We start from the raw sequence: 72089 nt of genomic DNA, 5'->3' as shown, positions 1-72089 counted from the left end.
AATAGCCACTTAACTAACTACTAGGTCCACTGTTAGGAGAAGTTGGCAATGCAGTTGAAAATTTTAGTGTGTATGATACATCCTTTTGTGTGTGTGGCTTTCTATATATGAATTAATATATACACTTTCATAAAGGCTATGTAGATGCTTCTCTATCTCAAAGGCACACTGTTATGGTCCTTAGTTCATAAATGTTCTTTTTTGATAAAGCTTGATTTATTAACCCCACCCTTCATGCCATATGCTTTTGAATGACACCGGTTCTATCACTTTTTTTCCCTCAATAGTCCATGACTTTTCCAAAGTGCTTAAGTGATTGAGAATGAGTTTTCTTCCCTCATCTTCTATTCTGTTTTGTTTTTCTTGTACGACTTCCTACTTCTAGACACATGCACCGTGTTCCAGTAGTTTTCAACCTTGTCAGTTCTACTATTGTTGTTTGTTGTTGCTCACGACACCCCAAACCTCCCTAACTTCCTCTGCGCTCTGCAACTGTTTTACCCTCCTTTGCTGCCTTCTTAGTTTAACTCCTAGCCAATGAATGAAACCAGTGTCATTCTATATTTTTCTTAGCTTTCAATAGGCCATGTTCTTCACTCGTAAAAAGAAACTGAATAATAATGCATGAAGCCCTGTTGAAGCTGAGCCAGTAAAAAGATAGCTTTTAGTTCAATTAATGTTGTTCTTTTCCTCACCCAACAGCTACCTATGCTATTGTCTACAACCCTTTGCTCTTTCTTTTTTTTTTTTTGATCGGCAAAGATAATATATTAGATAAATAAAATGCAGTACCTGAGGTACTGATATACATATATATTAGACCTTACTGCTGGTTCCACAGTCAGACAATCGTAGTCTAAAGGAGAACCAAAGTAAGGAATAAATTAAATATACATATGTTGCCCTGCACACTATTGTAGCCTCTACTGATACAAAAACCTTGACTGATACATATGTCTGCTGGTTCCACAGTCAGACAGTCCTAGTTTGAACAATATTAAATACTTTATGCATGCGTTCTACGAATGAAACAGAATCTGATTTAAGTACTTTCCTTTCTAATCTCTACTAAAATATTTTTCTTTCCAAATGGGATACGAAATCACGTTCTTCTACTAATTAAAACATTCATTAGTGCTGCTCATATGAATATGATGTTGACATTCTTAATTGTGTCTGAGTAAGGATTCATCCTCTAATGGCATCCATGTTAATCTACACATATTTCCGACTGCCAGAGTTTTTTCTGCACATGCTCATGAACTTGGCCACGAATTCTGAAGAGAATAGCATATTAGTCAATAATACTACACCCAAAACAGCAAGTCTCAGCAGGTTATTGAGGGAAATCATGTTGCATATTAGTCTTTTCTTTTATCCTTAGAATCAAAGATAGTACTAAGGGGTTTAGACACTGTTCAACCAATTGAGTTACACCCCTTCGATATTGTGCATATTAGTCTATAATATTATTTTATTTCTACTAGGCAAATCTATATGGCTAGCTTAAATGTGATTATAAGGGTCACTATGCTTACCTTCTAACTTTAGTAAAGCTGTTATTCCTGGTGGGAGTCTTCTGTCCTATTCATTATAGACTTTGGTTACTAATTTACCAAAAGAAATAAACATAAAATTGGGGTGAAGGGGTTATCTAGATTATGGAGGGAGAAACTCACATAATAAGCATGCTAGTAGTAAAGCTCCCTTCTTAAGTTGGCCTCAATTCTTTTTAGGAGATGTTCCACGAGTTTCTGCTTTTTTGAACAGAATGTATAATATGCAATAGTATTTTGGTTAGTTGAATAAATTATTTATGGACTCTTATTCATTATCTAGAGAATCAATTTCGGGTGGACAAAATCCAACAGAAGCATTTGAAATTTCCCTCGTATTGAGAGTAAGCTGATAAAACAATAACAAAATTCAAATTGAAAACTTAATCCATAATCTGATCGACAATTTTAAAGTTACAAATTGATGCTACTTATATTGTTTCTGCCTTCAAATAAGCCAGTCTTATAAAGAATAGAAGTAAAGCAGCTTAGTTGTATTTAGAATCCAAATAATAAGATGTTATTAGCTTCTCATTCTCCCATATAGAACATAACATAGAAAGAGAAGTTTCTTGCCATGAAAATGATGGATCAGCTAGGATCTCTGCAACAACTTCTATTACAATCTCCTCCCATCCAACCGGAATTGGTTGTTCTTCTGAAAAAGGATAGTTGCCCATCATAGTGCCCCATTTAGTCTCTATAGAGAATTTTCTAGAAATGTTAAAATAAATATGTTGTCAGTCAGAAGTTTACTTGTGTGCATTGCATGCTTCAAGAGCCATGATTGCTTTTTTGAGGTTCTGCTTAGAATTTGTAGCTATTTTTGCAGCAAAATTGACGGATAGATCAATTTCCTCATTCTTTGCTATCTGATTAAGAACCTCAATAATCTGTATAGTTGAAGGTTCGTATCTGTTAATTAATTTTGCTTTTTTGAAAGTAAATAACTCCTTAGAAGTTATAAGATGCTTGATATTAGTCAAGGTTTTTGTAAAGAAAGTTTCTTTGAATAGAGACTATCTTATACACCACTTTTTTAGGGATTCTGAAAAAAGACAACAAGTAAATGGGTAAAGCTGTTAAAACAGAGTTAATGAGGGTTATTCTAACACCCATAGAGAGACATCTTTGCTTCCATTTTGCAAGCTTGGCCTCAAACTTACTGATGATAGGCTGCCAAACACTCCAGCTTTTAGAACTCGTCCCTACTGGAATTCCAAGATAAGAAAAAGGCTTTCTTTCTCTCTTTGGCCAAGGGAAGGAAACTGAACACCATCCAAGGTTGGCCTATTAAAATTCTCCTCAGAAAATCTGTCTTTGAAATCATATAAAGCTGCATTTTTAACACTGTTAGGCTCATGGACCCACACACCATCTATGATCAGACCTTGAATAGCATTGTGCCTCCTTCTATGATTAATCAGTCTATGAAAATAGTTAGAATTGTTGTCCCCTTCTTTTAACCACTTCAGTCTGGCCTTTTGTCTCAGCATGGATTCAAAAGCATAAGCTGCATTCCAGAGCTGATCCAGAAGGTATTTCTTGAGCTCCACTTCAGCTTAAGACAAGGTTCTATCATTAATACCTTCCTCCAAAACGTTCAACACCCTCTTTAAATTCTGGATTTTTTTAGCATTAATAACACCATTGGATAAGCTCCACTGCCTTATGCAAACTTTAATGAACTTTAGCTTTTACTTCAGAACATAACCTCCCCATCCACAAGGGTGATAATTGCCCCATTTGTGAGGCACCAAATTCTGGAAACCCTTATCCTTCAGCCACCAGTCCATGATCTTGAAGGTTTTAGGCCCCCAATCAATTATTCTAGACCTCAAAAGGATAGGGCAATGATCACATAAATCCCTTTCCAACACAAATTGGGTAGTATCTGGCCATTGAGACAGCCAGTCATCAGATAAAAGAAACCTGTCCAATTTGCTCATGACACTACCATTAGGTCTACACCAAGTGAATTTTCTCCCAATAGACCTAACCTCCTCTAAAGCCATATCTGAAATCCAGGAATTAAAATCAGATATGATAGTGGAATTACCCACTGTCTGAGATGAGCTCATTCTCTCATGTTGGTGTCTTATAGAGTTGAAATCACCCAAGATACACCACAGGCCATCATGATTAGAAGTTTTCAGCTGCAGGAGCTCTTCCCACTGTTCTCTCTTCCCTTGTAAATCACAGGGAGCATAAACAATGTTTTCCTTTCCTATTATGCAAATCAAGTTCACTGTCTCCCTTGGTTCCATCAAGCTTCTTCCTTTGCTAATCCGAAGTCGACTTGCTTCCCACAGTGTCATGACCTCATCTACAAGAAGCTACCGTTGGTGTCAAAAAGCTCTCCATGGATGCCTACTAGGGCTTTTTTTGGGTTCACCACGGAAATCAAAATATCCTGAGTAAAATCCACCACACCAAGATCGCATAAGTGTTTTTTTTTCAGTTTAGTTTTTATATACTTTAATTTATTTTATTATGTTCTTAAAAAAAATTATAGTGATGGTTGTAATTTTCTTTTATTTGGAAGGCAGAAAATATATATATTATTAATAAACAGAATAGTACCAGAGGTACTGAAAAGATCAAATACAAGACACCTAAAGTGCCACCTTCCAAAAACAGAAACCCAACAAAACCCCACCACAAAAGGAGACAATACAAATTAACCAAAGGACTCCGAAAGATTGGTAGACCAATGGTTAAATAAAGTATTGAAACCTTTCTCTCTAGCTTTTAACCAAGAGCAAGCAAGAAATAAAGCATCATCCATCACTTTGGAAGGGTCAAAAGGGGTGCCCTGAAAAAGCAAAAAGTTCTTATGCTGCCAAATGGTAATAGTTAAGGCGATCCACCACCCACACCATCTACTATGGTTTCTCCCTGCACCAAAGCCATCAGAGAATTGGATAAAATGGCTAGCGGGGTCAGCTGAAAGAGCACCTATGACCTGAGACCATCTCATGGATTCTCACCACAAACCCATAGTCATTTTGCAGTTGAAGAAAAGATGACCAGCTTCCTCCTGTTGACTCCCACAAAAAGGACAATAGTATCCTAAATAGGCACATTTCTCCTAAGCAGATTGGCCCTAGTAGGGAGCCTATCCTTAATCAGCCTCCATGAGAAAACCCCAGCCCTTGGGGGTATTTTTAACTTCCAAAGAGTCTGGAAAATCCTCCTCTCAGGAACAGGTCTATTGAAAGTTATCAATAGCCTATATGTTGACTTAGTGGAATAAAAACCACTAGGATCAGCTTTCCAAACCATGGTGTCCTGCATCTGGTGCTAAATAGTAATAGCAGTAATGTCATCCATGAAAGGTACTGCTAGATCATGAAAGCTACTGCTAGATCATCCATGAAAGCTACTGTCTTTGGCGTGTGTGGGGTGTGAGTGTATCATATGTCGCTTCAAAATGATCATTATTAGTTTGTGTAAGCGGTAGTGAAGGGACTTCACCTTTTTCTGTGGGTTCGTGTAATTGTAAACTAAAAACTGGATGGTGCCACCTAAGTGTAAAATATGCATATGAATTGTGTCTATGATACTCCATAATACTTTTATCATACAATTAGTAATCTATGAATTGTGTCTATGAATTGTCTCTATGACATGGATCAATTACGTAATAATGTGAATGCTAGGTCGTTGCCCGGAAGCAACGCGCTGTATGGCTCGAGTACAGTGTCAAAAGAGCAAGGGCCGCTGCATCGCCGCCCGGATGTAGTGAAAAGTAAGCAAGGGTTCCCACATTTTCGTGAACGGGTGTGGGTAAAGAAACTAGTTCATGACAGGAGGATTCGATTTGGTACATGGAATATAGGCACACTTACTGGAAAATCTATGGAAATAGTGGATGTTATGGTGAGGAGGAAGATCAATTTTATGTGCCTACAAGAAACTAAGTGGACAGGTGAAAAAGCGAAAGAATTAGACAAATCGGGATTTAAGCTGTGGTATACGGGAAAAATCAGATCAAGAAATGGGGTAGGGATTATTGTGGACAAAGAGTGGAAGAAGGATGTCGTGGATGTAAGAAGAGTAGGAGATCGTATCATAGTCTTAAAATTGGTAGTGGGACAGGACACCTTTAATGTTATTAGTGGGTACGCACCTCAGGTTGGGTTAGCAGAACACTTTAAGGTAAAATTTTGGGAGGATCTAGAAGGGGTACTTCAGGATATACCCCAAGGAGAGAAAGTTTTCCTAGGAGGGGATCTCAATGGACATGTAGGTAGCGTGGCTAGAGGTTTTGAGGGGGTGCATGGGGGTTTTGGCCTAAGGGAGATGAATGGGGAGGGTAAATCCATCTTGGAGTTTTCGGAGGCTTTGGATCTTTCTATAGCCAATACATGGTTTAAGAAAAGAGAGGAACATCTTATCACTTACAAAATTGGAGGGACATGTTCTCAGATAGATTTCTTCCTTATCAGGAAGTCTGATAGGAAGTATTGCTTGAACTGTAAAGTTATCCCGGGAGAGAGCTTGACTACCCAACATAGAGTTTTGGTTATGGATGTAAGAATTAGAGATAGGGCAAAGAGAAGAAGTCCTCTGGTAGCACCAAGGATCAAATGGTGGCACTTGAAGGGTGAGAAACAAGGAATCTTCCAACAAAAGATATGGGAAGGTTGGTGTGGACAATCACAAGGAAGTGCAAATGATATGTGGAACAAGATGTCCCAAGAGATTATTAAAGTGGCTAAAGAGACGTTGGGTGAATCTAGAGGTTTTGGACCTAGGGGTAAAGAATCGTGGTGGTGGAATGAAAATGTTCAGAGCAAAGTTAGAGTAAAAAAGGAGTGTTTCAAGGAGTGGTCTAGGTGTAGAAATTCTGAAACTTGGGATAAGTATAAGATAGCTAGAAATGAAACCAAAAAGGCGGTGAGTGAGGCAAGAGCCCAAGCTTTTGACGGACTATACCAAGCTCTAGGAACCAGGGACGGAGAAAGATCTATATATAGGCTTGCTAAGGGTAGAGAGAGGAAGACTAGAGATTTGGATCAAGTAAAGTGTGTTAAGGATGAAGAAGGCAAAGTCTTAGTGCATGAAAAAGATATCAAGGAAAGGTGGAAGGCGTATTTCCACAACTTATTTAATGATGGATATGGATATGACTCTAGCAGTCTAGACACAAGAGAAGAGGACCGGAACTATAAGTACTATCGTCGGATTCAGAAACAGGAAGTAAAGGAAGCGTTGAAAAGAATGAGTAATGGTAAGGCGGTGGGGCCAGACAACATACCTATTGAAGTGTGGAAAACTCTTGGAGATAGAGGTCTTGAGTGGCTCACCGAACTCTTTAACGAAATTATGAGGTCAAAACGCATGCCGGAGGAATGGAGGAGAAGCACGTTAGTGCCAATCTATAAGAACAAGGGGGATATACAAAATTGTGCAAATTATAGGGGAATCAAGCTCATGAGTCATACCATGAAATTATGGGAAAGAGTGATCGAACGGAGATTAAGAAAGGAGACTCAAGTTACTGAGAATCAATTTGGTTTCATGCCGGGAAGGTCGACCATGGAAGCGATTTATTTATTACGGCGGGTGATGGAGCAATATCGCATGGCCCAACAAGACTTGCACTTGATTTTTATTGACTTGGAGAAAGCATATGATAGAGTGCCTAGAGAGATTTTGTGGAAAGCTCTAGAGAAGAAAGGGGTTAGGGTTGCATATATTCGAGCTATCCAAGATATGTATGATAGGGTATCGACTAGTGTTAGGACACAGGGTGGAGAGTCAGACGATTTTCCCATCACAATTGGTTTACATCAAGGGTCAACCCTTAGCCCCTACCTTTTTACCTTAATTCTGGATGTCCTCACGGAACAAATCCAAGAGATAGCGCCGAGATGCATGCTTTTTGCAGATGACATAGTCCTCCTTGGAGAGTCGAGGGAGGAGCTGAATGAGAGGTTGGAAACTTGGAGACGAGCTCTAGAAACACATGGTTTTCGCCTAAGCAGAAGCAAATCGGAGTATATGGAATGTAAGTTCAACAAAAGAAGGAGGGTTTCTAACTCAGAGGTGAAAATAGGAGACCATATTATCCCTCAAGTCACACGATTTAAATATCTTGGGTCTATAATACAGGATGATGGGGAAATTGACGGGGATGTGAATCATCGCATTCAAGCAGGATGGATGAAATGGAGAAAAGCATCGGGGGTGTTATGTGATGCAAAGGTACCGATCAAGCTAAAGGGAAAGTTTTATCGGACTGCGGTAAGACCGGCGATTTTGTACGGAACAGAATGTTGGGCGATCAAGAGCCAACATGAGAATAAAGTAGGTGTAGCGGAGATGAGGATGTTGCGGTGGATGTGTGGTAAGACTCGACAGGATAAAATTAGAAACGAAGCTATTAGAGAGAGGGTTGGAGTAGCGCCTATTGTAGAGAAGATGGTGGAAAATAGACTTAGGTGGTTTGGGCATGTAGAGAGAAGACCGGTAGACTCTGTAGTGAGGAGAGTAGACCAGATGGAGAGAAGACAAACAATTCGAGGCAGAGGAAGACCCAAAAAGACTATAAGAGAGGTTATCAAAAAGGATCTCGAAATTAATGGTTTGGATAGAAGTATGGTACTTGATAGAACATTATGGCGGAAGTTGATCCATGTAGCCGACCCCACCTAGTGGGATAAGGCGTTGTTGTTGTTGTTGTTGTAGTAATCTAAGATCCTTCTAATCTTTTGTTTCCCAGGAACTCTATAGCTAGAAGATACATTTGATTGGGTTTTAGTGGTCAGCTGATCGAGGTACGAGGTTTGTTTGCTATGTCATCAGTCGCTTTGCTGGACTTGCTAGACGTAATCTTGCATATACTGAGGTACGACTTGATCAAGGTACGAGCTGATGAAGATACATTTCCTTCATATTTTTGTATGCTTTGCTATGCTGATGATTTTGTTGGTGAGAATTGCAATTGTGATGTCATGCTATCTTGAAACACTAGCTGACAATCAAAAAGATATTGATTAGTATGAATAATAGGGAAGTTAGGCCTTAATTATCATGCTATTTTGATAAAGAGCTGATAAAATCTCTGAACCTTGTTCATATATTCGTCTGAACTGTGAGTGTTCTAGTGAAAATGAAGAAATCCCCTACTAAAGGATATCGATAAGCAATTCACAAAGTAAACAAGGCTGATAGTGTATGTTGTTTCTTAAATATGTAATGTATATTATATATTTTGTAGTTGCTTTTTGAAGGATAATTCATTGTTCACCTATGTAGTGTGTATCTGGATTCAATTCATGGTTGCGTGTCTTCCAATTTACTTGCATCCAAATATATTAATATTATAGGAGTCGTACACCCGAGTGGGTGTTGACCTTGGTCAATACTTTGCTACATGAGTTGGTTATGCCTTTTTTGGACTCAAGTGTTGTATACTACAAATTGAACCTTAACTCTAGTTTAGAATAGTTTCAATTTCAATAATGATGGAAAGGTGGGAAAAGATATTTAAGTTTAGGGTTTTATGCACCACACCTTTTCATCCTCTTTCTTTTACACAACTTTGTTTTTAGTTTTTACTATTAGGAAGAAAAGGAAAAAGATAATAAAAGGTAAATCAACCAAATATTTAGTGGGATTATTCAAAAAAAATTATGAGATCGACTCTATCAAATAAATGATGAAATTTAATAGTATTTCAATGGCAAGACAATTGAGATATATAATTCTAAGTTAGAAAATTAAATTAAAATAAATAAATTATCAAATTAAAACTTAAAATCATTAACTTTTCTCTTGGCAATTAAACTATGAAGTTCTTGGATGAACTCTTCTCGCGTTTTCTTGGCCAATTGTCAAGCTCCTCACTACTACTAACTCTTCTTGAAAGCATCTTCTCTTTGGTGTAAACCTCCAGCTCTTGCTCCAATTTTGATTCTTTGAGTTTTCTTTGAGCTATTTTTGTTTCCATCAGTATTTCCTTCTCGCTAGCCTTGAGAGCTTCAATCCATGCCTCAGCTGCTGCTACTTTTTTATCAGCAATTTCTTCTACTGAGGCTGCATGATTTGTTAGATACTCATACTCAAATTTTGAGATAGTGATCATGGAACTATGTTGTGTTGTTAAAGCTCTTTCTCTGATGGTACTCTCAGTAAGAGTTTTCAGCTTCCCTAAGGCTATAGCTTCAGATGCTTTGGCTACCACAAACAGTCAAAAGATCTACTGCTTGGCAGCAAACACTGGCAGCAAGTGCTGGTAACATATCTTTGTCACCAAGGTTTGCTAAAGTATTACAACATGAACTTTCAGAATCCAACCACCTTGTGACGTGTTTGAAGAGTCCAGTTGTTCGAATCTGTTCCACTATGTCAGCCTTAAATTTGAAAGCTCTTAAACATTATGATTTGAAATTCTGATACCAGGGGACAGATGTCGTACAGGATGTCACGACATCACGCTTCAGAACATGCAGATTATATGTGTCCGTATGAACAGATTAAACAAGTAAATAACACAAGAGAATTGTTTACCCAGTTCGGTGCTACCTCACCTACATCTGGGGGCTACCAAGCCAGGGAGGAAATCCACTCTCAATAGTGTTAGTTCAAGGTCTAACAGCCCCTGTTTACAACCTTCTCACCTAACCACTACCCGTGCGATCTCTACCTAAGAGCCACTCTTAGATATGAGAACCTCCGCTCACTCCCTCTCACTCACACTCCTGTGTTTACAATTAAGTCAAAGACACACCAGAGATCAACTCTGAACAAAAGAGATCAACTCTACACACTAGAGATCAACTCTAGACACAAGAGATCAACTCTACACACATAGGTCCAACACTTGATGTTAGGGTACCATCAAGGTGGCTCACAAAAGACTCAAGTCCCAAAAACTCACAAACTAACTCTTCAATCCCGGACTTGGTACAGAACTCGTGCAGCCTCCATGGTTATATAGCAATTTGCGTTTCTGGGCTGCAACGGCTTGATGCTGGAGGAGATCTATCTTCTTCTGAAAAATCTGCAGTTAAAGAACTAAAAGATAACTTTTGATCTTTTAGTTTGAATCTTTAATCTTTAATCTTTAATCCCTGAACGAACTCTTCTACTTTGAAATTCGAACTTTAATGATCTTTTAATTCGTTCCTAAAGATAGATCTTCTTATCTCTTGCTAACTGCACAATAATCTGTTAAAGATATAACAGAATTATATGTCCAGTATTATCGGGCAAGATGTCAGGACATCGTATCCGACATCGTGGATCCTGCAGCTTCACTTCTGCACTTGACTTTTATCTTGCATTGTACAGCAACTCCAGTATTCTCGAGCAGGATGTCAGGACATTGTATCCGACATCGTGGATCCTGCAACTTCACTTCTGCACTTGACTTTTTATCTTGCCTTGTGCATTGTGCAGCCCGATCTCATTCCTTGACATAACGTTGGACATCATGTGCAGCAACTCCAGCTTTCCTTCATTGTCTAAGTGCTTATGTTTTAACAAAATCTTAGCCAATCTTTTAAAGCTCAGTAGAGCTAAACACTAACAATCTCCCCCTTTGGCAAATTTTGTCTAAAACATACTTAGACACTTCCTGAGCAGGTATGAGCAGTTATGCAAGTGGGATCAGCAACTTCCATTATCAAAGTAATCAAGCACAGCGGAAATTCTTCAAGTTGCAAATCTACAAGTCTTCTCCAGGATGTCAAGACATCTCTCGTGACATCAGCTTTCTGCTACTGCTCCCCCTGTCTCCATGCTTACTGCAGTATCTTCTATCAGCTACTAGTTTTTCCAGGATGTCGAGACATCTCATGTGACATCCGCTATCTGCTCCCCCTGTCTTCATGCTCTTACTGCAGCATCTTCTAGTAGCTTACAACATTCATCATCAGCAGCAGTCTCCCCCTCAAAATCGTATACATACAACTCCCCCTCAAGGTCATGAATCATGCATACATCGTATCCTACTGCCATACATCATACATAGTATCCTACTACTCAAAATCATGCATAATAGCAAGCATAATACTATTACTCCCCCTTTTTAGACATAAATTTGGCAAAAGTAGGATGCATGAAATTAATGTGCAAATATTACAGACCAATAACAATGAATTGTTCAAAGGGACATGCCCCTATATCTAGTAAAAGTGCAAAACGAAATTAAAGGTCTGATGATCATGGGGTGGCTTCAGAATCATCATCTGATTCTGTCTCTTCTGCTGCATCTTCCTCTTCCTCAGCAGCTTCTTCTTCTTCTTCAGCTGCTTCTCCTTCTTCCTCAGCTGCTTCTTCATCATCAATGCCACTCTCTGAGGGCCTTTTGATCAGCAGTTCTAGCTCCATCTTCTTCTCTGTGGTGGCTTTGATGGTTGCTTCCAGCACCTTGCATGTGTCCTTGAGTTCAGCAATCAGAGCATCCTTGGACACAGCACCTGAAGCAGCAGCTTTCCCTGATGTCGAGACAGATGTCGAGACAATGTCTGGGACATGTGTCCCCTCAAACAGTTTGTAATGCAGGGATAGAGGAGATTCTCTCTTCATCACAGAGTCAGTGTAGTTTAACATATTGGGATGCTGACTCAACATAATGCCACATAATACAGTAGGGAAGGCAATGGGTAATTTGACAGCAAAAGATTCTGAATGCTTAACAGTTTGATCAAAGATATAGTTTCCAAAATTAAATTTGGACTTGGTTCCAACAGCATACAGAAATTTACCCAAACCTGTGGCAATAGTGGAAGTATGGTTGGTGGGTACCCAGTTTGCAGCACCAATCCTGTGTAGAATTGCATACTTCACACTTAGCTTCCCTGCTGAAAGCTTCCCTTTCTTTGGCCAATACTGGACTTGTTTGGCAGTGATTTCCTTGGCAATTTGATGCTCAGAAACAGCAATATCTATCACTCCATCAGTAGGTCTGCCCAGATACTTGTTAATCACAGCAGGGGAGAATTTAACACACTTTCCTCTGACAAACACTCTTTGATAATCATCACTTTTTCTGTTTGATATGTCAGAGGGAATGTTGACAATGAATTCCCTGACTAAGCCTTCATAGCAATCTCCCAATTTGGTGACTGTCTTCAGTAGTCCAGCAGCCTTAATGAGTTCCATGATCTCCTTGCAATCCAAGGCAGCTCTTCCCAGTTCTCTTTCCAAGGCCAATCTTCGTTGATACACGAATTTCCACCTTTCAGCATTGCCAATGGAGTGGAATGAAATGTTGTCCAATGGTGCATCAGGGACATTTCCAGGCACCTTCTTCCCTGAAGTCTTGGCCTTCTTAGATGTCGAGACATCTAGTTCGACATCCTCATCAGAATCGGATGAGGAAATTTCTTTCCTCTTCTTGGAGGGGATAGCAACCTTGCTTCTTCTGGATGTGGCAGGAGTGATTGGAGTACTCTTCTTCTGGGCCATAGTCTTGATTCGTCCAGACCTCTTAAGGGGAGTTTTTCCCTTTCTGCTTTGTAACCTTTCTGCAATGCCCGGTGCCAACCTGTTGGCAATGGGTTCTTCATCAGATTCTACTTCTTCAAGGTCAATGAGGTTACCTGGAGCAGGTTCTGGTGCCCTTGGTGCGGGAGTCTCCTCTGCGGCTTGATCATCTTCCTCAGTTGATCCCTCTTCACTGGGTGAAGGGAGTGCTTCAGCATTTGGAGCGGAAGATGTTGGAACATCTTTCTTGACATCAGGCACAGAAACATTTGGGTTGGACGATGTTGGGACATCTTCATCAGCTTCAGGCACAGAGGCGTCTTTCAAGATGCTACTCACCATACTGCGGATTTTCTTGTCCATCTCCGTGTCTACTTCCCTATGACTTGTTGCAAGGCTAGGGTTTTCAGCAATCTTCACTCCCTGTTGTCTTCTGGGAACCAGTTTCTCAGGGACAGAAGCTTGACCAGGAATTACTTGTATGGGTTGGATGTTGAATTCTGGTTGTTCCTGGTGCGGAGATGATGGTACAGCGGGTGAACCAGAAGCGGAAGTTTCTTTTGGTGAGGTAGCCATGGAAAAGCAGAGCGTTTGGAATGATTTCGTAAATTTCAGAAGGCTATTGGGAAATGCTGGTAAAAACACGAATGCCAAGCAGATATAAATTTGAATGAGGAATGTAGAGGGTCGTGTGAAGCAACGGTCGAATTTTCCTTGGTTCAGTAGTGAACGTGCTATTAATGTTAAGTGATTCGTTTGGGCACGTTCAGATTGCTGTAGTTGCTATAATTCCTCTAGCACACAAATGCCCAGCTTGCCCCTCAGTTTTTCAAACTGATTTGCATCCAAAGCCTTTGTGAAAATATCTGCTATTTGTTCCTCAGTGTCAACATGCTTCAGTGTGATCACTTTATCATCAACAAGATCTCTGATATAGTGATGTCTAATGTCAATGTGCTTGGTTCTGCTGTGTTGAACAGGATTTTTAGAAATATTAATAGCACTCATGTTGTCACAGTACAATGTCATGACATCTTGTTCGACATTGTACTCCTTCAGCATCTGCTTCATCCAAACTAGCTGTGAACAGCTGCTTCCTGCTGCAATATACTCGGCTTCTGCTGTAGATAGGGACACACAGTTCTGCTTCTTGCTGAACCATGAAATAAGATTGTTTCCCAAATAGAAGCATCCACCAGAAGTGCTTTTTCTGTCATCTGCACTCCCAGCCCAATCAGCATCACAATACCCAACCAGCATTGAATTTGAACAATGACAGTACATAATCCCATAGTCACTAGTGCCATTTACATATTTCAGAATTCTCTTTACTTGATTCAAGTGACTTATCTTGGGATTGGCTTGATATCTTGCACAAACACCTACTGCATAGGTGATGTCGGGTCTGCTAGCTGTTAAATATAATAAGCTCCCAATCATGCTTCTGTACAAACTTTGATCAACACTGGTGCCTGCTTCATCCTTTGACAGCTTCAAGTGAGTAGGTGCAGGTGTCCTTTTATGACTGGCATTCTCCATCCCAAACTTCTTGACAATGTTCTTTGCATACTTGCTTTGAGAGAGGAACATGGAGTCTTCCATCTGCTTCACTTGGAGTCCCAGAAAATAAGTCAGCTCTCCAACAAGACTCATCTCAAATTCAGATTGCATCTGTTGGACAAAATGTCGAAGCATCTCATTCGACATCCCTCCAAACACAATGTCATCAACATATATCTGTGCAATCATCAAGTTTTCAGCATCTTGTTTGACAAAGAGAGTCTTGTCAATTCCTCCTTGCTGAGTAAGGAACTCTGTTAGCCTTTCATACCAAGCTCTTGGAGCTTGCTTCAATCCATAGAGAGCCTTCTTGAGCCTGTATACATGATCTGGATGAGTTGGATCTGCAAATCCCTTTGGCTGCTCCACATAGACTTCTTCATGCATAGCATTGATCCAGAACTCATCAGTCAGTGCCTCTTTCACATTCTTGGGCTCAATTCTGGAGACAAAGCATGAGTTGGAGACAATTTCAATCTCCCTTGATCTTGTAGTGACTCCTCTGTTTGGATCTCCTATAATCAGCTCCTTGGGGTGCATCTTCTGGATTCTAATGGAGGGTCTCTTGTCAGGTTGGTTGATGTTTGATTCATCTGTAGCAGAATCAGAGTTTTCTGCATTTTCTCCACTTTTAGCTGCATCTGCTACATTGTCTCCCGATGTTCTGACATCTTCTTCGACATCCTTCTTTCTTGCTGGAGACAGATCATCAACAACCACATTGATGGATTCCATCACTGTTCTAGTTCTGGAATTGAATATTCTATATGCTCTGCTGTTTGTAGAGTATCCCAGGAATATTCCTGCATCACTCTTGGGATCCATCTTTCTCCTTTGCTCTCTATCTGCCAAGATGTAACATGGACTTCCAAAGATGTGGAAGTGCTTGACAGATGGCTTCCTCCCTTTCCAGATTTCATACAGGGTGGTTGAGGTAAATCTGGAGAAATCATCCACACCAACATAGGCATACCTCTTTCCTCCAAGGCTTTCAACCTGCATAGGCCCCATCAAATCCATGTGATGTAGTTCCAGCACCCTGGAAGTGGTCTGATGTTGAAGCTTCTGGTGGGACATCTTGACTTGCTTTCCAATCTGACATTCACCACAGATTCTGCCTTCTTCTATTTTCAGATTGGGAATGCCTCTAACAGCACCTTTGTCAATGATTTTCTTTATGCCTCTTAAGCGCAGATGTCCAAATCTTTGATGCCATATTCTGACTTCATCTTCTTTGGAGGATAGACATGTGGAGGAGTAGCTGGTTTCTTGGGGTGTCCATAGGTAACAATTGTCCTTTGATCTGCTGCCCTTCATTAGAACTTCACTCTTCTCATTTGTCACCAAGCATTCTGACTTTGTGAAGTTTACATTGAATCCTTCATCACACAGCTGACTGATGCTGATTAAGTTTGCAGTCAGTCCCTTCACCAGCAGTACTTTGTCCAGACTAGGAAGTCCATCATGAACTAGCCTTCCCATTCCAATGATCTTTCCTTTAGAGCCATCTCCAAATGTCACATAGCTAGTGGAGCAGGGCTCAATGTTCACCAGGAATTCTTTAACTCCTGTCATGTGTCTGGAACAACCGCTATCTAGGTACCAATCTTCCTTAGCTGATGCTCTAAGTGAAGTATGAACAACAAGACTAACAGTCTTGTGTTTTGGAACCCACATCATCTTCTTTCTGCTGTTGCTACTTTGAGTTCCATGATGTGGTTGGCCATGTAGATGATAGCAAAAGGGCTTTATGTGACCATACTTGCCACAGTAGTGACACCTCCACTTCTTTCTTTTGCTCTTTTTCTGCTGCGTTCCATGATGTCGAGACCGATGTTGTGACATCGTGGCTCCAGTCCTGTTTTTGGCAGGAACAAATTCTGTCATGGTTGTTCTGCCAGCAGACTTAGGATTAAATCCAAGTCCTCTCTGGTTTCCAGCATTCTTTTCAAGCAGCAGCACCTCATCAAGTGTATCTGAGCCTTTGTTCAGCATCTTTATTGATTTTGTCATGTTTTCCAGCTTAGAGTTCAGAAAACCGACTTCACCTTTAAGCTCAGAGATCTCCTCTTTATGTGCCTCCTTCTCAGCTTCCAGATCTGCAATGATCTTCTTCAGTTGTGCTTCCTGCTGAAGAATCTTCTCACTTTTGAAGCATAGTTCTCTATAGGATGTAGCAAGCTCATCAAAAGTGATTTCACTGTCTGTATCACTTGAATCTTCAGCAGTGTCAAATCTCCCAGTGAGTGCATTCACATCTCTGTCAGAGTCACTTTCTTGTTCACTCTCTGTATCAGAACGACATACAGAAAGTCCTTTCCTCTGCTTCTCGAGATGAGTGGGACATTCAGCTATGATGTGTCCATAGCCTTCACACCCATGACATTGAATTCCTTTGCTGTGACTGGGCTTTACATCTGATCTTTTCTGGTATTTGCTGCCTTTCCTGATGTCGAAAGGGATGTTCTGGACATGTGGCTTCTGCCTCCTGTCCATTCTGTTCATTACTTTGTTGAACTGTTTTCCAAAGAGCACAACTGCATTAGTCAGACCTTCATCAGTATCCAGGTCATATTCACCTTCTTCTCCTTCATCATTGGACATGAAAGCTAGATTTTTACTCTTCTTTTCAGCCCTATCCGAGAGTCCTAGCTCAAAGGTTTGAAGGGAACCAATGAGTTCATCTACTCTCATGTTGCAAATGTCTTGGGCCTCCTCTATTGCAGTGACTTTCATGTCAAATCTCTTAGGCAAGGATCTGAGGATCTTTCTCACCAGCTTTTCATCTGTCATCTTCTCACCCAAGGCAGTGCAAGCATTGGCAATTTCAAGAATGTTCATGTGGAAGTCATGAATACACTCTTCCTCCTTCATCTTCAGATTTTCGAATTTTGTAGCCAAGAGTTGCAATCTGGACATCTTCACTTTGGAGGTTCCTTCATGAGTGGTTTTCAGGATCTCCCATGCATCTTTGGCCACTGTGCAAGTGTTGATCAGTCTGAAGATGTTCTTGTCAACTCCATTGAATAGTGCATTCAAAGCTTTGGAGTTTCCAAGTGCCAATTCGTCCTCTTCTTTAGTCCAGTCTTCTTCTGGCTTCAATTCATCAGTGGGCTTTCCTTCTGTGTCCAGCATCTTGGGATGTTCCCAGCCTTTGATGACAGCTTTCCAGGTTCTGCTATCCAGTGATTTGAGGAAGGCCACCATTCTTGCTTTCCAATATTCATAGTTGCTTCCATCGAGAATTGGTGGTCTGTTCACTGGTCCGCCTTCTTTCTCCATGTTCATCAGAATTTATCTCCCTAGATCTCACTCTGTGATTTCGAGTGTTGGCTCTGATACCAATTGAAATTCTGATACCAGGGGACAGATGTCGTACAGGATGTCACGACATCACGCTTCAGAACATGCAGATTATATGTGTCCGTATGAACAGATTAAACAAGTAAATAACACAAGAGAATTGTTTACCCAGTTCGGTGCTACCTCACCTACATCTGGGGGCTCCAAGCCAGGGAGGAAATCCACTCTCAATAGTGTTAGTTCAAGGTCTAACAGCCCCTGTTTACAACCTTCTCACCTAACCACTACCCGTGCGATCTCTACCTAAGACCCAATCTTAGATATGAGAACCTCCGCTCACTCCCTCTCACCCACACTCCTGTGTTTACAATTAAGTCAAAGACACACCAGAGATCAACTCTGAACAAAAGAGATCAACTCTACACACTAGAGATCAACTCTACACACTAGAGATCAACTCTACACACATAGGTCCAACACTTGATGTTAGGGTACCATCAAGGTGGCTCACAAAAGACTCAAGTCCCAAAAACTCACAAACTAACTCTTCAATCCCGGACTTGGTACAGAACTCGTGCAGCCTCCATGATTATATAGCCGTGTACGATTCTGGGCTGCAAGTTCTTGATGCTGGAGGAGATCTATCTTCTTCCTGAAAATCTGCAGTTAAAGAACTAAAAGATAACTTTTGATCTTTTAGTTTGAATCTTTAATCTTTAATCTTTAATCCCTGAACGAACTCTTCTACTTTGAAATTCGAACTATAATGATCTTTTAATTCGTTCCTAAAGATAGATCTTCTTATCTCTTGCTAACTGCACAATAATCTGTTAAAGATATAACAGATTTATATGTCCAGTATTTTCGGGCCAGATGTCAGGACATCGTATCCGACATCTTGGATCCTGCAGCTTCAATGCTTCACTTGACTTTTATCTTGCATTGTACAGCACTTCCAGTATTCTCGAGCAGGATGTCAGGACATTGTATCCGACATCGTGGATCCATCAACTTCAATTCATCACTTGACACTTTATCTTGCCTTGTGCATTGTGCAGCCCGATCTTATTCCTTGACATAACGTTGGACATCATGTGCAGCAACTCCAGCTTTCCTTCATTGTCTAAGTGCTTATGTTTTAACAAAATCTTAGCCAATCTTTTAAAGCTCAGTAGAGCTAAACACTAACAATAACTAAAAGAAGAAAAAAACTTTAGCATGCATAATCCAGCAGTGCAACAAAGTTTTGAAAAAGAACAAGAAATTAGGTACCTGATTGGGAGAGAGAGAATTCACGAGGAGGAGTTGAACCCCGAGATGGAAAGGTGGTTGGCTTCTTAAAATTAACACTGAAAGGTGATAACTTTGAGGTGTTTATAGGAGTTGGAGATACTGAGGTTCCCAAAGGAATTGACCGCATTTCTTAGAGGGGTGGGTGTCTTCCTCTCTCTGCTCACTCAAAGAATCCTAAGATTCTCTCTGAGATTGAATCATAACATGAGAACTGTCAAGGGTGAGTGAGTGAGAACAACTACTTGGTTGGGTTAGCTAAGCTATGCTTACAAGACTTTCCAAACTTGTGGGACCACCTGACTGTGACAGCCTCATTAGACTTGAGTTACATGTTTGTCTTCAATTTCCATCCTTGTCTTCAGATTTTTTTTCCTACACCTCATAGATAATTAGACACTATGATTCAGTATAGTGATTAGATAAACTTAATATATATATATATATATATATATATATATATATATATATATATATTTATTAGACTTGAATAAGAAATACTAGTCTTAAAAAAATCAGAAGTCCCAATTTAAGTAACTAGGTTTATAGAATGTTTAGTAGTCACATTACTGAATTGTAATTTTTTTTTATAAAAAAGTAGTGTGCAGTTTATTTATTTATTAGTTATATAGCTGGGTCTAGCAAACATGCATTCTTCATCATGGGGAGTCTAATTAAAAAGTAACTAGTTGCACTTGGTTTATTCAGTTTAGGAGTGTTCTAAGGCTTTATGTTGATTATATAGCTAAAGCAGAAGCAGCAGTTGCTATCCCAGCAGCAACTTTTATGCCCAAAGTATTGTTTTTCTTCTCCGAATCAATATTTACTATAGAAATAAAATGAAAGTTAAATTAGAGAGTCTCAGTAAAAATCACTTTTATTAACCAAATTAGAGAGACTCAGTTAAATTAGAGAGACTTAGTAAAGATACTAAAACACTTTCAAGTAATAGAACTAGTATTATGACAACTTTTGAGTGCTAAAAGGCCATAATAATAAACAAAAGTAGCAGCTACCAAGGGTGAAAGCAAAACTTACTTATGTGAAGAGAACGCTAAAACTAGATAGAGGGAAGGAAATGGATGCAGGAGAGAGTCAAATATATTATTTATAATGTCATTTAGCCTTTTTTATTTAATTTGCTAAACACTAAATTATGCTGCCATACTATTTTCAGATTCCATTAGGAGTGATTTTAGCCATTGTTGATCCTGTGGTCATTGCTGTTTCGAAATTCAAAGTGGTCCTGCGGTCATTGCTGGAAAGTCAATTGTGCTGAAGCCTCGAACTCAGGTATTTATATCTTTGATTCGAAAACTAATTTGAAATTGTTGTTGTATGCATTATTGGTATATTTGTAACTTATGCTATGCCTCTCTACATGACCTTTCTTTCATTGGACTTATATCTTTGAAGTATTTACTGTGATTTTAACTCTCCCAAGTTGTTAATTGTTAGTGTTGAATGTTTTTGTATTTTTATCTACTTTTGGTAGCTTAGTTGGTAAGCTTGTTCAGCAGGGCTGCAGTGAGTTGTGACTGCCACTGCCCTTCTCTCTCTCTTGTATTCTCTATATATATGTTTTTTATTGAACTGCAAAATTAATATATATATATATATATATATATATATATATATATATATATATTAAGCAATAAATAGTACCAGAGGTACTACATGATAGCACAGGAGAGAAGATCTCCTAAAATAGAGAACAAAAAACAGAAATACATTTGCCCTACAACAAACCACCAGAAGCCTGACCCTATAGAGCACACTCTAATTAAAAGCCATAGACATAGCTGAGGACCATTGATGGAAAGGAACATTAAAGTCCTTTTCCCGCCCCCTCAGCTAGGACCAAGTGAGAAAATTTATGTTATCCACCAACTTAGAGATTTGAAAAGGCTGATTATGAAAGATGATATCATTGCGGAGCTTCCATATTGACCTTGTAGCTGCTATCCACCATATTTTCCTTCATCTATTGGAAACCTTCAAGGCTGCTATGGAAGAGTGCTAGAGGAAATTATCCATGGGCCTACAATGAAGAACTCTGTCCTCCCTAACCCAGGAGTTGAATTCCCACCACAGAGGCATAACTTTTGGTAGAGAAGATCCCATTACATGCAGCTCCCCACACCCAAGTATCCTTAAACCTATCGTTTAGGTTGATAGCAGCAGTCTAATCAATAAAAGCTGAAGCTATCCCCATCTCATTATCAAACAAATTTCGCCTCCAAGAGAACTTCCATTCCCACCCAGATTCACAGAGAGAACCCAAATATGCTACTATCTGAAGTCTTTGTAAGGAAATTCGATATAATTCTAGATATTTTTCTTTAAGAGTTATCCCACCATCAACCCAAGAGTCCTCCCACAACAAAATTTGATCTCCTCTTCCCAACTTCCAAATAAATTGCTTAGAAACCTCAGCCATACTTCGATGTTGATTAATGGATCTCAAGTCATACCACCAGTGAGAGAAATGTGGCTTTGGTGGCCCCTCTTCCAAGCCTCTCCAACCTTTGTACTTCGAAATCAGAATTCGGCTCCAAAGTTGATCAGTTTGCTGAAACATGAACCATTTCCATTTAATTAGAAGAGCATTGTTGAGGGCCTTGATGTCTTTAATTCCTAATCCTCCCCTTTCTCTAGATGCACACACTTGACTCCAAGCTACCCAAGCGATCTTCTTCCCTTCTAAGTTGCCACCCCAAAGAAAGTTTCTTTGAATGACAGTTAGTCTATTAATCACTGCTGAGGGGGCCCTGAAAAAAGACAGATAGAACAAGGGCAATGCTGTTAAGACAACATTAATTAGGGTGATTCTGCCAACCATAGAGATGCTTCTGTGGTTCGATTTGTTCAACCTAGGCTCCAATTTCCTAATTATAGGCTCCCACACCACCTTCCTTCTTGGATTGATACCTATTGGCAACCCTAGGTAACAGAAGGGAAAATGAAGCATGGCACAGTTTAAGAAATCAACAGCAATACAACACCACTCCTCAGATTGCCCAATTGCTCTAAATTGGCTCTTAGCAAAATTGATTCTCAGGTCAGAAACCATCTCATAGCTTCTAAGAATGGCCTTCACAGCTTTAACATTATCCATTGAACCTTCCCCAAAAATAATAGTGTCGTCAGTAAATTGGAGGATATTCACTGGAACCTTGTTCTTTCCCACGAAGAAGCTTTGGAAGCAATCTTTTATTGTTGCTTCCCTCATCATTCCTGTCAAGCCTTCAGCAACCAGGTCAAACAATAGGGGGGCCAAAGGATCCCCTTGTCTCAAACCTCTTTGAGGCTTAAATTCAGAGGTTGGGCTTCCATTCACTAGAATAGATATAGAGGCTGATGTGAGGCACCCCTTATTCCATCCAATCCATTTATCATGGAACCCCATTCTTCTCATCATATAAAAAAGGAATTTCCAAGACACTGAATCATAGGCTTTTTTGAAATCCACTTTAAAAAGACACACCCACACACACACACATACACACATACACATTCCTCTTCAACTACCTCATTAGCAACCAGAACACCATGGAGCAATTGTCTACCCTTCACAAAGACACACCTACACACACACACACATACACACAGACATACACCCACGCACACATACACACAGACACACACCCGCACACACACACACACTCCATAAATATAGAAATAAGGCCCTTACAGAAAAGTCACAAAGACACAGACACACCCTGATGATTGGTTTACACACACCCCCCTCATACACACACCCTCATCACACACAAAGACACAAACACACAAACACACCCTTATCACACACAAAGACACAAACACACAGACACACCCTCATCACACACAAAGACACATACACACACACACACCCTCATGATAGACACACACACATATACCCAACTACAATAATAAAGCATAAGCAACCTCCAAACCCATAATTTGAAATTTACCTTTTGTATGTTCTTTTATGTCATGAATGTAATTTGCTATACACACAACTGTTGTTCATGCTGAGTGAACCTTAGATTCCCATTTGAGACTGAATGCAATGATTCTTACGGATAGTTTGCATTAGTCATTGTATTCAGTCTTGAATTGTCCGTTTGGACAGTTTGGGCAGATTGGTATTTTTATGTTAGATTCATTCGTCAAGGTTATTATTATTTTCATTAATTTGATTAAATTTTGGTTCGATGCATTTCAAGATATTCTCTGAGTGCATACTTGATTATCGGGAAATTCATTTCACCGATGTCATGTCGTGTACTTGGAGACCAATGCGAAATGCTGCCGAAATTTAGTCAAATTTTTGTAAATAATGGTAACCCTGACGTTTGAAGCTAACATAAAAGATAGTTTTCCTAAATGGGATAGGGCCACACCTATAAATAAAAAAGTGAGATTTTCATGCATGGAATTGGTTAGATGGATCGAAGTTGGATGAATGAAAGTCGCATGAGCCCAAAATATGAGGATGGCGTCGAACAGTTCTTGCAATTTGCTTCAGAAAGAGGTCAACCGAATGAAGAAGGAAAATATTATTGTCCTTGCATCAACTGTTTGAATGGAAGACGACAACTACTCGATGACATACGTGACCATCTATTGTGTGATGGGATTAAGAAGAATTACACGACGTGGATATGACATGGTGAAGTCACAGACATGCAGAGTGGGTCCCAATCTGAACCGTTTGATGTAGAAATAGGAGATCGGTTGGAGGACATGATTCGTGACCTTTGACAAGAGTCTTTCCAGCAAGCACACGCCCCTGTGTATGAAGGATTGCAGAGTGATTCAAAGAAGCCTTTGTATGCAGGGTGCAAGAATTCCTTAACCCTGTTGTCTGTTGTGTTAAGTCTGGTTAATGTGAAGGCTAGGTATGGGTGGAGTGACAAAAGTTTCACCTCACTGCTTGAGGTAGTGCACAATCTGCTTCCAAAGGACAACACGTTGCCTAAAAGTTACTATAAGGCGAAAAAGATATTGTGTCCGATGGGTATGGAGTATCAAAAGATTCATGCTTTCCCCAATGATTGCATACTGTACAGGCATGAATTCCAAGAAATGTCGAAATGCCCTATTTGTGGGACTTCACGGTACAAAGTGAAGGATGAAGAGGAAAGCAGTTCTGATGAAAACTCCAACAAGGGCCCCCCAGCGAAGGTTTTTTGGTATCTTCCAATCATTCCAAGGTTTAAGCGTCTTTTTTCTAATGAGAACGACGCAAAAGACCTTACATGGCATGCAAATGGAAGGATTTCTGATGGAATGGTTCGTCATCCGGCTGATTGCTCACAGTGGAAGAAGATTGATGGTTTGTATCCGGATTTCGGGAAAGAGTCAAGAAATCTTAGACTTGGACTAGCCAGTGATGGAATGAATCCATATGGCACCTTAAGCACTCAACACAGTTCATGGCCAGTTCTGCTAGTATTTTACAATTTGCCTCCTTGGTTGTGCATGAAGCGAAAATACATGATGTTGTTTATGATGATATCGAGCCCAAGACAGCCAGGAAATGACATTGATGTTTATCTAAGTCCGTTGGTTGAAGATCTGAGAAAGTTGTGGGACGAGGGGGTTGTAGTGTTTGATGCGTTTCGCAAGGAGATGTTCGAAATGCGTGCAATGCTTTTTTGTACCATTAATGACTTTCCAGCATATGGGAATCTCAGCGGTTATAGTGTTAAGGGTCATCATGCATGCCCCATCTGTGAAGAAAACACAAGCTACATACAACTTAAACATGGGAGAAAAATAGTCTACAGTAGGCATCGCCGCTTTCTAACACCCAATCATCCTTACAGACGACTAAAAATAGCTTTTAATGGAAGTCAAGAGCAAAATATTGCACCAATACCGTTGACTGGTGAGCAGGTATATGAGCGGGTTCAACACCTGAATATTGTATTTGGGAAGACCCAAAAGAAGGATAAAAGTAAGAGTTGCATATGGAAGAAGAGGTCCATTTTCTTTGATCTTCCGTACTGGTCTGATCTTTACGTTAAACATTGTATTGATGTTATGCATGTGGAGAAAAATGTTTGTGACAGTGTGATTGGGACGCTCCTTAACATTCAAGGCAAGACGAAGGATGGCTTGAATACCCATCAAGATCTAGCTGATATGGGCATACGATCACAGTTGCATCCAAGGTCTGATGGGAAGAAAATTTACTTGCCCCTAGCCTGCCATACTTTGTCCAAAAAGGAGAAGATAAGTTTTTGTCAGTGTCTTCGTCGGGTGAAGGTTCCACAAGGATACTCTTCAAATATTAAGAGCCTTGTGCAGTTGAAGGAGCTTAAGCTTATAGGGTTAAAGTCTCACGATTGTCACATGCTCATGCAACAATTGTTAGCCGTGGCTATACGAGACATCTTGCCAAACAAAGTCAGGTTAGCGATAACTCGCCTGTGCTTTTTCTTCCATGCTATATGTAGCAAAGTCATTGATCCTTTCAAGTTTGATGAGTTGGAAAATGAGGCCGTAATTATACTGTGCCAGTTGGAGATGTATTTTCCTTTGCTTTCTTTAACATCATGATTCACTTGATTGTGCATCTGGTCAGAGAAATCAAATGTTGTGGTCCTGTTTATCTACGGTGGATGTACCCGGTTGAGCGATACATGAAGATCTTAAAAGGGTATACAAAGAATCTATATCGTCCAGAAGCATCTATTGTTGAGAGCTACATTGCAGAAGAAGCCATTGAATTTTGTTCAGAATACTTAGAGAAGGCTAAACCTGTTGGCCTTCCTGAATCTCGGCATGATGACAGAGTGGGTGGTAAGGGTTCAAAAGGACTGCATGTGATCACTCCAAGTGTAGAACATTTGTTACAAGCTCACTTGTATGTCTTGAACAATAGTAATGAAGTTTTTCCATTCATACTTAAGCATAAAGCTTTAGTTGAATAGAATAATCCAAAAATGTCAAAGAACTGGGTGTTGAAAAAGCATAACAAGACTTTTTGTGATTGGTTTAAAGATACAATCTTTGAAGATGAGAATGCTTCAGAAACATTAAGAAAGTTAGCAGATGGGCCTAAAAGAAATGTTATAACTTGGCAAGGATACGACATAAACAAGTATTCATTTTACACAAAAGCACAAGATGACAAAAGTACAATGCAGAACAGGGGGGTCACCCTAAGGGCTGAATCTCAACACTTTGCAAATGTCAATGACGCCAATCCCTGTGTAGCTTCCATCCCTTACTTTGGGTTCATTGATGAAATTTGGGAGCTTAACTATGTGAAATTTACGGTATGTGTTTTCAAATGTAAATGGGTTGACAGCAACACCAGTGTGCGCACCGATGATATAGGATTTACACTAGTAGACCTAAAGCAACTTGGTTACCACAATGACCCTTTCATCATGGCAGAACAAGCTAGACAAGTATTTTACGTGCAAGACCCTTGTGATAAAAGGTGGTGCATGGTTCTGCAGGGCAAAACAATTGGTGTTAATGTAGAAGATGATGATTCATACATGGACAGCTATGTTAGTCCTTTGACCGCACAAATCACTCCTAACGTTGTCGGAGAAGAAGAAGCTGACGACATTCATGCTAATCGTAATGATCATGATGAAGGAGAATTGATTAACATTGTCCAATGTAATTTTCTACAGAGAGAGAGGTCACTAAAGCAAGTAAGTGACAGCTACATTTTTTTCTGATTGAGGCATCGGTATTTTGTTTTAGATGGCATCCTTAGGACTTCATACAGCTCATGTTTGTCGCCAGTTTCATCATCCACCACCCTTACCTTCTCTGGAAAGTTCAAATTGCTCTATGCATTCTGAAGAAGGAAGCACGGAATGCAGCACATAAGCATAAAGCAAAGAGGGTGGAGAGTGTCAATGCTGATGCAGAAGCCTTTGGTGATCACTGGAAAGTTCAAATTGCTCTATGCATTCTGAAGCTGAAGCACTAGAACATATGAAGAAAAGAGATACAGGACATCAAAGTGTGTCATTAGAGAATAAGACAGGAGATTCAACTGTGTTGAAGATAGGAGATTCGGCTAAAGTTGTGATAAAACAGGACATGAAGAGAAGAAGGCATAAATATGGGTTTAACAACAATAAACGTGAGAAACCAGAGAAGGTAAGGGTGGTGGATGATGAAACTAGCGACAAACATCAGCTGGATGAAGTCCTAAGGATGCCATCTACATGTGTATTTCTCAAGATATAGTATTTATATTCCATCACGCATCCATTGACTGTTGATTACATGTAATAGACTTTTTTTAACATGCTTTCCCCAAATTAAATCATAATTCAATGTTTGCTGCACAACACGTCACTAAAATTTGCTATGTACAAAATGACACCAACCCCAATCAACCCCTCCCTTGGTAACCCCCAATTTCATTCCTTCATGATTCAAGGTCTTCATGTCATTCCTTCCCCGAGAGTTTGAAGTACTGTTGTCAATGATTTCTCTACAATTCCAAAAATCTAAGAAAATTTTGCTTGCATTCACCCTACTTTGACATCCTTTAAATCCCATGGAAATCTAGCTTTGAGTGCACACTATGTAATCTTGACATGTCTACGATTATTGTTAGTTGTGCTACACAGTAATTTTCTTTCATGTCTTGAAACAAATTTAAAGCACAAGTATCACAACACATCATCAACCTTAATTTGTTATCAAACTATTGATTTATCAGACTTTTTCATTACTATTACATCTTATCCTGTTTTGAATCACAATTAAAAAGCACAACTAAATCACTTATGACTTATCCTCTTTTGATTAATCCTATTTTGTATGTTGTCGTATGTTATTGTATAAAAGATCATGGGTTCTCCACCTGGCTCCCCTCCTCCTCCTCCTCCTCCTCCTCCTCCTCCTCCTCCTGCTCCTTCAGACGCATCGGCTTCGCCGTCTGCCGTGAAGCGGACACGCAAAGCCTCACGTCTACGATCGTTGTCTACTAGACCACCTGGTGCTGAGAGACCAGTGGTCCATGTTGATCCTGCTTCCGGCAAGGCCGACAGTCCCCACAGGAAGAAATTAAGAACATATTTGGGGATTGTGGCGCGTGATAAGGTGGACGTCACCTACGAGAATTGGAAGGAGGTCTCTACTGCTCTAAAGGACCTGATTTGGGAGGATATTCAGGTATTTTTCTTTTCTTATTTGATTTTGTTTAATTAATAGCCAAAAAATACATTATTGTAACAAATAAACTTTATTTGATGTTGCCAGGCGGAATTTGATATCCCAGAGGCTTCTGACAGTAGGACGAAAAGGAAGTTACTTCAGACCATGGGGGAGAGATGGAGGCAGTTTAAATCAGACCTCACGAGGAAATGGGCCCTTGCAGCCGATCAGGACAGTGTCAAGGACACTGTCTGTGAGAAATATGACATCAGCAAGGAAAAGTGGGCCCAGTTTTGCCAGACTCGCAGAGACCCTTCTTCGGAGGTATGTTCCTTGCCATTTAAGTTGTTTTTCAAAAAACATGATGTTGTTATACTTTATTATACCAATTTGAAACATTATTGTTTAATTTTTTCAGGATGTGCGCAAGAAGGCACAGGCCATCTAGAAGCAGAATACTGCCCCCCACGTTTTGTCTCGTGGGGGTTATGACTATTTGGAGCAGAAGCTCTTGGCTGAGAAGACGAAGAAGAAGCTGGAGGAAGCTACACAGTCAGGAAGCGTTGATGGCGTCATCGGCCCTCCATCCCTGGTCAGACGCCACGTGAAGTGGAAGATGGCCCGCATGAAGAAAACAGGGGAGATGACGACTGAGGCCGCAAAGGAAATCGCTAAGAAGATCGTAAGTCATTTTCAACTAACCATTACAATTATATTTCAATATTTTGTGAATGTCAGGTACCACTGTGTGTTTTCTGTGCAGAATTCCTTTGAGGAGCAGGCCATACAAGGATCCTTCGTCCCCCATGGACGTCAGGATGTTCTCACCGCTGCTATTGGACGTGTCCGTGCTGCTGGAGCCGGTGTCACCATCAAGCAATACTTTGGATCAGTTCCACGGACGTCCCACAGCTCTTCCTCCCTGCCTCCCGAAGAATTGCAATAGTTGACCCAGCAAATCAGGGACCAGCTAGAGGAGTCCATCACAGAAAAAGTGACACGGCAGCTAATGGCATCCTTCAGCCAGATTCAGTCCCATATGCAATCTCAGGGACTTACGCCGCCTCCCGACCCTCTGGTTGGTCCCTCTGGTCCTCAAGTAAGCACAAAGGGGAGTTGTGTTGATCCCTCAGGAAACGATCCTGAGACGGGTGACTCTGATAAGTGCGGCTTGTACATAGAAACAGATACTGCCCACCTGGTTGCCATAGGAAGAGTTTATGAGGGATCCACTGTTGTTCATAACACTCCTTTGTTGCCTGGCCAAGTAAAGGTGAGTGTGGAGGAGGTTACAGATGCAGATGCTCCAGTTCCTATACCCATTGATGAGGTTTCCTTAGTGGGGCAGGCACTTCACACCTTTCTTGCTTGGCCGACACATCTGGTCAAGTCTTTATCACAGTAGGTACTTTACTCTTACTATATGTTTCTTATTTTTAAATTAATTCATTCAGCGTGCCTCAAATTAGGCCATTTAACTTTGTTTCATGAACAGGTAGTTGTGTCTCCGGCAAAACCACCTCCAAAGCCCGATCCAGAGGTCGATGATCCACTTTATCTTATGACATTGACCAACCTAGAGCTTTTCTTGAGGCCTTATCAAGTTAGATGGGATGCCACCGTGTTTGGGGTCTTTAATCCAGATTTCCTGCTCTACATAAAGCACGAAGACCTCTCCAAAATTGCACATGGTGGTCAATGTCTCAGCATATCAGTGTTACAGTTGTGGATTCTGTAAGTCATTTTATATTACTTTTAATTACCTAAGTTATTGCTTTCAATTCATAAATATTTAACTTTGACTTAACATAAACAGGCATCTCACTGAAACATGTATGCGAGCAGGGAATTCTGATATCTATGGATTCCTCAAGCCACAGTCCATTCAGAGGTCTGGGCAATCGCAGTTTGAGTCTGAAAGTTACATAAAGACTTGGATGCAAAGTTCAAAACGCGATATCTATCTTGGAACCTACCTAAATGGGTAAGTCACACAAAATAACTGAATTTAATTAATGTTTACTAATATACTAACCCATATTCGTCTCCACTGCAGCGGACACTGGCAGATGGTGGTCATCCTGCCCAAGGAACACCTAGTTGTCTGGTTTTGTTCATTGCACAACAGGCCAAACAACTACCTTAAGGGGATTATTAAAAGGTTAGTGTTCTTTTCAGTACATTTGCATTGAAATACCTCAACGTACAACACCAGTTTTTAATTGTTACTCATCTGGAACAGTGCTTTAAAAGATCTTGATGATGCTCCACAGCCTAAATCAAAGGCTCCTGCTAGGTGGATTGTCGTCAAGGTACGTCATTTACATAAAACTTTCACTTATATATATTTCTTTATGTGTCTTTACACTAGTTGTTTAATTAATATCCAAATTTCATTATGTATTTAGTGTAATAGACAAAAAGGAAGTACTGAGTGCGACTACTATGTGATGCACTGGATGCCCACCATCATTTTAGGAACTTTTAGGAATAATTGGGAAGCAGTAAGTTTATTTCAAACAAAATCGATTTTTTTATAATTTGTATTACATTATTAACTTATTATGATTTATTTCATCATGCAGTATTTTAACAATCCTAGATCATTGGAGTCAGAGAGATTAAAGGCATTGTGGATCAAGTGGACACAGTTTTATCTCCGAGTTAGAGATCAGACCTAGGATTTAGGGACATTATCTTTAGCTTAGTTTACTTTGATTTAACATTTTTGACATTTTCTATGTAATGTGAACATTGAATTCATTTGATGATTGTTCTTTATGATAAATCAATTATTTGATGTTTATTATCATTAAAACTGCTTGAAAGCAGAATAAAATGTTTATTTGCTGTGAATTAGGCTTGAAATTGCATTTTACAGGTACAATTTTGGATTTATTGTAAAAACAGAAAGTATATATAAAAAAATACTTGAAAATAACATCGATTATTAACAAAAACCGATGTTAATATGGTAAACAACATCGGTTATTTTCAAAAACCGATGTCAACATGAACCTTAACATCGGTCATACAGAAAACCGATGTTAACTTTTGTACATTAACATCGGTTATTCATACATAACCGATGTTACCGTTTCTATATTAACATTGGTTATTTATACATAACCGATGTTAATGTACATAAGTTAACATCGATTATCTATACCTAACCAATGTTAATGTACAAAAGTTAACATCGATTATCTACAAAAACCGATGTTAATATATTACATTAACATCGATTCTTCGAGAGAACCGATGTCAATATATAACATTAACATCAGTTTTACTACAAAACCGATGTCAACTTTCGTCATGCATACACTTTTTTTGTTGTAGTTCATTGTGTTTAACATCGGTTATTTAGAAAACCGATGTTATCATATTTATGTTAACATCGGTTTTTCAAAACCAATGTTAACGATGATACATTCAACATCGTCACTTTTAACATCGGTTTTAGAGCCGATGTAGAATGCCCTAAATAACCGATGTTGAAAGTGTAATTTCTAATAGTGAAAATCACAACTAACCTGAACAATGAAACATACGTCTATGTAAGAGAGCGATCACCTAATAGAAATACACCTTTGAACCTGAGAGTAAGAGAGAAATTTTTTAAAAAAAGAAGTTATGTATAAACTCTAACAATTCCATATCATGGGAAATTACAGTAAATGTATCTTGCAAGTAATCAACATGAATTGAAATCACTAAATAAATAAGTGAAAAGAAGATTGAGATGAAATACATTAATATTGATATCTCAAATGACACATTCATAGAAGAACACATACATCATGCCTAACTTGTGTATATTACACAAAATTATATTAATACATCCATTTGTTAAAAAAACTTAAAAGCAAATATTTGATTAAAAGAAAATAAATTTACATGAGTATCTTTTAATAACGATTTTGTAGTTAAAGAACCTCACCAACAAAACAGTATTTTTATCAAAATCTTTTTTTTCCTTCTTCTTTTTTTGTAAAAATTTCAGTTATGTCACTATTGATGAGACAATTTGTGTGACCATCATTGACATAATGTCATTAAGATGAAGACCAACTCTAGTACTAAAAGGCAGTATTTGCTTAACAGAATTGACGACGCATGCCCAAATGATTTTAATTCATAATGTGAAAGTGATGTAGTCTAAGCTATATAATCCACATATAGTACGAACACAATTAAGTTTGATAGAAATTTTAGGTATCACATACACATAGTATTAAATTATGTTTTTGTAATTTGTGACCTAAAATAAGTTGAAACTAATAAGTTTTAATTTTCTAGCATTGAAACTAAAATGTAAGTTGTCTTGAACCTAATAATTTGTTAGACTACCGTTGGTGGCTTTTAAAAAATTATTGGTTAAATAACCTCTTTTTTTTTAAGAATAAATTTCTGGCATATTAATTAAACAATATATTGAAATTTTTATTTTAAAGAAAATATTTTCAAAAAATAGATTGTCAAATAAAATTTTATTCAAACATAATATAAAATAAGGTAAAATAAAATCCCGCACAGCATCCCCCTTCTTTAAAGATCAACTTTTCGTAAAAGAAAAAAGAAGAAGAAAAACGACAATTTTTTATTAACGGAAATTCTTTTTTTTTTTTGGCAAAATAAATATATTAAATAGGCACAAGGTGCCTAAAACCCATATACAAATTATTTAAAATCATCTATAAATATCGGTTATCTACTATTTTCCATTTTCATATCAAAACGGATAATAGATAATAACCATGCTACAATAATTCCACCATATAATAAATGATTCTATCCTCAATATAAAAACAAAGTGCCGCAAGCACATAAATATCCACCACCACGGGTTACTTTCTTCCAGCAACAACAATCACGTTTTTAGTAGCATTAGATATCAAGAATCTATAACATCTAAAAATATAGCTTAAGTAACTAAGTTAGACTTCTCTAATAAAAAAATAATTCTTTTATTAAAAATAAAAAATATAAAAAAATATGAGGACTATTAGCATATATTCACTTAAAAAATAGGAGTAAATTAGCATTTTGCACCTTTTTATTTAGACAAAATAATCATTCTTCTTATATTTAAACTAATATAAATTAAAAGATACTCTTGTAAATTTAACATACAAAATTTTATTCAACATTTTTCAGTGAATAAGTGAGTGAATTTTCTCACTTATTTAACCCTCGCTAAACCCATTTCTTATCGGTACATACAAAGTTTCGTGAGTCACACTTAAACTTTTAACATACAGCCACTAATACTTTACAAGTTAATTAATCAATCCAAATTGACTAGAAATATATGCATAATTGCTCTCAATCTTTCCATCTGTATATTCCATTTTGTAATTTATTTCTTAAGAAACTATTTGATGTGAAGCTTCAAATTCTCACACTATAATTTTTTTTAAAATCATCCATATGTAGGGTATCACCTACAGTAACATTCTAAATTAAATCATCCGTATGAAGGGTATCACCTACACAACAATTTTTTCTACAAATTATTTGCCTAAAATGCTAACCACTAACCACCTCAGCTAACTAAATCCAAGTCCTCTTTTATTCATTCTAGAATAAACCTTAAATTTTTTCTGCATCTGCACTAAAAGCAAGTAAATGGAAGGTTCAAACAGAATGGGACCACGAAGCTAGTTTTCAAACCACAGCTAACAATCAACCAAAACTCACAAATCAACACAATAACTCACTCTTTCCTCTGTCAAACCAACATGCCTTCAAAGCTTTGTTTGTTAATTACTCACAAATCCCACCACTTTTGTCTCACTGGGAACTGCAAGCAAATCCACCCCAAACCCATCCTATTGCAAATTCGTGCTCCCTTCCCAAAACGGCAATGTTTACGACTATGGCCGATTCTTCGTCAAAAAATCACTCTCACAAGCCCATAAGTTCTTAAACATAATTAACGAAATACCTCCAAGGCATTGGACCAAGGCTTACCCCAAGCCAACACTTCTGCCGTAAACATAACAATGCATAGCAGAATTCTAAAAAGCAAGGTAGAATAAAACCTGACTTCTGAATTGGAGTGAAAATTAAAACGATGTTAGCAGTGTGAGCACGACAATATAGGCTCACAACGGAGGCACGACAGTGTCGGCTCACTACAAAGGCACGACAACGTCAGTCACAGGATGGCACAGCGAAGGCTCCACAACATCGGTGACAGGACGGCACAGTGGAGGCGTGGGATGTACACTGATATTAGGTCGAAAACGTGAGTGAAAGAGGGCTAGGGTTGGGGTCCTTTTGTTTAGGTATATTTTTAAATTTTGACAGATCCATATTCCTCCGGTAAAATCCATCGGAAAGACATTAAATTTCCGACACACCTAAATCCGTGGATAAATTTTGTTGGTAATTTATCCTTTCCGACGGAAAATTTGTACGTGGGTAAATTCAATCAGAAATTCAAAAATTTCTAACGAAATATAATCCTTCAAAAAATTCCGTCGGAAATTCAAATATTTCTGACGAAATAAATTCTGTGGGAAATATTCTATCAAAAATATCTTTTTTTTCAACTCATTGTATTCCAATTTACTAAGTAACAAAATTTGGGGCTTTTGTTCTATCCCGTACGTGATATTTGTTCTGTCATGTGCAACATCCATTTTATGGATCAAACGGGGATCAATTTGATTGGTTTTGTCCTATCCCCCAAAATTAAGAGAATCAAACGGAACCTAATATTTCAAGCACAACCAAACAATGCCATGCAAAATGAGATGGCTCAATAAGCAAAGATAGGTATATACAATTAAAAAATTGTTAAAAACATAATTGTGTGAAATTATTATTTGATGTAATATTATGTTAAATTTTAATTAAATAAGTATTATATGTATCTTATGATGATGGTAATTTATTTTTTTTAACCTTTATATTAATAGGAAAATATAAGATAGATGATAAATCTTTTACATAAATAAATTAATACTATAAATCATAATTAAATAACTAAAAATAATTAAATTAAATATTGTTATTATCAAAATCCAAAACCGTGACACGTCAGGATGGATGTGGTTGAGGGGGTCCTGAACTTCACATGTCAGCTTAAGAGGGGGCCTGCAATACAAAGGACTCTAGCGCTCAAGTAAGAATATGTGTAAGGAGAATAAAGCAAGTAATGCTCAAGTATAGCTCATATGAGCAAGAAAGAGAGAAGGGGACATAGACTTGTTGTCGTGTGTGAGCAAGTCGTGTGGAGGGTTCGATGGAACCTGTATTTATATTAGTTTGAGTGTGGTTACTGGTCTTTGTTTGTAGGAACAGTTGTAGCCTAGTAGATAATTCCTGGCTTATAGATAATAACCGAGAGCTTAGAGATAATATTAGAGATAAACATTTGAATTATAGATAAATATAGAAAATAATCGTACCTTATAGACAATGTGACATTATAGACAATTTAATACATGTCAATGGATAAGATATTCAAATATATTTGAATATTAGTTAAGTTAGAGATAACCAATAACTTGTTTGTTGGAGAGTCCAGTTGCTAATCAAGGCGTCCACACTCTGTAGCAAGATTGACTAAAGGGTTGACACATGTCTTTGTGTGTCAAGTAGGATATCACGTAGATTTTGTGGGTCTGGACACTACAAATACTATGTGGACAAAATTAACATAAGACAAAATCATATTTTCATCTATTATTTAATTTCATATTTATAGATTCTCTAATTAAAGGAAAAAAATATTGGTGTTTGTCCTTGCTGAATCACAAGACATTCACACCTAAAAGTATGCATCCAATTCCTTGAAGGATCACGTGGAACAAATATAAAAGTGGGGAGTTTGGGCTTTTCAATCATGTGTGTGAGCATAAGGAAGACTGTGAGAGAAAAGGCAACTCCCTTGATGATGACCAAACGTACGAACCTGATTTTGTTGGTGCCCTAATTAAATGGGTTTTGGGAATATGACAGTGTCACCGTCCACGCGTTTGCAGATGACAATGTCTATGCCGAAGCCACAGAGAAAAGGAAGGGAGATGTCGACATCGATGATGTGGAAGCTTTGGCAAATGGAGTGGAAAAGAAGTGTTGCACATATGGGGATGAGGAAGAAAGCAGGGGTTTGGGGGTTTCTGAAAAAATTGAAAGGATTTGATTTGATCGCAAGCAATAGGTGTGGTAGTAAGGGTAGGGGACGAAGGATTGGCCGTGTGATAGGAGGGCAACGAACAAATTTCCAAGGCAACGAAAAATGATTTAAATTTTTTATTTTGTTCGCTAAATGTTTCATAAGTCTTACTAAAGTGAATGCAAGCAAAAGAAACAAATATATAAAAAGGATAATTACCATTTTAGTCATCCTTGAAATTGTAAGGTGTTGTCGCATTAGTCCATGAAAGTAAGAAAATTCAAAATAAATTCAAGTGTTGTCAAATAAGTTCCTAAACTTAAAATTATTTTAGTCCTTAAAAGTATGTTAATAATATCACTTAAGTCACATGACTTTTTAAATTTTGGACTAAATTAAGTGTCAAATTACACTTTTAGGTAATTATTTTGAATTTGATCACTTTCATGTATTAAAGTAAAAATTATTTCACTTTAGTCTTTGAATATTTTATTTTAATCCTTGCTATTGTAGATACTAGAAGAAAAAAATTCAAAATATAATATTTTAAATTTTCATTTTGATCCTTAAAAGTTTCATTTTACTATTATTTTTAAACTATTGTTTTGGTTCTGAAAGTTTCATGACAGTCCCTTGCTAACATAGATGTGTGTGGCAGGCCACTAGGAACAGAAGATGGCATTTAATGTTTTCACCTCATCATCCTCTAATGGTGCCAGTAACATTCATTCACATTTGGAGTAACCTGGCCAACAAAATGCATATTTGGGGACTTTTTTACAATTTTTATTCATTTGGAGACTAACTTACCACGCATGCATTACATATTTATGGACGCATTTGGTTATTCACTCTAAAAAATTTATCTAGCCAACTTCCATAATCAACCCTCTAAAGAGACACAAGATTTTAAAAAAATTGTGTAAATGGTTACTTACTTTAGTTCCTAAATTTGTAAGACGTCATATTAGTATTTGAATTTGTAAGACGTCGCCAAGTTAGTCCTTGAATTGAATGGTTACTTACTTTAGTTCCTTGTTATGTTCTTTCACCAAAAATGAATGTCTTGTGGAGATCACAATAAATCAATTACTGACCTCGAATGATTTTACTGAATTGATGCTTTTGGCTGGTTAGGGATCATATAGAGCAACATCCAACTGGTCCAGCAGTTATCACCAATAGTCAATTCAAAATATTAAGCACAATCCATAGCACTATGCAATACCAACCAGAAACATGGCCTTTACATAGCAAACTTCCTTTGGTTTCTATCATCAAATCTTATCTAATTTATTCATACTCTTATGTATAGCTCAAAACAATAATTCACCCCCACACTTCACATCATAAATCAAATAACAAACATGATAATCTCCAGCATGCAACAACATTCAAATTACAGATTCATCATCAGTTGTCCAACTCAAAAATTTGATCTTGCCCCAAACTATGAACTTTAGTCCATCTTACTTCAACACCAAGGCAACCATAATAGGGTCGTGCCATTGATCACAAGCGACATATTAGCATCTTACTTAAACTATAAGAATATGTTTAGTGTGACACCCTCTATCTCGACATACATATAGAGAAAGGAAACATAGAATGACAGGAATAATTTAATTAGATTTACGTCACAACTCAATATAAAACTTCTCAATGGAGTAAAATGTACACATTCACCAATTAACCAAGTTAAAACTTATCAGTATGAGTATCAACACATGTTCCGGCTCCAAACAAAGACCATACCAGTATTACAACTGAAACTCCAATGAGAAACATAGAACTAAATCATATGCTCAACTACATATCTCAAACTAGCATATGATAAAAATAACATAAAATCCTAAACCCCGATGTCACCCTATCAGAGCACGGTGTCTCAGCGCTCTCTAGCATGAGGTTCTCCATAGTCATCTACCTAACCATCTGCTCCCACAAACACAAGGTTCGAGATCTTCACATGATCCAAACACAAACAACACACAGGAAGTGAGTTATCACATTCCTCAACGAATAGAGATAAACGGAAGCATACAGGTATGCTATAAATATAATAATAATATAATTATAATAACAATATAGGTATAACAAGCCTCAATTTTGGCACAATTCGCATCATTTCAACACTCAACACGTAACATCACTTGTCCTAGAATTTAATCATAAATCAAATTTCATACCTTCACGATTAATCACATATTCAAGAAAACACATCTCAAATACAATATTGTATCTCACACTTACATAATTCATTAACACCATCACATAACAAGTCACAATGATTATTACATAGGCGTTATGCATCAGATACACTAAGACTCAATCTTATATGCAATGAGATACCATGTCAGTGAAAACCTCATCGGGCACCTAAGAGTACATGACAAGACAGACCACACACTAGTAAGTCAGGTCACTCTCGCCAGGTAAAATCATAAGGAGAACAGTTAAGGTCACGATGTTTTGCGAGAATGTTCTAACCATGTGAGATCGACACGGACTTAAAGGAGCACTCAAACCGGGTGTATTTACTCCCAAGGCCTAGACTCCGAAGAGTTCGTTAGGGTCTCTCTCTCCTGATTTAGGTCCAACCCAAAAAACATTTTAACACGTAGAATCTATCTATGAACTATACAAAACACACGACTCCTCAATTGTTCTCAAAATAATTCTAACTCGTCATGCCTCAAAGTCGTTAAACTCGTCGAGTTCCCATAATGAATCTCATCATAATATTCGTCGCACATAAACTCGTCATCCTTAAAGGATCCACGGTCATGTGATTGTATGGTTCATAGCTCACAACTCAATGCACACAACTTCTCAATACACATGTATCTCACAATTTAACCCATATTCAACTTGCCACTTACACACAATCTCATGATCCCAAAATAATATGTTATCACGCCTCATGAACTATGCAATGCACACAACTACTCAATTGTTTTGAAAATCATTTTAACTCGTTATGCCTCAAAGTGATTGTACTCGTCAGGTTCCCACAGTGGAGCCCATCATAAAACTCTTCGCCCTTAAAGGGTCTTACAGTTGTGTGATTGTAAAGTTCATAGCTCACAACTCAATATGTATAATATCTCAATACACATGTATCTTACAATTCACTAATACTCAATTTATCTCGTACACTCAATCTCAATCATAATGTTATAATCCCAAAGCAACATGTTATCACACCTCATGAATCATATACACATCACATAGTATTAATATTTACATGACACAAAACATGTATATATTAAATCGAACTATATTATTTTCAATTAAAAAGAGGTAATAAATAATTAAACTAAAAATACATTAAAAATATTTATTGTTGAATCTTAATATATTAATTCCCTTCAATTTAATTTTATTATTTGAACTATTAATTCCTAATTTATTTTAACAATTCATATACATATATGTGTGTTATAATCATCAACACGTAATAAGCTTATGAGACCAAAACATGACAACAAATATTGTCAACAATCTAATTCTCATGCTAATCTAGTAAATCTTATCCAAAACACAAACAAATTATACAAAAATGTTTCTGAGAACATGGGGAATAAAACCCTTCAAACAACTTCATATAATCATATGAAAATCAAATGAATCAAAATCATAGGTTCAAAAACATGAAAACACCAAGAGCACTCAATTTTATCAATCAATTCACATTATGGCATCAATTGGTCTATCAAACACAACAATCTCATGATTATAATCATAAAGGCAGAATTACAATATAGTAAACATCCCAAAATATACCACAAGTTGCTCCTCTAAGGATCCCTACACGTGTTTATTCTAACTCTGATTGCGATAAATTCATTATTTACCTCTAAGCGGTCTCACATGTGCAGTCTGATAGTGATAATGGCATCTCTAGTGGTTCCCTAAGATTCTTCAAGCTTTTTCTCTGGTCACTCTACTAGGGTTTTCAAACGTTAGAGGACAGGAGAGAGATTAGAGCCTTAATTTCACTGTCTCTATGAGAGGGGCATATCTCTCTCTATTTATTTCATAAATCCCGAGTGTGAGATTGTGCAAAAATGAATTTAGAAGGTGGTGTCAAAATTCCAAGACGATCCAACGATTAGTGAATCCATGATCCTAGTTTACTGTGACAGGTTTGTGTGTATGCGGGAAAAAAAAAAGAGTTCTGAGAGAAAAAGAAAGGAGAACAAATTTGGGAGGAAGAGAGAGGATATAGAAATGTATCGTAAATATAAAAACTGACCTAATATATCTCTATTTATAGTTAGGGTAATCTGAGCCTATTATTTGCTCTATTATTTTATTATTTTATAAAAGGAAACTCTATTTTACTCTTTCATTAAATAAATAACCAATTAAAATATCTCTTTATTTTCTAAAGCATCACTTTACTCTATTTATTTTCTAATATTATGAAACCCTTATTTTAATTAATAAAAACTCTTTTCTCTCATTTATTTAATTTCTAAAATCTCTATTAATTTTTAAATAAAATACTTTTTATTTATTTAAAAAAATGGAGTGTTACATTTGGGACTCAACATGTCCCAAACATATTCATATTATCAATTAAACAACAGCCACGAGCAAGTAGAAAAAGGTGAAAGTAACATTCTAAACACGTGTTCTTCAAGCAACTCAAAATTGATAGGATTGGAGAAGTCCTAACCTTCTCCTTAAGCCAACTAAGAGTTAAGATCCAAAACAGATTCATATCTCAATAAATCAGACTTGAAATAAACATTTGAGATATGAATTATCTTATCTTTATGTAATAGTTGTAACGTGTAACTAAAACGAGTTACACCCAAGCCCACAAATCCAAGTATCACATTTAGGTTCTCATTTCATGTTAGATCCTTTTTGTCTCCCTAGAGTGTCATCCCTGTTAAGATATGTCAAATATTCTATTAGCTAATATTAGGCAATCAAATATTATGTTAGTTGTAATTTAGGCTTTATTGCAGCTGAGGTAATTTGTGCAGCTGTCATTCCTTTAATAGATGAGGAATTATAGGTTCCTTGTATATATATATACAATACTATTCTATGAATAAAATACATCATACTTATTCTTTAAACCTTTCTATATGGTAGCAGAGCCGAACACCAACATCCTCTCCAATATAGGAATCGGTGCTTCTTTATTTCTTTGAATATTTCTGATGGCTCCTTCTGATAAAAATCAATCAGTTTATGCAACTGTTTGTGCCGAAACAAACCGCCAAGAGGCTATGCTTGATAGTGAGTCTACTATGGGGACTACCTTTGCTGTTAAGAAGTATTCTAAGAAAGGAATCCGCAAGTGTACCCACTGTTATGGGGATAATCATGTCTTGGAGACATGTTTTAAACTCCATGGCTATCCGGATTGGCATCCAAAAGGCAAAACTACTCCAAATACCAAGGTAGACGCTACTTCCAAGAGCCATATTTCTACTGCTGCTGGATTTGTGACCAAGTCAAGTATATCTAACTCTGCTCTTAATCTTTCTGTTGTTACTAGGGGTAGTGAGTGGATAACTTATTCAAGTGCTACTGATCATATGACTTGTGATACTCATAAATTTACTAGCTTTTCCCATAATTGTTCTAAAAATTTTATTATTAATGCCAATAGGGTCTCATCACCTATTGAAGGTGTAGGTACTATATACCTCTCACCCTCCTTATTGATTCCTGATGTTTTATTTGTTCCTACATTAAACTGTAATCTTCTCTCTGTTAGCAAATTAACCAAATCACATTCTTGTGTTGCCTCGTTTTATCCAACCCATTGTCTTTTTCAGACCATCCATTCCAAGGAGAAGATGGGCAGTGGTAGAGAGAGTGAAGGACTGTATTATGTGGAAAATGTCTCACAACAAACCCATAAAGGAGCTTTGGCTTGTTTTGCGAATCAACACATACAAGATAAAAACAAAAAGGAAATATGGCTATGGCATAGACGATTGGGACATCCTTTTTTTGGTTATCTAAAAAAATTGTTTCCATCGCTATTTCATAAATGCAACATTTCTTATTTTCTTTGTGAAACTTGTGTAAAGGAAAAAAGTCATCGTGTTGTGTTTCCTTTAAGCAATAAAAAAACTGATTTTCCTTTTTCATTAATTCACACAGATGTTTGGGGCCCTGCCCCACAATCTACGCATAATGGGAAAAAATGGTTTGTTAGTTTTGTTGATGATTATATTCGAGTAACCTGGGTGTATTTGCTTAAACATAAAAGTGATGTGTGTGATGTGTTTCGTTCCTTTCATCAAATGATAGCTACATAATTTAACACATATATTAAGGTCATTAGATTAGACAATGGAGGGGAATATTTTAAGGCTGAATTAATAGAGTTCATGAACTCTAATGGAATCTTGCATTAAACCACATGTCCTTATTCACCACAACAAAATGGAGTGGCTGAAAGGAAAAATAGACAAATATTAGAGGTGACAAGATCAGTTTTGATAGATGGTAATGTCTCATCTCATTTATGGAGTGAGGCTATGAGATCTGCAATTTATTTGATTAATCGAACCCCTTCTAGTGTGCTTAACTTTAGAAGGCCTCTAGATGTGTTGTCTGATCATTGTATCCTTCCTTCCATGGTTTATTTACCACCTCATGTTTTTGGATGTGTTATATTTGTTCACTTACACCCATATCAATGTACAAAGCTTGAAGAACGAGCTATCAAATGTATTTTTGTTGGGTATGGATCAATTCAAAAAGGTTATCGTGCTTACCATCCATCATCAAAGAAATTTTATATCTCTATGGATGTGACATTTAATGAGCATAATTTTTTTTTATGTTGATTCTACACTTCAGGGAGGAAATGAAAGTGAAGTGCATAATCATGATATTTGTATGTTTGATATCTCAGATATAAACTTATATCGTGAAAATAAATTATCGTGTGAGGATCATTCTGCAGGAAGTGAGCCAATCCCAAAGATGGACAATTCTTTTTTGGATAATACAGTGTCTTCTGATCATAACCAATTGGCTCAATCTTCTCCACAGGTTCGGCTTGACTCTTCAGAGGTACCTTCTGATCCTATCTCTGATAATACTAATGTAGACGAAATTGATCATGAAATTGTTTCTCTTGATCCTACCCTTGATAATACTAATTTAGATGAAACCGATCATGAAATTGATCCTTGTCTGTGTGAGACCACCAGCACACCAAACACTAAGTCTACTATTGTCCAATATAATCTTCCACCCCGCTCTAATCATGGTCAACCTCCAGCTAAATATGAACCAAACCTCCAAGCCAAAGTTAAATATCTCATTAGTAAATATGTGTCATATCACAAGTTATCCCAGTCATATGCATCATTTGTATCTCAATTATCTTCAATTTCTATTCCTAGTAATATACAGGAAGCTTTGGCAGATCCTAGATGGACCAAATGATGAGATGACACTTTAGGAAAAAAACAACACTTGGGATCTTGTGTCCTTACCACGAGGGAAGAAAACTATGGGCTGCAAAGGGGTATTTAAAATCAAACACAAAGCTGATGGAACTATTGAGAGGTATAAAGCACGACTTGTGGCTAAAGGTTACACTCAATCTTGTGGTGTAGATTACCAAGAGACATTCACACCCGTAGCCAAGCTCAACACTATAAGAATACTTTTGTCGCTAGCAGCAAACCAAGATTGGCCTCTTCTACAATTTGATGTGAAAAATTCTTTCCTACATGGAGAAATTTTAGAAGAAATTTATATGGATTCTCCATCAGGCATGACGTACAGATTCAAATGGAATCAAGGTTTCCAAATTAAAGAAGGCTCCATATGGATTAAAACAATCCCCAAGAGCATGGTTTGGAAGGTTTACCAAGTCTATGAAGGTTTTTGACTATAGAGCAAGTAACTCTAATCACACCTTATTTTTGAAGAGAGGAGAAGGAAAAATTACAGCTTTGATTATATATGTAGATGACATGATTGTTACAGGAAATGATCAAGATGAGATTTCTAGTCTGCAACAATACCTTGCATCTGAATTTGAGATGAAACAACTTGGAAACCTCAAATATTTGTTGGGTATTGAAGTAGCTAGATCAAAACATGGTATTTTTCTATGCCAAAGAAAATATACTCTTGACTTAGTATCAAAAATTGGGCTGCTTGAAGGTAAACCAGTTGATACACCAATTGAACAAAATCATAAACTCTTTCAATGCTCAAATTCAGCAAGCATAGACAGAGGGAGATACCAAAGGCTGGTAGGAAAACTAATTTATTTGTCCCATACACGTCCAGATATTACCTATGCAGTGAATGTCGTTAGTCAATTTATGCATGACCCACGAAAGCTTCATATGGATGTTGTGGAGAGGATTTTGAGATATTTGAAGTCCACTCCTGGAAAAGGAATTTTGTTCTCAAATCATGGAAACTTAAAGGTAGAAGGGTACACTGATGTAGATTGGACAGGTTCAAAAGATGATAGAAGATCTACCTCTGGATACTTTTACTTTTGTAGGAGGGAATCTTGTACCTTGGAGGAGTAAAAAACAAACCGTAGTAGGAAGAGATCTAGTGCAGAAGCAGAATTCAGAGGCATGACACTCGATGTATGTGAACTTTTGTGGGTTAAAAATGTACTATCAGATTTGGGCTTTAAACCAAATGAAACCATGAGTTTGTACTGTGACAATATGTCAGCTATAGCAATTGCTCACAATCCTGTCCAACATGTTAGAACAAAGCATGTGGAGATTGATTGACATTTCATCCAAGAGAAGCTTGAAGTTGGAATAATTTCCTTTCCCTTTATAAGATCTGAATTGCAGTTGGTTGATGTTCTCACCAAAGGAGTGTCAAGCAAAGTGTTTAATGAGTCTCTATTCAAGATGGGAATGTGGGATATCCATGCACCAACTTGAGTGGGGGTGTTAAGATATGTCAAATATTCTATTAACTAATATTAGGCAATCAAATATTATGTTAGCTGTAATGTAGGCTTTATTACAACTGAGGTAATTTGTGCAGCTGTCATTCCTTTAATAGATGAGGAATTATAGGATCCTTATATATATAAAATACATCAGACTTATTCTTTAAAACTTTCTATAATCCCCATGCTGAGTTTCCGAGGTCCCTTTTCCCTCTCTCTATTCAACTTCTTCAAGTTTGCGTTCATTTTTACTAGTTCACTCCTAACAAATTCCAACCCAAATAATCCCTTTCCCAAACCCCAAACGGCTACAGGTACCAATGGCACATGCACAACACCAACCTGAATTAATTTGGAAACTTAAATGATAATGCAAGGCGTTGTGGTATTGCAATAACATTTTGGAGGAAAAGAGATCAGAACAAAAAAATAAAATATCTAACAATTTCCTGATATGTAACAAAAAATAATAAAATGAGAATGGAATGTAAGTGAGACCATGATAATTACAGCTCTCCAAAAATTGCTCGAGTTCCAAAACAAATGTAAAGGGGCTTATCCAAGATGGAAGGATCAGGTTTGCAGCACCATATTGATGCACATCATAAAACCTTCTCAGTGTTATCACAGAAATGCGTTGTTAGATTGAAATGCATCTTTTGTGTAAACTGCAGTCTCAGGCTGAGTCCTAGAGCTAGCACACTGCACATGTTCGAGCATTACGTTCCAATCTTATCAAGATTTTCAGAGACAGTTTTCATCCTAGGCCTAGCCTCGGGGTCTCCCTCAGTACAAGACAGTGCTACATGAAACACAGCCAGCACCTCTTTCTTAACACGCACTTCTTGGAGCAGCGATGGATCAACCATTTCAGATAACGGGCTTTCTTGATCGAATCCTTTCCTCACCCACTTCACTAAGTCAGGGACTTCCATGGAAGTTGATGTGGTGGGAGATGACTCTGGTGACCTCCCAGTTAGTATTTCTAGTAGCACGACCCCGAACGAGTACACGTCCCATTTCTGGGTGGGTCTGCAGCCAGGGACACGAGCCTCGGGGGCTTTGTAACTGTTAGTTCTCTCTTTCTGTGATGAGTTCATGTAAGGAAGAGCTCCACCCATGAATCCACCGGTGGAAGGGTTGTTGCCAGTGATGCTGATTAGACGGTTAAGGCCAAAATCGGATATGTAGGGCTGGAAGTCGTTGTCAAGAAGAATGTTGGAGGGCTTGATATCGCCATGGACGAATTTTCTTGGACTGCATTCGTGGAGATAGGCCAGGCCCCTCGCTGTTCCTTTGGTGATTCTCAGCCTGGTGGACCATGAAAGATTTGTAGATGGTTGGCCATGTCTCCCTGCAGCAAATAGTCGAGTGAAGTGAAGCATTAGCTGCAGTGAATGTTTGTTAGTGGCTGATACTTTTAACTGGAAAAATAGTTTGTAACATCTGGTACAGAATGCAAATGCAGATCATGATATACTTTTTATTGCAACTACAAATTTATGTTGACTTTCATAGGAGTGCTAACAACACACTTACATTCTTTCTAACACATTCTATTGTTTAAATTTAATTAGAAACTACTGCAAAATCATGAGTACAATCCCACTAGATGAGAAGTGGAACACAGTTTTGTGATTTTAACTTACGCCTATTATAAAGGACGTGATTGATGAGTGTATTAGAGAACGAACTACTAGTATTTTTCTTTCTTCTAATAGTATGGGTGAGACATAGGTGCAGTGGAAGCAAGGAAAAAGTAAGAAAACAATTTCTAGTTGGACCCTGGTTAAAAGTAACGAAGATGGTAGAGACTATGCTTCATAATCGAGAAAGGTTAGTAACCTAAAAGACAAACTAAACCAAGAAACAAAAGGCACCCATTTTGCACCAAGATACTCAACTTTATTTCCTGAATAAAACGCATAAACGTGCCTTGAGATATTTTAAAGGAAGCTAGTTTTGAAAAATATGGATATGGTGTGTAACTAAAGAGAGGTATAAAGGGATATCCAAGTACTCAAAAGGCTTGGGGAAGAAGGAAAACAATGATTTTAAAAAGAAAAAAGATTTTAACCTCAAACAACATTGCTTGCAGTTGAGAAGAGAAATGCATTGGAAGAGTGAAACTGGAACTTTGATATGCAAGTTTTGTTTTGTTAGTGAACAGTGATTAAAGCTCAAGAAGACAAGAAATTGTTCTTGGTCCCCACCAAGAGCGTCTGTCTTGCTAATTCATCATCTCCCAGACACATGCTGAACCAACAGAGTTATCTTTAGTTCTAGGCTTCTAGCATGTGGCCTATCCCCCAACGTCATCAACCACGCAACAGAGTCCAAATCCAGTTTCCCTCTTACTTTCTAAGTAACAAAATCTACTATTTTTGTTGGGTATCTTTTTCAATATATAGTTAGTTGCAAAATGAATTTGCATAAAAGAATATCAATCCTTATGCAAATTCATTTTGCATCTATTTGTTTTTTAAAATTGGAACAAAAAGTTGTTAAATACACAAGGAAAGTAAGTTTCTTTATTTTTTTCCTTACAGAAGAATTTTTTTTAAAAAATAATTTTCTATCTTTATAGCTACCAACTTTATTAAAAATTCTATACATATCACACAACATAAAATTACCTATACCTACTATCTCATGAAAAACAACAGAAGTTGCCAAGAACTGGACAAACTCAATTCACGGACCACAATAGAATATATACTTTTTGAGGAACAATAGAATGTAGAGTATATACCGTATATAAATGTGGGCCATTTAACAAAAAAGTAGACAAAGAACTCAAATCCTATTTAATAAGTCCTAGTACCAGGTCCTGCTTAAACTAATTCACTAAATAAATAAACTTTCCCTTCAAGCAAAGAAATTAAAAACCAACTTATAAGTTATAAGCCACATGGACAACAGATGACAAAATTGCTACATGTGAGTGTGATGCTTTTTCCCCATCATACATGCATGAATGATTAGTCTTTTTTGACTCGTACATGTCGTGCATTATGTTCGAAATATCCACCTATCATTAATTAATTTATTGCTTCTTTTAACCTTTTTCATTGTAGCCTATCAATATCACTCTGATTCAAATTCCTTCTACACTTCACTGCATGAAGCCAACCCAACCCAACAAACAAAAACAATCAGAATAAAAAAATCTCCAGACACATGCTGAACCAACAGCATTGCCTTTTGTTCTAGCAGGTGGCATATTCCATCAACGTCATCAACTACAACAGACAAAAACTCCAAATCAAATTTCCCTCACACTTTCTAAGAAAGGAAATCTAAACAGTGTTCGGTATCTTTTCAATATCTAATTGATACAGGTTTCAACTAATTTTCTTTTGGCAATCTTTATATTCTCAAAAATAAAATATTATCTTCATAGCTACTAATCTTTTTTAAGAATTCTATACCTACTGCACAACATAAAATTACTCATACATAGTATCGCATGAAAAACATAAGCTGCCATAGATTGATTGGACAAACTATCTCACGGATCATAATAGAATAAGTATATATATACTTTGAATATACTTTGAGAAACAGCAGAATGTAGAATAGACACCATATATAAATATGAGCCATTAAAAAGAAAAAACAGTAGACAAAGAACTCGAGTTCTATTTAAATAATTCACAGTACGTGCTCCCTCTTAAACTAAGTCACTAAATAAATAAACTTCTCTTTTAAGCAAAGAAATTAAAACTAATTTATATGCCACATTGACAACAGAGTACAAAATTACTATATGAGTGAGAGTGATGCTTTCGCTATTATATTATTCCATCATCCATGCATGAATGATTAGTCTTTTTTAACTCATACATGCCATGCATCAAGTTCAAAATATTCACTTATCATTAATTAACTTATTGTTACTTTTAAGCTTCTCACTATTGCCTATCAATATCACTCCGAATCATATCCCCTGTCTTCAAGTGCATGAACTCAAAAACAACAACAAAGATAAAAAGTTATTTTGATCATTGAAAGTATACATCGATCTAACTTCTAATATTAATCTCTGAAAGTAAGAAAACCTAAAAATAATCCATGAAAGTTCAAGTTATTATATCTAAGTTCTTAAACTTTTCACTAAGTCTTTTAAATTTAATCATTTATTATCATTTTAGTCTTTAAAGATATATTAATATTATACTTAAGACCTACGTTAAATGTCATTGTAAGAAATTATTTTTGAATTTTCTTACTTTCAAAGACTAACGTGTAGTCTATACAATTTCATAGACTAAAATGATCATTTTAGTCCAAAAAAAATCAACTAAAAAGTGAAACAGAAAGAAAAGAACTAACCTCTAAGGGCATGAGTCAAATTGCCATTGGAGATGAAATCACTGATGAGAAGCTTCTCATCATGTGCCCAATAGTAAGCCCTCAACCTCACAACATTAGGGTGCTTGACCTTCCCAATGGCCATAACCTCAGCAGCAAACTCCTTATACCTCTGTTCACCACCCTCCCCCAACCTCCTCACAGCCACAGGCACCCCATTCCCCAACACCACCTTATACACAATCCCTAACCCACTCTTCCCCAACACATAAGCTGAAGCCCTTAACAACTCATCAAGCTCAAAACTTAAACCCTTGTCAATCCTCACCAATTCCCCTTCACCCTCACCCTCACCCCCCTCATACTCTTCCTCTTCATCATCATCACTCTTCACCCCACCAACACATGATAATCCACCACACACACACATGTTCCCTTTCTCTTCACCAAAACTCCTCTTCCTAATGCAACTACAAGCATTCTCATCATCCTTTCTCTTCCAATAAATGTACACAATCACAAGCCCAATGAAGGCCACTACAGCAGCATCAGCCGCCGAAATTAAAATAATTAAACCGGGGCTCAGCCCCTTGGACCGGTTACCATTACCCGGTTTGTTCTGATCCGAACCGGGAGAAAAATTCCGGTCCAGACCAGAACACGATTTCCTGAGCGGAAACCCGCATAAGTCCGGGTTTCCGAGGAACGCAGTGGGGCCCTGGTTCGAAAACGATCCCGTTTGGGGAATTTCGCCGCTGAGGTTGTTGTTTTTGAGGTCATAGCTCACTGTTGCCGGTAATTTTCCTAACGAAGCTGGAATTTTACCGGAGAGGTGGTTGAAGGAGAGGTTCAGCGTACCGGAGAGGGAAATTAGGGTTCCGATTTCGCCGGGGATTGAGCCTGTTAACTCGTTGTCGGAAAGGTCGAGTTGGAGTAGATTACGGAGGTCCGGCCACACGCCAGCGGGAATCTCGCCGGAGAATTTGTTGCCGGCGAGGACGAGGCGCTGGAGGTTCTTGCAGTTTTTGAGGTGCTCCGGGATGTGGCCGGAGAAGGCGTTTTTGGAGAGGTCGAGGTTCTGGAGGCGGGGGAGGGTGCAGAGGGAGGAGGGGATGGCGCCGGAGAGGTTGTTGCCGTGGAGGAAGAGGCTGTGGAGCGCAGTGGCGTTGGAGAGCTGCGCCGGGAGGACGCCGGAGAAGGCGTTGTCGTGGAGGTTAAGCCGCCGGAGAAACCGTAGCGTACCGAGCTCCGAGGGGAGGTAGCCGGAGAGCGATTTTCCGGCGAGGGAGATTCCGACCACGCGCGGCTCCGCCTCGCCGGAGATGTTGGTGCAGGCGATCCCTGACCAGCCGCACGGCGTGGGGTCGCCGTTGTTCCAGTCGGAGAACGCCGCAGCGGAGGGCTCGTCCACCGCAGACTTTAGCGCGAGAAGGGCGAGCCCATCCGACGACAAAGAGAGTGAGGGTGATGTGAAGAGAAATTGAAATATGAAAACAAGACACAGGAACGAAGAAAGTGTCATTGATGGAAACTTCTTTTTATTCTAAGTGAATGCTGATTGCAACGACGCCGTTTGGAAGAGTGTGTGTGTTTGTGTAGTTGCAGTTTGCAGAGATGAGTGTAGAAAATGGTGTTATGATATTGTTTTTGTTGAGAGAAGAGGAAAGAGGGGGAATGAAGTATTTATGAGAAAGGTGGGTTTGTTTTTAATTGGGTGGGGTATAGCTCCCGCCAAAAATAGGGAAAGACTTGCTAACCGAAAAGAGTGCTAGAGAGTAGAGACAAAGAGTGAAGTGTAATGTAAGAAAAACAAGAGAGAAGGAGAATGTTTGTTCACTTTGTTGCTCTTCTTTGCTTTGTTGCACGCTTGCAACTTCAAATCGTGGTCCTGTTTAGTTCTTGATTTTCATCTTCACTCTTTAAATTTCTTTTTTTCTTGTGATATAAGATTGGGGACTATGTGTAATTTAGAATTTTGTTATAAAAAAAAATTAAATAAATGAGGCGATGAGATACGTTTTACTTAAAATGCGTTTTGAACTCGGCAATGGTTTCATAATCAATAATGTTAAACAAACCTTTATAGTAGTAATTTCTCCAATCTTGATTATAAGCAAAAATAAATATAATTTATATTTATTAAAAAAATTGTTAACTTTATTAAATTGTATTATTTTTAATTAAAAAAAATCTTTTTTTAAAACTATTCTATATTAAAATTTGATATTAAGTATGAAAAAACAGTCTTTGATATTATTAATGAAGAGTATTTTAGAGATATTCTTATTATATAAGACATTATATCAACAATATATTCAAATGATATCAAACTCTGTTCCTTTAAATAAAATCTCATGTTTAAATTTTATGTATAGAAAAAATTTAATTGGAAAATAAAAACTCTATTAAAGTGATCAGTTAAATTTTTTGACAAAAATTAATCGTCAACAAAATTGATAGACATTTCGTATCAATTATATGGTTACCAAAAAAAATAAGACATATATAATTAAGATTTATTTTTATTTGAGAGTAAAAAATAAGAAATTTTTATTATTTATATTCATAATGGGGACGGTGTATTGTATTACTGTTGCATGCTAGAAGGTGAATTTGAATTGTTTTAAGCCGAACTAATATCACAATTAAATGTGTGGTTAAAAAAATACAGTAAAACGAGGGCATAATATTTAATCACTATGCCAGAAGTTAATTTTTAAGGAATTCACTAAAAAAAGTTAATTTTTAAGGTACGAGAATAATGTTTGTGTTTCAATACATCTTATATAATGTAAAATGAATAAATGTTTCTCAGCTTTCACTTGCAGCTTATCTCATCTGTTTTAGCAGTAAAAATTTTTGAACCCGTTTAAAAAAAAAATACGTTGGAAACAAATGATACAGAAGACTTCTTTGAGTTCTTTCTCTAAAAATACGTGTAACACTCTCCAACAGATTTCCAATGGTAAACCATACTAGTTTATATTGTTGGATTGCACAATTTTCCCTGGAAAAGAAAAACCTTTTCTTCTTAAAATATAAATATTACTACTTTTTCCTGAATTTTCTACGTATAAAGAAATTCATTTAATAAATAAAAAAATCGAATGGTATACATATGCTGACAAGTGTTTATTCAGGGTAAGTAACAAATCAACCAAATATTCATCGTAAATCTCACTTGAATTTAAAATGTATATATCACTACCCTTTTTTTCGATCACTACTTATAAATAAATTCATTAGTTAACTAAAAATCGAATGGTATACATAGGTTGGCAAGTGTAACAAATCAACCAAATACTCATCCAAGTAAATATTGAGTTTAATATTAATGGCATTTTATGTATCTCACGCCGCCCCCCTCCCAAAAATAAGATTAAAATCAAATATGGCAAAAATCGTCTAAAAGGGTCAAGTTGAGTCAAAGCAAATCATCAAGAGAACTAAAATAATACACCAAGCCCCTAAAAAGTCGATTTCAGAGAATGATGAGGTGAAACTTGGAGTAAATTATTTACATACTCAAGTAGATTTTCTAGTAAAAAGGAGTTTGAAATTATACCATGTATTTAGAAAGGTGTATGCCATTACGATCTTGAACACACTCGTAAATCTTAGATTAAAAACGGGGGGGGGGGGGGGCATCCCCAAGACCCCCCAACGTCGACATAATATTTTTTAATTAAACGCTTGTTAAAAATTACACCAAATTTGGTGATGTTACAAAGCCTAAACTTGAAGCAAAATTTTGGTACACCACAGAAAGTTTAACCTTTCTGGACGCGTATAAATTCTAGGACATTATAATCACTTTTCGGTTATCATGGACTCTTATATTTTCATGACATTTCGCACTACAGCACTGGAGACCAATAGAGTGATTAGTGCAAATCCCTTTCTTCAACCAACCACCACTTTCTCACTCAATGGTCACACCATCATCAACAGTGTCCCTTTAATTTAATTTACACCTTAATTCTCACTGCAACTACAACATTAATTTGTTACTTCACGTAAATGAGTAATGCACAGAGCCCCATCATCTTCTGTTGTAATTATTCAATTGTTGAGTAGAATAATCAAGGACTATTGCAATTGCATCTACGTTTCAATCATGCAAAGCAAACTTAGAAGCTAACAAAGCCACATAAAATTAACACAATTTGTTTGTACTTCCCCTCTGCAAAAGAATTCAGTAATGATTTCTATCAGCGAAAAATAAAAGAACTTTAGGCAAGTACACGACATGATTCCCCTATATTTCAAAAGAAAACACCCTGAATCCTTCCCACGAACTTTATACAACTATTAAGAGAGGAAATGCAACATTCCCTTGCTTTGTACTCAACGGATACACTTTATTGGTGCCAAATGAATCCAACTGTAACATTGAAATAAATAAAATTAATAAGAATATGTTCAATTATTTATTTGTGGATTATCATTAATCAATTGTTTAGAATAAACTCTTTGAATTTATTAGATTTATCAATTATGGTGATTATTAATTTAATCATAACATAAAATTAAGTGATGAATATTTACTATTGGGCATTTGGCTTTTGATGTGACTGACTAATGATGGATTGGACTTCTAACTTAGTGCCTAATACTATAATAAGGAGTCTTTTCTGTCATCTGAGCTGACTATAAAATTGTTGGCTCATTGGACAGTTTTAAAAGTATGCACAATAACCTTAGCCATCAGAGAGTAGTTTTTTTCTCATTTTTCCCTAAAGGGTTAGATCAAGATTGTGAACATGGATTTATGCTTCCCTCAAGTACACACATTCTATGATATTCCTAAATTAAATTGTGTTATTAGAATATGTTATAGTATGCATCATTGTGTGACACTCCAAATCTATTTTTCTAAAATTCCATACAGAATAACTACAACCAGAGTTTTACAAATTAATCCTAATTTGTTTTGGTTCAATATCCTGTACAGTTTTAAAAACTGATTCCAACTATTTGATCAGGATATTTCCTCCCTCCACCCCCACCTCAATAATTTATAAGTCAGTAAAGTAATCCTGTTATATAACAATGGGGGAGCGATTCTAAAGTGACACTGCAACGCCACCTCCAAGGTTATACGGAAATATTCTTTTATCAAAATCAAATTTGAGATACTCAGATACATGAGCACTTGTGAGCTTAATGTAAGACGTATGATTTATTACTTAAAAAAGATCCACAATGAAGGATAGGGGCAAATGTTGTCTCTATATTATTGTCATATTCAAGCTTGCTTTAATGTTATGTTTGCTGAAGCAGAAACAGAGAGAGAGAGAGAGCAAGAGAAAATAATAGAAAAGATACAGACAAAAATGCATTTTCTTTTGTTTGATTTAAGAGAAAATAAAAGGGGATAAAAATAGAACGATAAGTTGACTTCAAGAAAAACAATTTCAAATACTTTGTCTCCCCTCATTTTCTCTGCATTCAAACAGAGGGTAGGGTAAGAGTTAGTACCGGGCATTCATCATCCGTATTTAGCAGTTAACTAAGGTTTGTACTCATCCTTATTCAAAACTTTTTTTTGGTCAGGATTATTATTCAAGACTCAATTACCCAGCTTAGGTTTCAATACTCAATTACCCTTCACCTTTCCCTGCCACATCATAAATCTCTTAGCCTACAAGGGTTCTAAATTTTCATTTACAGGAGCCTTTCTACTAGGATACCAAATTTCACAACGCATGAAACTTGATATTAAAATGCAAGCATTAAAATGCAAGCTTGATACCAAATTTCCATGTCTTCCTTCTTAATCTTCATTCTTTTTGTCGTTCAACCAGGAAATTCCAGATCCTGTTTCAAAAAGGATGGGTTGTTGTCTCAGTGGTGGTGGTGGTTTGCAGCGGCGCATGGTGACAGAGGAGGTTACGATGTGAGGAGTTTGGGGCTTGTCTTGGTGGCGGAAGGAGGAGGATGTGGTTGTTGTTGGGGATTACCAAAGGTGGTGGTGGTGTTGAGGAGGATGGCAGGGTGTCGCCAGTGATGGCAAGGGTTTCACCAGCAGCTGCAAGGAGTTTTCCAGTGGCAAAAGTGTAGACAGTAAATGGTCTTGAGGGTGCACCGTAATAATGTAAGCATGAGATTAAAAGATGTTGTGCACCATATGGAATCCATCATAAAGATCACACAACACAGCAGCCTTGACATCTAATAAGACAGCAATTAGCATGAAAAATTGCAATTTGCAACAGACTTATTTTAACCCGTCAAGATACAAGCTAATCAACCTTAGAACACTCCACATTAAAACTTCTACCATGAAAACTAAGAGAAACAATCTACGAATGGCAAATAAAGAAGGGCTCAAATTTCTTCTAAACTTTATTTCCAGAATCACTTCAATACGAACAGCTACAACTTGTGTAGATATTGACAGCCAAAATATGTTATAATACCTTCAGCCAAATCAGGAAGCAGATGCTTCAGAGCTTGAGCTCACACTCCCCGGCACTGGCATTGAGGGCGGAACATATATACGTGCTTTCTTGAGAATTTCAGCAACTGCCCAATGTTTATGCTTACTCAAAGGCCTAGAAGGATCCAGCCGAACCTGCAACAACAATCACAAAAGCAGCCACTCAATAAGCCATCTTGCAAAACCCAGAGTAGAACCAATCATGCCAAAAGCACAATACACAAAAGAATCAATGAAACTAACTCGGTCACCGATGTTACAATGATTGTGCTCATCATGAGCCATAAACTTAGACGTGCGCTTGACATATCGGTCGTACAATTTGTGGTAGAATAGTCTATCCACTGCCACCACCACTGATTTCTGCATCTTATTTGAAACCACCGTTCCCACCACCTGCTTCATCTTCTCTCCCAACCCGGTATCCCTAAATCAGATTCAGGTAGACGATAGCATCACCATAGTGGCAAATAAAACAATTAATGTCACAATATGATATATAAACGATTCCCTCTTATCTTTCACCAAAGTCCACACAAACATTACACTTAGCTGCATTTATTTTCATTAACAAGCTCTCACTAGAAAATCATTTTCCAACCCTTAATCTATACCTAACCTTTAATCCAATAAGTATATAAAAAAATTATAAAAATAACATATTTCACAAAATTAACACATTTTCAGAGTTAAAACCTTAAATAAAATTGAATAAACGAAAAAGGATATTAAAGCATAGAAGAGGGGAATTAAACCTTAGAAACAACCCTTAGGATGCTTCAATTTTCTTTGCGTTATTCAGGCAGAGAAGAAACACGGTGCGGCGCTTCGATTCGATGAGAAGGGGAAACGAAAGTATGAACCTTGAAAAGGAAGAAGGGCTTTTTTACGAAAAAAATTTCCAATTTTTCAATGGGGCTATATTTTAAAATCCAAAATAGGGTAAATCTATTAGAAGTCGCAACATCTCTGACTACTTGTTATTTTTTTTTTTTTTTTTTAAGTGAAGTAATAAAAATATTTACAACTTTTAGTGTCAATTTTATTTTTTTTACGACTTTAATATTTTTTTAAACGGAAGTCGTATTTTGTTTCGATTTTAAAGTCGTAAAACTATTTTATTCTTTTTCTTTTAAATTTTTAATTTTAAAAACTATTTTTTTACTATTTGTAAATATGTTTTTATTTTGTTAACCTATTTTTTTTTCTTTTCGTAAATATGTTTTTTCTTTAAAATTTAATATTGTTTACAGTTTTTTTATTTTAAATAAAAAATTTAAAAAATATATTTAAATATATAATAAATAATATTAAGTTGATTTTATTAGTATATTTATTGCGATTTTATTTGATATGTTATTATTTTATTTTAATGTTTTATTATTTAAAATATTTTATATATATATTTTAATATAGTTTACTTTAAATGTTTTTTATTTAAAGTTTAAATAATATATCAATAAAAATTAAAAACAACATAATTAATACATTAATATAAAATGCACAATACAAATGAAAGAAAAACATAAAAATTACAAGTTATTTTAGTCATGTACTTGTTTGTATGGACAGTTAGTCTGATTATGTCCTTCACTTCTATATAATGAGCATTTCTTAAGTCTATATGGAATTGGTTCATCAATCTCATTATGTATTTGAGTAGTGGTCAGCTTGTCTAATGTTTGTTGTTGTTTCAAAGGATCAGACATAAAATGCAGACCTAAATATTGAGGTCATATGTCTTCACTTCCAAGGAATGAAAATGATGTTGATAAACTTTGAAAATATTTTCCAACTTGTATACAAGGTCAACAAAGTCATCATAATTTAAATTGCAAAAAGCACACGCTGCAATTGCATACGAGCAAGGTAGTCGAAGTGCTTGAAATTGTCCACAATCACATGACCATTCATTTCAATTTGACAGTGCATATCATTGCTCGTCGACCAAGTCGCGTATTTGCAATTTCTTGAACCTCAAACTCCCATGTTTCTCGAACATACATGCGAGCATAATGCGAGGTAGCAATGTGTTGATTTTCTTGCATCATGACATATACGTCTTCGAAGTACCTATGCCCTGCCTTTACCATATTCATGATTTTGATGTCGTTAGTGACAAATGAATCATTTATTTTATTAAATGTTTCATTGACTAAGGCAGTAATAAGTAATGCTCGGGCTCTTTTCAAAACAGAATTCATACATTCAGCAAGGTTGGTAGTCATATGGCCATATTATTTTCCTTCATCGTAGGCCTGAGTCCATTTACTCTTCGGGATTTGATCCAACCAATCTGCTGCTTGTGGAAACTCTGTTCGAATAGCGAGCAACTTAGCCTCAAATCGTGGTTTCCTCATCTCATACCCTGTGCGAAAAGATAGAACAATGAGTAATAAATTTAGTGAACATGTAATAAAGCATGAAATAGGAAGAAACATACCCATATTGATGACTTGTTTTTTTAAGTCAACATTTTTAAACTGTTTGTTGAAATTTGATGCAATGTGGCGAATGCAATACACAGACGAAACATCTGGTCCATTCCACCCAATGCGTTCGGATTGTAAAGCTGCTAGCAAACTGATTCCCCTGTTTGAGATAATACACAAATTTGGTTGCGGAGTAACATATTTTCGCAAATAATGCAAGAACCACATCCAAGCTTCTTTAGTCTCGCTCTCAACAATTGCAAAAGCAAGTGGAAAATTGTTTCTACTACCATATTGTCCGATGGCAGTCAACCAAGTACCATGGTATTTGTCAGTTAAAAATGTCTCATCTACTTGTACAAGTGGCTTGCAATATTTGAAGTCTTCAATGCATGGATTAAACGCTTAAAATACACGATTAAGAATCACCCTAGGAGGGTCATTGTCACCTTCCTCCATTGAAGATGAAGTTTTGTATTTTAGTATGGTACCTGGTACAAAGTGTCGAGTAGCTGTTAACCATACAGGCAGGTAATTGTATGATTGTTTCCAACTTCCAAATGCCATTTCAAGAGCTTTTTGTTTAGATGTCCATATTTTTTTGTATGACACAGTGTAACCAAACTATTGATGCATGTCTGCAATCAAGGTTTTGATTTCGATACCCGAATTTGTTTTCACTAAATGAACAATATTATGGGCAATTACAAAAGAATCTAACCAAACATGATCTTGTGATATGGTAGAATTTGCGCATGTGTGAATACCGTTTAATTTCTTCAACTCCCACCTTTTGCGTATTTTGCTGAAGGATACTCTTGCCTTCCAATAACATTCATTACCATATTGATTACACATGACAACGTACTTGCCATTCTTGTTCTCGACCACATCAAAATTAAATGAATGCATAAAATGGAATTGTTTAATGGCATTCACAGCTGCTTGTTTTGATTCAAATGTCAACCTTTCATAAAGGTCATTTGTACTAACACTTGTTGTCCTTTGATAAGGATTTGAGTACTCTTGATTTTCAAAAAGTTGGCTACTAATAGTTTCAAAATATGAAGATGACTCACTTTGATTGTTTGGTTCACCATGTTCATCAAAATCATGTTGTTACTCGTCATCACTGAAGTCGCTAACATTATCTCTTATTATGGGTTCTTTAGTAGCCATCTGTAAAAAAAAAATTATTGATTAGTAAGGAATCATTGGATTGTATGTAACGTCAAAAAAAACATTTTTAAATACATTTTTCGTGTATGTAACACTAAAAATATTATGTTAGTATGACTCTACGAAACACGTCAAAATCAGAAAACCAATTGATTGTTTGGATACAACAGATGCACCAAAGTGAGAATGAACCCTCCTTTTATAAGTTTCACGGGAGTGAACAGTATTTGTTGAACAGTTCATGCTACAACTAAACACTAATATTCTAACACACAAAATAATAATTTAACAAAATTAAGTTAACATGTATAATAATTTATGTAACTCAACAGTAAATTAATAATAATTAAACACTATTATTCTAAAATATAAAATAATAATTTAACAAAATTAATTTATCATGTATAATAATTTATCTAACTAAACCGCAAATTAATAATAACTAAACACAATTATACTAAAACATAAAATAATAATTTAACAAAATTAATTTATCATGTATAATAATTTATCTAACTAAAACGTAAATTAATAATAACTAAACACTAATATTCTAAAACACAAAATAATAATTTATCAAAATTAATTTAACACTAAACCATAAATTAATAATAACTAAGTGATATTAAAAATGCAAAACTAATTAATTATTTTCACCATGCAAACTAATTAATTAATTATAAGAAATCACAGATTGCATGAATAGTGAAGTCGTGTGGTATTCCACGACTTCAACAATTCAGCAATTGCCTTATAAATTAATAGTGAAGTGATACTGCAAAGTAAAAAGCAGAAAATAAACAACAAAGAAAAACTAGAAAATAGCATGCCATTAGTTCACTTGTGCAGCAAAGAAACCAACAAAGAAAAAGCAGAAAACAAGTCCTTGAAAATAGCATGCGTAGTGTATTGTTCATCCAGTAAAGAAAAACAAGCTTTAAAACAGTAGTGTATTGTTCACTCACGTTAATGGAGTGTATTGTTCACTCAAGTTACAACACTGAAATAGCAGAAAATAGCAGTCAAGGAAATAACTTTAGTAGAACAATAATGCTGAAAATAAGCTTTATAGGCTCCAATAATTTACACCCGTGAAGGTTGCACATACATGAATAGAATAAAAGTAGTCATGAAGCATGCTTATACGGTTTCAAACTTGCAATAATATATACGTATCAGCTGCTTCATGGTTGTACTTTGGTTCACTCGACTGAAGATTAATATATTGCAAAGTGAACATAAAATTTTCATCTTGAATGTAAAACTTTGGATTCTAAAATAAGGTCCAAACATTCTGCCCATGGATAAACCTATGGAGTTTTCGTGCAATAATGGATATCATGGCATCATTAAAAAAAGGATGAAATGTTATATGCCACTTCAACTTTTAGAAGTTGAAAATATTTTAGAATATTTTTCTTGTCAGAATAATTCATACCATTTTTTTATAGAATAATTGTCATACTTTTTAAACTTTGATTAGGTGTATAGTTTTTACATATTATGTTTTTCAACTATATTGTCCTTAATTCTAAATTGAAAATTTAACTACAAAAATATTTCTTTTTGTAAAAATTATTTTTATACTTAAAAATGATTACACAAATGCTAATATATAAATACATGACCTACAACATCTATACACTTTTTTCTTTTTACATTTTCTTTACATTTATTTTTATGACAAGAAATGGAGAAAGGGATTTTTGAACATATGTACAGTGATGCATTATTGACATGGTCTGTTAAAATCACGCCTAGCTTTGGTTCTTTAATTAAATAAGTTAAATTGATATTTTTAACTTTAATTAATAAAATAAATTAATTTTTAGGTTGTTTAGAAGAGGTTATAGATACAATTAATTAACTTGAATAATCAAATGTTGTTATCATTGTTATATATATATTATTAATAAAGTTTTATTATATCATCATAAAATCATATATTTATTGATTTATATAAAACTTACAAATTAGATTTATTAATTTATTTGAGAATATTTAATTGCTTAATTTTAATCTATTTTTTAAGACTTTTAAATTAGGTAAACTTCATTTGATATAAATAGGACAATCTAAAGTCTCATTGTCTAAAACAAGCCTCAAACTTGTTTTAGGTAAGGATCATTTGGCATGCGTGACACATCTCCATGATCATGTAAAAATATAAAATATAAACAACATTTTTGTATTCTATTCATATAGCTGATACTACCACATATTCGTCAAAATGTTAGTTTATAATTAGAAAATAACGATTTACATCACCACGGTTACTTTCATTGTTGTGCTTAGCTAGCACCTTGTGGTTAAGGTATATAAGTAAATTAAATTTGTACATTTTAGCCGAAAACAGTGATAGATAATTATGTTTTAAGTCAAATAAAAACCACTCACAAAGTGTGTACGTAAGGGAATCCAACTTTTACTCTTCATTTGGACAAAATGTCGAAATCTTGCAGCTGCTACCAGCAACCTATTGTGTAGTGTTTGGTAACCAATTTATTTACTAATAGACAATGGACACTAAGTTTGAAACCAAGGTTGCACATGGTTAAATGATTTATGATAGCATGAAATCTTGCTAGAAATAAAGTAGTCAAATTTAACTTATGTTGTAAAAATGATTTATGATAGCAGAGACCAACTTGCTTTAAGTTGTGTATATTAGACTTCAGCAATTGTTGAGCAATATTCTACAAATTAACATATTAAGAGGTTTTACTTTTGCACAAAACATTGTGTGCACGAGTACCATACACCACTCTCCTTTCATACCTCCCCCTTTTCATTTTTCGTCATTCTTATTTTCATCATTGTATCCATTTACCAATGACATATGCACAATAGACCAGTTGATGGTTCGTTGTTGCGCTTACAAGACAGTCATATTTTAAATCAAGTGTGGGAAGGCCAAGAGAGAATCATCCGTCCGAGGTATACTTCTGTTTGGGCTTTTACCCACTTGGATCAAATAGATAATCGGGTAAAAAATCTAATCAATTTAGCTGGTTTTGGACATATTATAAATGTTGGAAAAGTTGATATTAACTAGCATTTGGTTAGTGTGTTGGTTGAACGTTGGAGAACGGAGACACACACATTTCCTTTTCCACATGGAGAGGCAACCATTAATTTATAGGATGTGGCCCTACAGTTGGGCTTGAGAATTGATGGATTGTCGGTAACCAGTTTCATTACCGGTGATGTACGTGTTGCTTGTCAGATATTACTCGGGAAAACTCCACCTGATGAGTATGTAAAAGATAAAATGATTTACCTAACTTGGTTGCGGAAAAATTTTCAGCAACTTCCCGTTGATGTTGATGATGTTGTCATTGCACAACATGCTAGAGCTCATTTGATGATGATTATAGGCGGTTGTTTGATGCCAGATACATCATGTGCAAGAGTTCATTTTACGTATCTTCTTTTATTATCAAATTTAATCGAGGCAAGTCATTACAGTTGGGGTGCAACAGTATTAGCATCCCTTTTCCGAGCTCTAGATCGGGTTGTGAAGTCAGACCAAACAGAAATCGGTGGATGTTTGTTGTTGCTACAATCATGGGCATGAGATCGCATTAAATGTATTACCCCAAAGATAGATCACCTATCCATGGAAGAAGTACAAGAAAGACTCAAATTTCCTCTTGCACGAAGGTGGTCTCGTCCAAGGACCGAAACAAATATTCCCACCAAATCAGTGAGATTGATACGCATCATATTTGATAGACTACATATTAATGAGGTTCATTTTTTAATTTTCATGAATTAACTATTTTTTCTGGTTTCCTATTCGATTATAAATATGTTACAATAATAATGTATGTGTTGCAGTTCTTGTGGACTCCTTATGACACACCATAAATAAGGCAATTAATTAATGATGTAGAGGTATCAATGATTGTTCGGGCAAAAGTCTCTCTCATATGTTTTGCAATTGTCGAATGACATCCAATAAACAAGATCATGAGACAATTTGGACTGCGACAAATTATTTCAGATGACCCACCAAACCTATATCAACTCCACGACATAAATATGAGAGGGAGAATAGATATTTTTTGGCCTCACCATCATCGTCATTGGATTGTCAAATGGAATCATTGGAATAATTATATTGTTCATGGTGAAACGGACCAAGGTCTTTTACATGAAAATTCAAAATACATGCAATGGTATATACGTCGAACTAGACGATATATATCGCGTGAAGAAGCAGTATCTACTAAGGTTGTAAATCTACTTTACAATTTTAATCATTCTTGATATTATTATTCATTGTTATTTCTAACTTTGTAAAATTGAATCACAGTACTATCCTGATCATCACCAACATCAATCATATGCAGAACCCAATGTACCTCTAATACATGTTCCTGGATTTATGTCCCAACATCATCCATCATAAGCACAATATCAATCGACAATTTTTTTTGGTCATATGTCTCAAGGATGTCAACAAAGTTTTCAACCACTGGGGTTCTCATGATATATACCTCAATACTCATTTCAAGTCCCTTCTACCTCAAATGTTTTTTATGGCTCCTCACAAATGTTTGCCACCACTTTTAACACTCCATCATCATATAATCTTGCACCATCGAGTTCTTGTTATCGTCCATCATTACCTACTCAAATACATGACATGAGTCACGAAGATGAGGACAAGGATGAGGATAACAACAATAACAACGATGACGATGATGATGGTGATGGTGATGGTGATGATGATGATGACAACGGAGGTCATCATGTTCCTCAACAACAACAAACAATTACATGTGAGCATCCTAGAACAAGAGGAGGTAGAGATAGTAGATCAAGAGGACAACAAACACGGACAAATCCAGTCCAACAAGATGAGAGACCCAAATACATATCTAGAAGAACTCGTTGTGGGACATCGTCTCATTATTAGTTTAACAAATATGTAATTTTTATTTAAATATAATCAATTTTTAATTTAAAGTCTTTCAATTTTTTTTATGTATTTTTATTGATAGATTATTTAAACTTTAAGTAAAAAACATTTAAAGTAAACTATATTAAAAATGTATATAACATGTTTTAAATAATAAAACATTAAAATAAAATAATAACATATAAAATAAAATCACAACAAATATACTAATAAAATCAATTTAATATTATTTATTATATATTTAAATATATATTTTTTAAATTTTTTTATTTAAAATAAAAATAAAACCATAAACAATATTATATTTAGAAGAAAAAACAGATTTATGAAAAAAAAATAGGTTAACAAAACAAAAACATGTCTACAAATAGTAAAAAAACAGTTTTAAAAAAAACTTGTGTAGTAGGCCTTTAAATTTTTTTTAAAAAAATAATAAAATAATTTTACAAAGTCCTAAAACAAATTACGACTTCCATTTAAAAAAATATGACTTTAAAGTGGTAAAAAAAAGATTTACACTGAATTCGTAAATATTTTTACGACTAGTTAAAAAAATTAAAAAAGTCGTATCAGGTGTTACAATTTTTGAGTTAGAAGTCGTAACACCTGTTACGACTTATCCCATTTTGAGTAATTTTTTAAAATATAGCCTTCATTGAAAATTAGAAATTTTTTTACCCCTATCCCGCACTCTTTCTTCAGTTAAAATTAATATTAATTTTACAATTTATTTTATTATGAATTGACTTGTGTATTAATTTTATTATTTACTTAGTGCAATTGTGTATTCACATTTTTATGGCGTTAAAATTATAACAATTTCGCTTAAATTAGTATTTAGCTTATTATATATGTACTAAGTTTTGCTTCCAGCTTTTATGTTATTTTGATAAACATAAATTCATCTTGAATTTGATGAAAAATATTATTTCTAAAATAATATTGTTTGTGCTAAAAAATATTATTATTGTTGATAAAAAAATTTAAAGAATGTTACCCTGCAATTGTTACACACTCTGTCGCTTCATCATATTTAAACATTTTTTTACAGACCTCGTTGCAGTTGTTATTTATTCAAATTTATACATATACCCACACACAATTAATTAATCATTCTTTTAGTTTGATTTGCCTAAGATACCACTACCAACACACGGTTAATTAACCACCACCACTCTTATCTAATTATCCTCTTCTTTTAACTTATCACAACTAAAAATAAGATATTTCTTTCTTTCTTTTTTGAATTTATCCGCGTTAAAAATTTAAGATATATTAAATTCAACCACATTAAACATAAGGAACAATATTTCAATTAAATTTAAAACAAAGATTTAATAATGGGTAGAAAAGAAGACCAAAATAAGAGAAATTTTTACTTTTCTTGTATTTTTTTAGTGACACGGTATTTGAAACAAAAACTAAGAAAATGAAGAGAATTGTAAAAAAAATATAAATAATAAATAAATTTAATAAAAACACTAACATGTCAGTCAAAGTAAGTAATTAGAGTAATTTACACTATGAGACACTATATATACACGTGCCTAAAACAAAACCTGAATATAAAAAGAAAAAGTAATTAAACTAATACTAAAAGCTAGAATACAATGGAAAATCTTTTTTTTTTTTAATGAATTATTTTAATGTTCTTCTCCTATAACACATCAAGATGCATGTTGCTTGGCTCTTCTAGACGTTTGTTTTCTTTGACAAATCAAGGTATTCTTTCTTTTAGTCCGTTATTATATGATGATTCACAATGTAATATATATATATATATATATATATATATATATATATATATATATATATATATATATATATATATATATATATATATATATAATATATTTTTATATTTTTGGGGTAAGGAGGATAAGGGGAAAATGGAGAGAGTATACTTCTGAAAGTCATTATTATATCTATTAGTTGTATACCATTTTAACTACCAAAAAGACTTACCTTTAACCATCTTAGTTAACACAGTAGATATCCGCCATAGCAATGAAAATGAATAATTAAAATAATAGAAACTATGCTTCTATTATTTGTTGTACTCTTGCTCCTTAATAAAATGGAATTTGGGATTCTAAATATTGCAAAACTCATAAACGAAGAACAAAATAAGGCTTTTTACCCAATTCTGGGAAGGTTGTCCGGTAGACTTTTAAAATAAAATTAAAAAAAAAACAATTGTAATTAAAAAATTGGTATTTTGAAATTTAAAAATGGGTAGTTTTAGTTTAAAAAAATTAATTGGTAGGTTTTTAAATTTTTTAAAATAAAATGAATACGTTTAATTAACATTGATTGGTAGATTTTCATGATAGATTTTTTAAAATAAAAATGATGGATTTTTTTTAATTTTTGTTAATGAAAAAAATAAGTAAATTTGAAATTAGTTATCTTTGATACTCTTTTTTATTTTTTAAACGAATTTAAGGGAGACAAATAATTAAAAAAAAGTTGTTGAAGAAGCTTAAAAAATTCAGTAAATTGAAAAAAATTATTTCTAAAGTAATATAGAAGTTTTCTTCTATATAATAAAAAAAACCTTGCAATTAAAATATATATGCATTCACTAGCTTCATTGTTACGAGTTAGTAATATATTGAAAATAACATTAATTAATATAAGGAAAAGGAAACACAAAGTTGATTAGATGAAGAAAAAGATAAGAAATATAATGATGATGATGAAAAAGATTAATGATATAAGATGTTGAATAAAAAGATAACAAAATAGGTGAAGAAGAAAAACATGGATAAGCATAATAATTTATAAACGATAAAAAGAAGCAAAACATGGGATTAATATTATTATTATTATTATTATTATTATTATTATATATATATATATAGAGAGAGAGAGAGAGAGAGAGAGAGAGATGAAGAAAAAAAGATAAAGAGAAATACAACACTAGATGAACAACAACAACAACAAAAAATAACAAAATAAATGAAGGGGAAAAAACATGTAAAAACAAAGTGAAAGTGTAAAAGGAGAGTTTAGGCTTTAACTTACAAGTAAAAGAATATGTAAATCCATAAAGCATGGTTCACTACTTCCTTTTTGCTTGAAGCACATGTTCTTTCACCAATATAAAAATTGCTTGAAGCAAATTATACTTCTTTCATCTATAGAAAAAATGATTTCCTTTACTGTTTCCTTCTTGCTTAAAACACAAGTATGCAACCGCAAACAATCATGGAGAGATCTTGGAAGGTAGGATTGTATTGAATGTGTTGAATTGTTTCCCAACATTAACAAATGTGACACCTGAAAACAATAGTAAATAAAAGGGTCTTGAATGCATTCTTTCCATGCTTTCAAATTTAAACAAAATGAATTTTTAAACACCATGTAAACCAAATTTCATCCAAAAAGATGATTTACAAAGAAAAAAGTAAAACATGAAAATGCAATTAACACTATTAAAAAAAGTATTTTTTACAACACAACATTTAAAATCGGTTGTCAAACAACCGTCATCGTTTGGGTAGCAGTGACATCTTTGTAAATATTATCAACATTTCAAAGACAATTTTGGTAAAACCACCTTTGAAACCTCAAAACTACGACGATTGTTTGTAAAACCGTCTTAATTTTTATTCGTTCTATTTACAAAATTGCCACCTCTGTGACCTTTCCCTACTATACTAGCTGACCCTGTCCCTTGGCCTCCCTCACCTCCTATGTATATCCAATGATGGAAGAGAACCCCATGGATTCCTCTCCTTCAACTCACTTTGCCCTCACTGCATCCCTACTCTGATTCACACTCAAAATGCACTAGAAAAAACATTGTTTCGAAACCCTCACCTTCTGGGCCGTGAGAGGGCCATCGTTATCAACTTGGAGCACATCAAGGCCATCATCACCGCCCAAGAGTTCCTCCTCCTCAACTCTCACGACCCTTCCGTCACCCCCTCCCTTCATGAGCTTCAGGCAAGGATCATCCGCCACCACAACCAGGATGATGTTGACCCCAACCCCAACCCCAACGATGCCATCAAGATTCTTTCCTTCGAGTTCGTTTCCCTCGAGGCCTGTTTAGAAGCTGCTTGTAGCGTCTTGGAAAATGAGGCTAAAACTTTGGAGCAGGAGGCTCATCCTGCCTTGGACAAGCTCACCTCCAAGATCAGTACTCTCAATTTGGAACGCATTTGTCAAACTAAGAGCCGATTAGACACCATCATCGGTCGTGTTCAGAAGGTCAAGGAGGAATTGGAGCACTTACTCGATGACGATGAAGATATGGCTGAGATGTATCTCTCTGAAAAGCTAGCCGAGCAACAGGTCTTGGAGGGTGACGTCGATGATGACGACTGTGGAAGCAATGACTTCCAAGATTATTTTGATGATGTCAAAGAATCAAGAGTTAAGCAAGTTCCAAAGAATCAGGCTTCAAGAATCAAGTCTCAAAGAATCAAGATTCAAGAACAATTAAGTTTCAAGATTCAAGAACAATCAAGATCAAGATTCAAGACTCAAGATTCAAGATTCAAGAGAAGTTGATTTCAAGATTCAAGAGAAGAAATCGAGAAGCAACAGTCAAGACTTCACAAGGGAAGTATTTTTTTCAAAAAAATCCAAATATAGCACAATTTTGTTTTACAAAAGAGTTTTCTAAATAATTTTCTAAGTTACCAGAGTATTTACTCTCTAATAATCGATTACCAGTGACCAAATTTGATTTCAAAATGTTTTTAACTGATTTGCAACGTTCCAAAATATTTTTCAAATGGTGTAATCGATTACACTATATTGGTAATCGATTACCAGTGTATCTGAACGTTGGAATTCAAATCCAATTGTAAAGAGTCACAGCTTTTCATAAAATGCATTGTGTAATCGATTACATGATTATGGTAATCGATTACCAGTGATAACTTTTGAATAAAAGGTCAAAAGTTGTAACTCTTGGCATGATTTTCTCAAGGTTATAACTCTTCCAATGGTTTTCTTGACCAGACATGAAGAGTCTATAAAAGTAAGACCTTGACTTGCATTCAATACAACTTTTACAACTCTTTAACAATTTTTGAGAACTTCTAAGAATTCCTTTCTACTCATCTCTCTTCTTGTTCTTCCTTTTCCAAAAAGCTTTCTAAGTTTTGTTTTTCCTTGTTTTTTTGCAAGTGAAAATTCTGCAGAAAACAAAAGAGTGCTATCTTTTCTTTTCTTCTCCCTTTGCCAAAAGAATAGAAGGACTAACCACCTGAATTCTTTTGTGTCTCCCTTCTCTCTTTCCAAGAGAATTCAAAGGACTAACCGCCTGAGAATTCTTTTGATTCTTCCCTTCCCCTTAAACAAAAGATTTCAAAGGACTAACCACCTGAGATATTTTTTGTTTCCCCTTACAAAGATTCAAAGGACTAACCGCCTGAGAATTCTTTGTCCCAACACATTGGAGGGTACATCCTTTATGGTACAAGTAGAGGGTACATCTCTTGTGGATCAGTTCAAGTGGAGGGTACATTCACTTGGTTTTTCAAAGAGAACAAGGGAGGGTACATCCCTTGTGGATCTTTGGCTTGTAAAGGATTTTACAAGGTTGAAAGAAATCTCAAGAACCGCAGGTTGCTTGGGGACTGGATGTAGGCATGGTTTGTGGCTGAACCAGTATAAATCTTGTGTTTGTCTTCTTCTTCCTTTCACTCTTTAATTTCCATTGTGTACTTTTAATTGCTGCTTTTACTTTTGGTTAAGTTATTGTTTCTGTTCTTTACTTTCTTAACTTAGTAGTAAAAGCCTAATTGAATCTAGTAACATTAAGAAGGATAAATTTTTAATTAGTCAAGACACATTAATAATTAATTCATGACCCCCCTTCTTAATTATTTCGAGGCCACTTGATCCAACAACGACGACAACGATACCTTTTTTGCCGACAACAATGATCTTCTTCAACCTGATGTTCATGATCACACTCACAGGCACCTCTTCCTTCCCTTTTAACTCTTCTACTCACTTCTCCCTAACCTCTAAATGTAATTCATCTTTCAATTTTTTTAGGAATGCTCCTGAATTATCATTCGACAATGTTCTCGGTAGGGACAACCATGGAACCCGCGACAACGCCACCTATAGTGCCATCACCAAGCAACTTGATGTCGAGGAGCTTGAGATGCTCTTGGAGGCTTACTTTGTCTAGATTGATGGCACCTTGAACAAGCTCTCTACGGTATGTATCCATGCATGCGCATCTTCTGCTTAACAAGAGGTTTGACTTGACATTCTTAGATGCATGCTAATTGCCAACATGTTAGAATTATTTACAAATTTTGTTTCAATATGGCCAACATGTAGCTACCTTGCTTTGTTAAATCCTTAACTCTGCATTGTTTGCCATGACTTGTGTTATTAAAACATTTTGCTCAATTGTGTATGATTGGTGGAGTTTTGCCATTGATCAACATTTCTATTCACAACCATTGAAAGCAATATACCTATAAGTGCCCTTTGCTAACCTTATATGCTTTTGAGTATGATTGTACATACAGATGTCTTCATGTTTAAGCATTTTTTTGGTTGTGTTGTAATACTGCATACTGGTTATCCTTCCAATATGGTGAAGGAATCTCAAAACATATATTCTATATTCTATGAGTATTAATTGAGTTTGAAAGTTTCATATGGATCTATGTTAGTCGTCATTTATGACTAACTTTTGTATTAAATAGTTAAATGAAATTAGCATCTTTCCTCCAATCTATGGTTCTTTTTGTAAGAATTGTACATATTTTCATGTTTAGTTTGATTTTATATAATAGATACTCTCATTTTATGAATTAATGTTGAAACCACTTCAGTTTCAGGCTAAAAGAAGAGAAGGTTCAAGCAGCTGGTGTCTCGCTAAGCGAGGCATATACGCTTAGCGAGTAACATCCGCTAAGTGAGGCATGCAGCTCGCTTAGCTTGTTGGGAAACCCTAGAAGAGGATTAGTCTCATATGCACGCGCCCAACGCATCGCCAGCTCGCCCAACGAGTTGTTTGTCTCTTCTCACGCTTAGCGCACCCAGCTCGCTAAGTCAAAAGTCACTTTCTCTCGCTAAGCGAGCCTTCAGAATCTGAAACGTCAATGGACCTTTAAAACACTGAAGTTGGTGGAAACTAAGAGAGGAGTCGAAAAACAGAGCCAAGGGAGAAGCTAGAGCGACAAACACGAAGCCACCAAGAGAGTCTAGGTGGGAAGAGTGAGATTAGGGTTCTAGAGGTTGAAGGAGACATCCTCAACCCTCCTTAGCCATTTTCTTCCCTCAAAATCTGGCCTTTGTATTGAAAGCTCATTACTTGTAATGGAAGGCTAAACCTCTTGATTGGGGAGTTCTGCTGAACCTTTGATATAAAATTATCTTACTATCTATTTAATGTTATTTTTATGTGTTCATTGCTTCTATCTATGCTCATTTTTGCATGTTTGTGGCTTGATCACCCATTTGTATGTATAG

At 36.1% G+C, this 72089-nt stretch overlaps 3 protein-coding genes across 4 annotated transcripts; 1 reads left to right on the top strand and 2 right to left on the bottom strand.

Annotated features, from left to right (window-relative positions):
- Positions 1-30214: 30214 nt before the first annotated feature.
- LOC121174753 (uncharacterized) lies at positions 30215-31812 on the top strand. The gene is made up of 6 exons (XM_041014708.1): positions 30215-30261; positions 30334-30438; positions 30520-30589; positions 30686-30781; positions 30863-30927; positions 31797-31812. The coding sequence occupies exons 1-6, from the start codon at positions 30215-30217 to the stop codon at positions 31810-31812; spliced, it is 399 nt and encodes a 132-aa protein (XP_040870642.1).
- A 13616-nt stretch (positions 31813-45428) lies between these two features.
- LOC100793996 (receptor protein kinase-like protein ZAR1) lies at positions 45429-51447 on the bottom strand. Its single transcript, XM_003516347.5, has 2 exons — positions 49673-51447; positions 45429-46691 (listed from the first exon to the last, which is right to left on the bottom strand). Exons 1-2 carry the CDS (start codon positions 51171-51173, stop codon positions 46057-46059), a joined length of 2136 nt encoding a protein of 711 aa, XP_003516395.1. The 5' UTR covers positions 51174-51447; the 3' UTR covers positions 45429-46056.
- A 2334-nt stretch (positions 51448-53781) lies between these two features.
- On the bottom strand, positions 53782-57032 carry LOC100500188 (uncharacterized). Of its 2 annotated transcripts, XM_006572763.3 has the most exons (4): positions 56849-57032; positions 56337-56520; positions 56074-56228; positions 53782-54035 (listed from the first exon to the last, which is right to left on the bottom strand). In XM_006572763.3, the coding sequence occupies exons 2-3, from the start codon at positions 56496-56498 to the stop codon at positions 56085-56087; spliced, it is 306 nt and encodes a 101-aa protein (XP_006572826.1). In that variant the 5' UTR covers positions 56499-56520; positions 56849-57032; the 3' UTR covers positions 53782-54035; positions 56074-56084.
- Positions 57033-72089: the final 15057 nt, after the last annotated feature.

Source organism: Glycine max, chromosome 1 (genome assembly GCF_000004515.6).
Source record: "Glycine max cultivar Williams 82 chromosome 1, Glycine_max_v4.0, whole genome shotgun sequence".
NCBI lineage: Eukaryota > Viridiplantae > Streptophyta > Magnoliopsida > Fabales > Fabaceae > Glycine > Glycine max.
The sequence above is the reverse complement of the archived record's forward strand: the minus strand, read 5'-3'. Positions and strand labels throughout refer to the sequence as shown.

Coding starts and splice junctions, on each gene's coding strand:
- LOC100500188 (XM_006572763.3), bottom strand. CDS start 56,498: ATGAAGCAGGTGGTGGGAACGGTGGTTTCAAATAAGATGCAGAAATCA. Junction 56,229..56,336: donor ATTGTAACATCGGTGACCGA/GTTAGTTTCATT, acceptor TTGTTGTTGCAG/GTTCGGCTGGATCCTTCTAG.
- LOC100793996 (XM_003516347.5), bottom strand. CDS start 51,173: ATGACACTTTCTTCGTTCCTGTGTCTTGTTTTCATATTTCAATTTCTC. Junction 46,692..49,672: donor TTTGACTCATGCCCTTAGAG/GTTAGTTCTTTT, acceptor TATTTGCTGCAG/GGAGACATGGCCAACCATCT.
- LOC121174753 (XM_041014708.1), top strand. CDS start 30,215: ATGCAAAGTTCAAAACGCGATATCTATCTTGGAACCTACCTAAATGG. Junction 30,262..30,333: donor CTTGGAACCTACCTAAATGG/GTAAGTCACACA, acceptor TCTCCACTGCAG/CGGACACTGGCAGATGGTGG. Junction 30,590..30,685: donor CTAGGTGGATTGTCGTCAAG/GTACGTCATTTA, acceptor TTATGTATTTAG/TGTAATAGACAAAAAGGAAG.